The sequence below is a fragment of the Henckelia pumila genome, chromosome 1, assembly GCF_033568475.1.
Source record: "Henckelia pumila isolate YLH828 chromosome 1, ASM3356847v2, whole genome shotgun sequence".
NCBI lineage: Eukaryota > Viridiplantae > Streptophyta > Magnoliopsida > Lamiales > Gesneriaceae > Henckelia > Henckelia pumila.
In genome coordinates this window covers 40,741,942-40,814,030 of record NC_133120.1, presented here as the reverse complement: position 1 = coordinate 40,814,030, position 72,089 = coordinate 40,741,942, and the positions used below count along the sequence as shown (strand labels likewise).

Below are 72,089 nucleotides of genomic sequence, written 5' to 3'. Positions count from 1 at the left end.
ATTGGTGCATCGAGAGTCGTTCGAGATTCGATAACTATGCATTACATCTTGGAGATCAAATAGTGACATCGCATGTGTTACTAGGAAAACCGAGTAACCTAAAACACATCATGTACTCTGGCCAGAGATTCATCACACTAATATTTCCTCAGATCGCATAGGATATCCACACTCGCAAGTATGTGGTGAATCCTTGACAACAAAGCATCGACTCCTATATGTGTCGTAACTGTACCCAATCCCGACACCTGATAACACTAATAGAGTCGGTAAACGAGTCAAAGTACAGTACTAGCATATAGAGTCTCAATGATGTTTCAAGTAGTAAGGACTAATGGTGTACAACCAAAACCGCGGACTTTATCCACTCGATAAGTGATAACCACTTGGAAAGTTTGAATAGGGTAGTTCGATCTTTCATCATATGAATATCCATTTGCATGCTTTGAAGATCTCCATGTCCATTACCAATGAAACGTGGTACTTGGCATCACAAATGCTAGTCTCAATCTCGAGCGATCCTTATCCTTATTAGCGGATGACTCAATTGACTAGGAACTGTTTAGAATATACAGTGACTATAAGATGTGTTTCATAATAGTGATCTCTCTTTATTCACTATCTCATCTTACTTACACTATAGTATATTCAAGGTCTTTATCAAAACAACAATAGTATATCACAATATAACAATATGAAGAAAGACAGAAAATGTCATTAATGAATGTAAATTATATTAAACAAAGATTGTTTATACATAGAGTCATAAAAGCCCTTAGCCACAAGTTTGCTAACCGGGCACCCACTCTTTCAGGCTATACCTTTGATAGGATGGCGTAATTGTACGTGTGGGAGATCGTTCGATTTCATGGCATTCCGTTGAGCATTTTCAGTGATAGAGATCCAAGATTCACCTCGAGATTTTGGGGTAGTTTCCAGCGAACCCTTGGTACTACTTTGAGTTTGAGTACGGCTTATTATCCAGAGACGGACGGACAGTCCAAGCGTACTATTCGCACTTTAGAGGATATGCTTCGCGCAATAGTGATGGATTTTGTTCCAGCGTGGCATGATCATTTACCATTGGTGGAGTTCGCTTACAACAATAGTTTCCATCGCAGCATTGGCATGGCACCATTTGAGGCTCTTTATGGACGACGTTGTTGTACACCTTTGTTTTGGGACGAGGTTGGTGAGCGTTAGGTTGAGGGTCCTCAGATGATTCAGCAGATGACTGATGCAGTGGAGGACCGACAGGCTATCTACGCGAACACTCATCGGAGACCATTACACTTCGAGGTAGGAGAGCATGTATTCTTGCGTGTGTCACCTTTCCTAAAGGTGATGAGGTTTGGTCGCAAGGATAAGCTGACACCGAGATTTATTGGTCCTTTCAAGATTCTCGAGAAGGTTGGAGACGCGGCTTATCGTCTAGCCTTGCCACCAGATCTTTTGGGGATCCATGATGTGTTCCATGTGTCTTTGTTGAGACAGTACGTGGCGGATCAGTCGCATATTTTTCATCCGACCGAGGTGCAGTTAGATCAGGATCTGTCGTATGTGGAGAGACCCTTACGGATTCTAGACAAGAAAGACAAGGTACTTCTTAACAAGCGTATACCGTTGGTGATGGTATAGTGGCAGCGCAGAGGTACAGAGGAAGCTACTTGGGAGTTAGAGAGCCGGATGCGAGCCGAGCACCCCGAGTTATTTTGAGATTTTGTAATTCTTTGTATCAAGTTTGTACTTGTTCAGTTGTAATAAATATCATTTGGTTGGCTATTCATATTTTCCTCTAGACTTAAATTTCGAGGAAGAAATTTCTTAAGTGGGGGAGAATGTAGTGACCCGTAACCATAATTAACGATTAAAGAGTATATTAATCATGTGATCATGTTTTACATTGTTAATACATGATTAAGGAAGTTTCGTTTGGATTAACGGACATCAAAAATGGATTCGGAATGATCGAAAATGGCCCGAAGGGTGACCAGGAACGGAAGCAACATTCTGGCAGCTGATGTCATCCGTGACGGCAGCAAGAAGACGTCATTGCTTACGCACTTGATGGGACATCGGAAGCAACGATGGGGATTGGAAGCAACGTTCGTCAGGCAGAACGGACGCAACGTTGAGGAACGGACGTTCCGTTCCGTGTCTATAAATAGAGGGTCCGAGAGCTCATTTCTCGCACCTCTCTCCTCTCTTCTCTCTCGACTCCTAGGCCTTATAACTCAGATCTAGGGAGATCTAGGCGTCCTATCGGGATTCCGGAAGTGGAACAGCGATTTAGAAGTCGTAGAGGAGCTGTGGCCTAGTTTTGAGGCTATCGATAGCAAAGGGCTAACGACGCACGCATATATAGTTTTGGCTTCCTAAAAATATTTAGGAGTATGCAATAGCTTAGTTAAGGCTTTTAGAGCTTAATTATTGATGCATGGGTAATTTCATTATAGTAGCAGTAGAATGGATGACCGGCTAAATTGGTATGATTAAAAATCAACTAGCAAGCGTACCAGGTCAAATTATAGATAGTGAATAAAATTCGAATGTCAAACCCACAGGGACTGTATAATTATGACTACCAAAATATATTTATTTCTACTTAATCTAGACTAATCAAAATTAGTGATTTCAGATTTTAAACTAATAATTAAAAATTGCAATTAAAATTAAATTAAACAAAACGCAGCTGGAAAATTTGGATTAATTCAAATATGGGAAAAGCTCGATCAAGGACTCACGTAGGTACCAGACAATTCATATAACAAGCAGTCGATCTAAAACATCAGACTTAATCTTAATTCACGGGAATTTTCCTAATTTGTTCGAAGGACTATTTCTAGAACAATCAAACCTATTCAAATATTGATGAACTAATCTTTCGTAATTCTAATCAAATTTGAATGCATGAATAACTTTGAAAATTCAGTAAATACCTAAATCGCATAATGAAACCGAATTCTATTTCTAGTCGGTTTTGCACTATGTTGAATATCGAAGTGATCAAAATCAAAACCTCCTCTGTCGAATTGGAATCAATTAACATGCAAGCAAATAACTGGCCAGGAAATTCACAAGACAAATATAAATTCGATAAACAATAAAATCAAATCAAGTATGAAAATCTCAAATAAACAAATCAAGTTTTCTACATAAATTGTCTTGTTCAATCACGCGGCCTTGATCTAAAATCATAAAATAAAAAATACTAGAGTAGAAGAAAATCTGGAGAATTGTTCCCAGTCGCCGTCAGCCTTTGCGCGTACTCAAAAAGACAAAAAGTTCTCAAAAATATCATCCAACTTATATTTATAGTATTCGCGCCAATTGGAATCCTCGATGACCTATAATTTCCGAACGTCACGCAATCCCAAACACGCGCGCGTGCGCCTGGCACAGCTCGCGCGCGCGTAGCTCAAAAAGACAAGGGCATTGTAAACACCTCGCGCGATGAAGAAGCTCGCGCGCGCGCGGCTTATATTCAGGCTTCTCTGGAATATTCTTTTGCACGCGCATGGGGTAGGAGCTCACCCGCGCGCGCCTTGGCTATGAAGGTTCTGGAGATTAACTCTGCACACGCGCAAGGAAGAGCCTCGCGCGCGCGCCTTTTTCGCATACTTGGTTCCAAAAATCTTCATTATCCTACGAAATTCAACCAAGAGAGTATAATGCATGCAAATAAAATAAAATACTAACAAAACTCACGAAAATAAAATAAATGCATGCGAAATAAATATAAAATAACACAAAAATAATGCATACTAAACACAGTTATCAACACCCCATACTTAAATCTTGTTCGCCCTCGAGCAAGACATGCAACAACACAATGCAATGACACAAGTATGACTGATTCATGTTCAAGAAAGCCTCGGATGAGTTCTACTACAATTTCAAAAACTAAAACAACTTTCGATTGTCCATAATACACTGTCAGTTGAACGCAAACGTGTGTGTGTGCCATGTTATTCCAGTTTCGTGCAATTTCAAAAGAATCCATCCTAAGAATGTTTAACGACCTATGACAATTCAATGTAAGTATCACAATCTAGCACTCTGTTATCTCAACAATCCTAAACACAAAAAAACTGCACTTTCTTGAGATTTACAGATACCTCTTGATTTTGCAATTAAATTCCTAATGCCCCAATAATTACCCGCAGACTTAGCTATAACTAAGATAGGACTAGAATTTCAATCCCCTTGTCTATAGCCCAGATGGAGCTACAATCCCATTTAACCCGCAGACTTAGCTATGGTGCAATGATTAGGATTTCAATCATTGTCCAAGCCCGAATAGAATCGCTAATTTTTTTTTTTAAAAAAATTTGTTGTTAACCCCATGGAATCCGCATACTTAGTCAAAACAATAAATTAGGATTTCAATTCCTTTCTCGTAACCCGGATGGAGTTAACTTTGAAACCAAAAGATTTTTTCAAAAAACTTTATAGGTATGCCCAAGATTATACATGTAATGTCTAAAATCATCAAGAATCCAAAGACACTATCCTGATCAACAAACATCTATTGTCGTGAAATGGTCAAACAAACACGAACTTCATCACTTACATCGCTACACTACACCGGTATAACATGCGTGCTTAAAACTATTCACGAGTCAACTGACAGCTTTTCATGTGCAATCAAAAGCAAAAATTTAGCAAAAATTTTCCAACACAATTTTTTTTTTCCACTCAATTATCATTGGCTAACATATTTCATTCAACTCGCACCGACAATACAAACAACAACAAAATGATATGCATGATTACGAACAAAACATAAAAACTAAACCAAATGATATGCAACAGAATGAACACAAAACACGATAACTAAACACTAAACACCCCCCATACTTATCTAAAGCATTGCCCTCAATGCTTCAGAATACAAACAAAGACAACAGAAACAAAATGCAAAAGCAACAAAAAGTGAAACAAAAAGACTCCCCTGGTGACTAGTCGTCTTCTTCTTTTGGAATGGAGGGATCCTGTGGTGCAACCAGAGCAAACTGTGGTGGCATGTCAGACTGGAATTGGAATGGCGGTGGATAACGAGGTGCCGCTCGAAATCCCAATGTATCAAGTCCCAATTGCGTCGCCATGCTGCGCATCATGTCTTCCACAATCTGTAGATGAGTGGAACTGGCTTGAAAATAATCCATGGCATAGTGGTTGAAAGCGGAGCTCTCAACGGCCATGTCCTGAGTGGTGCGGAGAGGAGGAGAGGGCTGAGGCAATGGTCGAATGCTAGAGGAGCTCCCAACATGATACTGACCGCTATAAAATTCCAAATTGCGCTTCGCTTGCTTGGAATTGGCAAGCTTCTCATCCAACTTATATTTATAGTATTCGCACCAATTGGAATCCTCGATGACCTATAATTTGCGAAAGTCACGCAATCCCGAACACGCGCGCGTGCAGTTCAAAAAGACAAGGGCATTGTTAAAACCTCACGCACGCGAGGAAGAAGCTCGCGCGCGTGCGGCTTCCATTCAGGCTTCTATGGAATATTCTTCTGCGCGCGCGCGGGGTAGGAGCTCACCCGCGCGTGCCTTGGCTATGAAGGCTCTGGAGATTAAATCTGCGCATGAGCGAGGAAGAGCCTTGCGCGCGCGCGCCTTGTCCGCATATTTGGTTCCAAAAATCTTCATTATCCTACAAAATTCAACCAAGAGAGTATAATGCATCCAAATAAAATAAAATGCTAACAAAACTCACGAAAATAAAATAAATTCATGCGAAATAAATATAAAATAACACAAAAATAATGCATACTAAACACAGTTATCAACACCCCCACACTTAAATCTTGCTCGCCCTCGAGCAAGACATGCAACAACACAATGCAATGACACAAGTATGACCGATTCATGTTCAAGAAAGCCTCAGATGAGTTATACTACAATTTCCCAAAAACCAAAACAACTCTCGATTGCCCACAATACACTGTCAGTTGAACGCAAATGTGTGTGTGTGCCATGTTATTCCAGTTTCGTGCAACTTCAAAAGAATCTATCCTAGAAAGTTTAGTGGTCATGACAATTCGATGCAAGTATTAACATCTAGCACTCTTTCATCTTAACAATCCCAAATACAAAAAAAATGCTTGAGATTTACACATACCTCTTGATTTTGCAATTAATTTTCTAATGCCCCAATAATTACCCGCAGACTTAGCTATAACTAAGATAGGACTAGAATTTCAATCCCCTTGTCTATAGCCCGGATGGAGCTACAATCCCATTAAGCCAGCAAACTTAGCTATGGAGCAATGATTAGAATTTCAATCATTGTCCAAGTCCGGATGGAATCGCTATTTTAAAAAATTTCAAATTTTGATAACCCCATTAAATTCGCAAACTTAGTCAAGAACAAGGGATTAGGATTTCAATCCCTTACTCGTAACCCGGATGGAGTTAACTTATGCTTACAACTCATGACCCGGATGGAGTTAACTTATGCTTACAACTCATGTAAAGAATTTTTAAAGGTACGCCCAAAATTATGCATGCAATGTCCAAAAACTATCAGGAATCCAAAATACTATCATTATCAACAAGCATCTATTGTCGTGCAATGGTCAAACAAACACAGATTTCATCAATTACTTCGCTACACTGCACCGGTCTAACATGCATGCGTAATATTATTCACGAGACAACCTACAGCTTTTCATGTGCAATCAAAAGAAAAAAAAATTTCAACACAATTTTTCTTTTCAACTCAATCATCATTGGCTAACATGCTTCATTCAACTCGCATCTTCACAAACAACAACAAAATGCTATGCATGATTACGAACAAAACACAAAAACTAAACCGAATGATATGCAACAGAATGAACACAAAACACGATAACTAAACTCTAAACACCCCATACTTATCTAAAGCATTGCCCTCAATACTTCAGAATACAAACAATGACAATATAAACAAAATGCAAATGAAACAACGAAAAGTGAAACAAAAAGACTCCCCTGGTGACTAATCTTCGTCCTCTTCGTCTAGAATGGAAGGATCCTGCGGTGCCACCGGAGCAAACTGAGCCGACATGTCAGATTGAAATGGGAATGGAGGTGGATAGTGAGGTGACACTCGGAAGCCCAATGTATCAAGCCCCAACTGCATCTCCATGTTGTGCATCATGTCTTCCACTTTCTGGAGATGAGTGGAAGTGGCCTGAAAATACTCCATGGCATAGTGGTTGAAAGCGGAGATCTCAACGGACATGTCCTGAGCGGTGTGGCGAGGAGGAGAGGGCTGAGGCGGTGGTCGAATGCTAGAGGAGCTCCCAAAATGAGGCTGACCGCTATAAAATTCTAAATTGCGCTTGGCTTGCTTGGAAGTGGCAAGATTCTTATCCACGGTCTTGAAAGGCGGGAGCCACTCCTCATCGGGACTAATCTGCGCACCTGCCTGACGACAAAGGGCTGTGATGGTGTGGGAAAAGTAGAGGCCCACCGTCGGAGTCTGCATCGAATAAATAATGGAATCGTGGACCAGAGTGCCCACATCAATCGGCCACCGCTTCATGATGGCATACACAAGAATCGCCCTATCTGCCTGTACGTCAACTGTGTGGAGCATGGGTATAAGTCGTCGGGCTATGAAAGCATACCACAAAGGCGGCTCAAGTTTCAAAAGCCGCTCCAGAAAATGAGTGAACCGGAGAGGGTCGTGCCATCGTGCACCCACATAACACATCTCTCGCAAAAGTAAATTATAGTCTGGATTCACCTTAAAACTCCTAAATTGACTATCATCCACAGCAGGAGTATCAAACAACCTATTCAAGGTCTCAGCATCAAACGACACAAGTTTTTCTCGGACAAAAGATTTAGAGTCCTCTCGGGCAGGGGCATTAGCATAAAACTCCCGAACCACCGGAACAATGGCGGGTTTGGGCACTTTGAAAAATACATTCCATTTTTGCTTATTGATCCCCAAAGCCACAAAATCATTATAGTCTAAAGATGAACCACGCGCAGCAATAGGATTGCGATTGAGTCGAGCATGTTTGTACCTTTCTTGGGCTTCCCGAGAGACGAAACGATTAGATAGTGCAGCAAAGGAGGATGAGCTAGCAGCGGCGGGGCCGGACGAACGGAATCGCTTGGCTGGTATGGTGGTGGTCGGCCGGAATCAGCAGCTGTGGGCGGCGTGGTGGCGAGGAGCGCAAAATATGAGGATTCTAACAGAAATTGGCGGACCCAAACTTGAAGTGCGATGATAAACTCCAAAAATCAGCAATATATGGGCAAGTATGTCAAGAATTTATGGAGGAATTGGAGAGGAAAGAATTGGGGATTTAGGGTTTATAGGAGTGAAGGAGGAAGATGAAGAAGGGGATGGGAGAAAAGAAAAGAATCCCGCTTTTTTATTTTTCGGTCTGCGTCTCTCGCGTGCGTGCGATATTATAAGTTTGGGCCTCTGGATGTTTGTACTGCACGCGTGAGTAAAAAGCTCGCGCGCGCGCGGTCATTGCGGCGATCCTCTGGAAGAATAGCCTGCGCGCGCGCGAGGAAGGGAACTTGTGCGTGCGCAGTGCATTAAAACAACAGCTTTTTGACTAAAAAACAAATAAAACACTTAAACATTAAAAACGAAAAATACCAAAGAAAAAACTAAAATAAAAACTGCAACTATAAAAATAAATACTCGGTTGCCTCCCAACCAGTGCTAAATTTATAGTCTATAGCACGAATGTACCTACCTTTTTAATTTATCGGGTCTTGCAAGTCGATGGTAGTCTGTGTTTGATCCACGATACCACCTCGATAAACTTTTATCCTTTGCCCATTAACTATGAATGCTCCTGTGGTAGGACTATAAATTTCTACCGTACCATACGGCATCACTTGCTTGATAGTAAATGGTCCTGACCATCTCGACCGTAGCTTTTCTGGCATGAGTTTCAAACGTGAGTTATAAAATAAAACAGTTTGGCCTACCTCGAACTCACGTGAGACAATGCGCTGATCATGCCATTTCTTGGTTTTTTCTTTGTAAATTTTGGCATTCTCATAGGCATCCAACCTATACTCCTCAAGTTCATTCAACTGTAGCAAACGTTCTTCACCTGTAGCCTGCACATCAAAATTCAAAAATTTAGTAGCCCATAGTGCTTTATGCTCAAGTTCAACAGAAAGATGACACGCTTTGCCATATAATAACCTAAAGGGAGAAGTTCCTATAGGTGTTTTAAAAGCAGTACGATAGGCCCATAACGCATCATCTAATTTATTCAACCACTCTTTCCTGTTTGAATTCACAGTTTTTTCCAGAATTCTTTTCAACTCCCTATTAGAAATCTCAACTTGCCCACTAGTCTGGGGATTATAAGGTGTTGCCACCTTGTGAGTGACCCCATATTTTGTCAAAAGTGTGTCGAACTGATTATTACAAAAGTGGGTTCTCCCATCATTAATTATGGCTCTAGGGGTAACATATCTAGAAAATATGAATTTTTTCAAAAATTTCACAACCACTCTAGAGTCATTTGTCTTACATGCAAGTGCTTCAACCCATTTAGACACATAATCGACCGCAACCAAAATATATTTGTTCCCTTCAGATGCAGGAAACGGTCCCATGAAATCTATACCCAATACATCAAAAACTTCACAAACAAGGATATTATTTAGGGGCATCTCATGTCTCCTAGAAATATTACCAACTTTCTGACAAGCATCACAAGTAATCACATAGGCATATGCATCCTTAAACAATGATGACCAATAAAATCCCAACTGAAGTACTTTAGCAGCGGTACGACCCGCGCCGAAGTGACCTCCAGTTGGACCTATGTGAAAATGGGAGAGTATAGATCTTACCTCTTCCGCTGGAATACACCTACGAATGATACCATCTGCACAGATCTTAAACAGAAAAGGATCTTCCCACAAAAAATATTTCAACTTTGAGAAAAATTTCTTTTTATGTTGATAAGTTAAATGCGAGGGAATAAACTTACTTGACAAATAGTTAACGATGTCTTCATACCATGGTAGATTCTTTACCTCGAACAACTGCTCATCTGGAAAATCATCATGAATTATTTGCGTTTCAGCTCCTTGATTTTCCAAGCGTGAAGGTGGTCTACAACTTGATTTTCTGATCCCTTCCTGTCAACAATTTTCAGATCAAACTCTTGAAACAATAAAACCCAACGAATTAACCTGGGTTTAGCATCCTTCTTGCTCATCAAATACTTCAATGCCGAATGATCCATGTAAACGATGACTTTGCTTCCCACCAAATAAGATCTGAATTTATCCATGGAAAATACTACTGCTAGAAGTTCTTTTTCAGTAGTTGCATAATTCAGTTGGGCGGCTGACAGGGTGATACTAGCCTAGTAAATCACATGAAGTACTTTGTCCCTCTTTTGTCCAAGCACGGCTCCCAATGCAGTGTCACTGGCATCACACATCAACTCAAACGGCAGATTCCAGTCAGGCGCTACTATCACTAGTGCAGTTAACAATTTCTACTTCAAAATTTGAAATGCCTGTAAAAACTCAGCAGAAAAATTAAAAGGACCTCTTTGATTAACATATTAGTAAGTGGTTTAGCAATAGAAGAAAAATAATTAATAAATCTCCTATAGAAACCCGCATGCCCAAGAAAACTCCGAATTCCTTTCAAATTTGTGGGAGGTGGAAGTTTTTCAATTACTTCAAGTTTTGCTGTGTCCACCTCCACACCTACCTCAGACACTTTATGTCCTAAAACAATGCCCTCTCTCACCATGAAGTGGCATTTTTTCCAATTCAACACAAGATTACTCTCCTCACATCTTTGCCACACTTTTTGTCAAATTAAATAAGCATGCATCAAACGAAGATCCAACAACAGAAAATTCATCCATAAACACTTCAATAAACTTTTCAACCATGTCATGAAAAATAGCCATCATACACCGCTGAAAAGTGGAAGAGGCATTACACAAACCAAACAGCATCCGTTTATATGCAAAAGTACCATAAGGACATGTAAAAGTGGTTTTATGTTGGTCCTAAGGTGCTATAGGAATTTGCATATATCCGGAATAACCGTCCAAAAAACAATAAAATGCATGCCCTGCAAGTCTCTCAACCATCTGATCAATAAAGGGAAGGGGAAAGTGATCCTTACAGGTGGCATCATTCAATTTTCTATAATCAATACAAACCCGCCACCCCGTAACAGTTCTAGTAGGAATCAATTCATTATTTGCATTTTTTATAACAGTCATCCCTCCCTTTTTAGGCACTACTTGAATTGGACTCACCCCATTCACTATCTGAAATAGGATAGATAATACCTGCATCAAGGAGTTTTATCACCTCCTTTTTCACTACCTCTTGCATAGCCGGGTTGAGTCTCCTCTGTGGTTGAGTATATGTCTTGTGCTCCGCCTCCATCAATATTTTATGCATGCTCATGGTTGTACTAATCCCCTTGATATCGGCCAAGCTCCATCCGATGGTTCTTATGTGTTCTCGAATCACCCGCAATAGTTTTTCCTCCTCACAACCTGTCAAAGAAGATGAATAAATTACTAGCAGTTTATCATTCTTTAATAAATACAAATATTTCAAATGAGAAGGGAGTGGTTTTAGTTCAAGAGTATGGGGCTCCTCGGTAGACGTCAGTGGTTTTGGAGTATGGTTAAGCTCCCCCATCTTGGTATTGATAAGTCTGTCGAAGGGCATACTCCAACCCAAATACCGTGCTACTTCACAAACTTCCTCACTAACATGCTCTTCATCAGTTGTAACAAAAAACATATTTCTAATGGATCCACAGACAACTGTTCCTGCAGAGAACACTCAACCAAATCATCAGTAATATCAATTCTGAAACAATCAGAATTGTCTGCAGGATATCGAATGCCCTGAAAAACATTAAATATGAATTTCTCATCATTCATACGCAACATCAACTCTCCCTTATGCACATCAATCCACGCGTTTCCAGTGGCTAAAAATGGTCTACCCAAAATAAGAGGTATCTCACGATCCTCTTCCATATCAAGAACAACAAAGTCCACTGGAAATATGAACTTATCAACCTTAACTAACACATCCTCTACAATCCCCCATGGATATTTTATAGATCTGTCAGCTAATTGCAGGGAGATAGTAGTTGGCTTAACTTCACCAATTCTTAGCTTTTCAAAACATGAATAAGGCATAAGATTAATACTTACACCTAAATCACATAAGGCCTTGTTAAAAAATGACTTCCCAATAGTGCATGGAATTGAAAAGCTACCGGGATCTTTAAGTTTCGGAGGGAGTTTATTTTGTAAAATATCATAACATTTCTCCGACAACTTCACAGTTTCAAAATCCACAAGTTTTATTTTGTTAAACAAAATCTCTTTCAAAAATTTTGCATAACTGGGCATTTGAGCTAAAGCATCTGCGAAGGGAATATTAATATGAAGCTTTTTGAAAATCTTTAAGAATTTTGCAAATTGGTTATCCAATTGCAGTTGCTTTGCCCTTTGGGGGGAGGGAAGTTTACTCAAATCAATATTCTCATTAATAATTGGGTGAGAGGACTTACCTTTCTTGCCCGTAGGCATCGAGTCTAACTGCTTTGGTGCTTCCTCTAGCCCTTTTTCCTTGATTAGCTCACTTGCTTCCTCATCCTCAGTATTCTTCTCCGCAGTATCCGCTTGCGATCTAGTCACCGCAAGAATAACATTGACATCCTTGGGATTCCTCTCAGTATTGCTAGGCAACGATCCTGCTGGCCTAGTTGACAGTTGTGTTGCTATCTGGATCATCTGTGTTTCTAACTTCTGCAACATTGCCTCCTGATTTTGTAGACGGGTCTCAGTACCAGCTACATATTTCATCATGATTTCTTCAAAGGATGGCTTCTTCTCGACTGGCTTCGATGTATTAGCTTTAGGATCTTCAGCTTTCCATGAGAAGTTTGTATGGTTCTTCCAGCCAGGATTGTAAGTATTGCTTTATGGATTGTACTGCTGTCTCCCTTGACTCCCCATAAAATTCGCTGCATCAACTTCAAATACTTGCTATTCGTCAGGCTGTTGGACGGGCGCCAGATTGGCTGAAGTTGTCTGCATAACTGCCATATGATGAGTAAGAGCATCGATCTTGGCATTCAGTGTTGTTAGTGCATCGACTTCTAGAACTCCAGCTTTTTTCTCCTTTTTAGCATCTGGCCATCCAATGTTGCTTTCAGCCATATTTCCAATGATTTCCCATGCCTCCGCCGGTGTCTTCCTGAATAGGATTCCGTTAGTAGCAGCATCCAACATGGATCGAACAGACTGATCCGCCCCATTGTAGAAGGTCTGAGTCTGCTGGCTCTGAGTAAGATTATGTTGAGGAAACATCCTCAACATCTTTTTGAATCGGGTCCAAGCCACATGTAAAGATTCAGCTTCCTTCTGCCTGAATGAGATGATGTCAGAAAATAGTTTAGCCATCTTCGTGGGAGGGAAATACTTATTCAGAAAGGTCTGAACAAGTTGATCCCATGTAGTAATTGAACCAGCAGGCAAGTCATCTAGCCAGTCAACAACTTCGCCTTGTAGAGAGAATGGGAATAACCGCATTCGCACTGCATCAGATGTTACCCCATTCACCTTAAACGTGTCGCAGATCAACAAAAAATGCTCCAGATGAGCGTAGGGGTCTTCCACAGATGTACCCCCAAAATCTAGCTTGAAATTGGATCAGCTGAATAGTAGAGGGTTTCAGCTCAAAATTGTTCACCTCAACAGCGGGGCGAACTATGCTAGATCCATAACCTTCAACTGGCGGCCTAATAATATCCCAAAGAGTACGGTTGTCCACCATCTCTACTTCAGATTCAGATTCTGACTCTAATTCAAGATTGATAGATTTCTTGGTTTTTCGGATCCTACTAAGCGTGCGTTCGATCTCCAAATCAAGTGGTAGAAATTTCCTTGATCGAATGCTATGCATGCACAACAGAAGGTACCTGAAAATCACCAAGAAATTATAGTCAGAATTTAAGAAAATAAATAAAGTCTAATCTCAAGCGAAATAGAAATTCTGATATCAAACAGTCCCCGGCAACGACGCCAAAAATTTGACTGGCTAAATCGGTATGATTAAAAATCAACTGGCAAGCGTACCAGGTCAAATTATAGATAGTGAATAAAATTCGAATGTCGAACCCACAGGGACTGTATAATTATGACAACCAAAATATATTTATTTCTACTTAATCTAGACTAATCAAAAATAGTGATTTTAGATTTTAAACTAATAATTAATAATTGCAATTAAAATTAAATTAAACAAAACACAGCTGGAAAATTTGGATTAATTCAAATATGGGAAAAGCTCGATCAAGTACTCACGTAGGTACCAGAAAATTCATGTAACAAGCAGTCGATCTAAAACATCAGACGTAATCTTAATTCACGAGAATTTTCCTAATTTGTTCGAAGGACTATTTCTAGAACAATCAAATCTATTTAAATGTTGATGAACTAATCTTTCGTAATTCTAATCAAATTTGAATGCATGAATAACTGTGAAAATTCAGTAAACACCTAAACCGCATAATGAAACCGAATTCTATTTCTAGTAAGTTTTACACTATGTTGAATATCGAAGTGATCAAAATCAAAAACTCCTCTGTCGAATTGGAATCAATTAACATGCAAGAAAATAACTGGCCAGGAAATTCACAAGACAAATATAAATTCGATAAACAATAAAATCAAATCAAGTCTGAAAATCTCAAATAAACAAATCAAGTTTTCTACATAAATTGTCTGGCCGGCCCAATCACGCGGCCTTGATCGAATAAAAACTACTACTCACTAATAAACATGATTAAACAAACCAAGTCTAAAATCATAAAATAAAAAATACTAGAGTAGAAGAAAATCTGGAGAATTGTTCCCAGCCGCCGTCAGCCTTTGCACGTACTCAAAAAGACAAAAAGTTCTCAAAATATCATCCAACTTATATTTATAGTATTCGCGCCAATTGGAATCCTCGATGACCTATAATTTCCGAACGTCACGCAATCCCGAACACGCGCGCGCGCAGCTCAAAAAGACAGGGGCATTGTAAACACCTCGCGCACGCGCGAGGAAGAAGCTCGCGCGTGCGCGGCTTCAATTCAGGCTTCTCTGGAATATTCTTCTGCGCGCGCGCGGGGTAGGAGCTCGCCCGCGCGCGCCTTGACTATGAAGGCTCTGGAGATTAACTCTGCGCACGAGCGAGGAAGAGCCTCGCGCGCGTGCGCCTTGTTCGCATATTTGGTTCCAAAAATCTTCATTATCCTACAAAATTCAACCAAGAGAGTATAATGCATGCAAATAAAATAAAATACTAACAAAACTCACAAAAATAAAATAAATGCATGCGAAATAATAATAAAATAACACAAAAATAATGCATACTAAACACAGTTATCACTGGACTAGTAGGCTTGGAGTCTAGACCAGCGGAGCTAGGTTTTGACCAGCAGTTTTTAGAGGTACGTAAGTACTGACCAAGATAGCCGGCATGATATATTTGCATGTATGTTGCATGAGTATGTGCTATATGTTTTATTGTGTTTTTGCATGTTTTACCGCCTTAGCACATGCATGATTTTATGTGTGACTGCATCCTGAGAGATATGAGTCATTGACAGTCTCCATAGGGAACAGTGATCTCATGTTGGACTCGAGTCAAGTATGACAGTTTCCATATGGGACTTGTATCCTGTTTTGGATTCGGGTCAGGATGGGGTTGGCTCAGCCCTGATATAGAATATACGAGGACCCCGCGGAGTCACTCTTTAGCCGGTACTGTATATTCCTGGCGCCATGAGCAAGTGTTTTACCTGGGATTTTAAATCATCTGTGAGCGCATATTTGTACATATATCATTGCTTATGTATTGAGCATTGTTGCTCACGCCCCTATGTTTGGGTATTGTGTTGTACCTTGTGGCGGGGCAGGTTTGAGGCTGGACGGTCTAGGAGGTTCTCAACAGGATTGAGGATCAGAGAGTGTGAGGTTTTAGAGGGTAGGGATTTGTTTACCCTGAACCTTCGATTTGGTTGTATAATGGTATTTATACACTTTTGTTATCGTCGGTTGTATTCTGCCGATTTGATTTGTTGTATTTTAAATTATCCGCTCCTTACGCTTTAAGTTTTATTGCATGCGCTAAGAAACTCTGATTAGATTGTGGATCCGGGTTGGGTCACTACACCAACACTCGCTTATGCGCTCTCACCTCCGAACTATCATTAAACCATTGCAATTTATATGGTTGAGGATGCTTTATAGTAGGCAAACTCAACTTCTCCATAAGCTCATAACTCGCTACATTAGTGCAACCACCACCATCAATAATAACACTACACACTTTATTATTCACAAAGCATCTAGTATGGAATAAATTTTCCCTTTGATTTTCTTCCTTCTCCTTTTGCTGCACATTCAACACTCTTCTAGTCACCAACAACTCTCCAACCACCACATCATATCCCTCATCATCTGGATCCTCCAACACAGGCATACCATCTTAATTTTCCTCCTCACTCTTCAACTCAATCTCACCACCAGCATTCATAATCATAATTTTTTTATTAGGACACTGACTAGCAATATGACCAACACCTTGACATCTAAAGCATTTGATATCTCTAGAATGATTAATAAGAGTTTCATATTTACCTTGCACTCCTTGCTTTCGTGTTTCTTGCTTGGTGTTGAAATTTGGTTTGGACATTGGCTTGACATCCTCTCGTTTAGCAACTTTTGGACGCGAAGGAGTAGAAGAACCTCCAATCGTAGGATTTTGTCCCTTACCTCTCCTCTTGAGTTGTTGTTCCACTTTCATGGCCAATTGCACCATCTCCTCAAGATCTACACAATGTCGAAGTTCTACTTGGTCTTGAATCTCCCTATTCAAACCGCATAAGAATCGAGCCACTGTTACCTCACGATCCTCCTCAATATTATCTCGAACATAGTAACTTCCAAATCCTTGAAATAGTCCTCGACACTCCTCGAACCTTGCTTCAAATTCTGCAATCTCCTGAACATATCACGATAATAATACTTAGGCACAAATATTTTTCTCATGATTTGTTTCATCTCATCCTATGTCTCAATAGGTCTCTCTCGATTCCTCCTCCTAGAGATAACAAGTTGATCCCACCAAATAAGAGCGTAATCCACAAACTCAACTACCGCCAATTTTATTTTTTTAAAATCATTGTAATTGTGGCAATCAAACACAGACTCTACTCTCATATCCCACTCCAAATAAGCCTTCGGATCAGATTTCCCATGGAATGAAGGAATCTTCATCTTAATCCCACTAATATTTCCATCCTCCCGACCCCCTTCAATGTATCTTCCACGCCTCGCTTCCCTTCTATTTCTTCCACCCTCTTGATCTCTCCTATTTCTACCACAATTCTCACCAAAACTCTCATCATCCTCACTACCACCAACTTCAAGTTTACTTATTCTCTCATGCACTGTCTTCAATTAGGCCCTCATTGCTTCCCTCATCATCTTAGACAAATCATCTATTTGGGTCTTGAAAAACCCCTGGCTAGAACTATCCTCTCCTTCTTTATTTGAACTCACGTACCTGCAAGAAACAGTTAGTAATAAAATTACCTCACAAAAATTCTCACAAATCACTCCAAAGAAAATTCACTCAATCAGTCTTTTCTTTCCACTCAAAATTTATTTAGAAGGGCTTTTTGCTTTATGATTTTTAATATCAAATCCACAAGTTCAAAATTGTAAACACTTATCAATTGACTCACGTAGATTGCACAAAAACAAGAAATTGACTTTTTGAAGATTGAAATAACTTTTTACCCAAAGACTCACAAAAAACATGAACTTTGCCACAAGTTATTTTGCTTCTCCTTTTTTTTGGAAGCTTTTTCGGTCCTTCAATATTTTTTTTCTCTCTTTTGACCATTTTTTTAAATTTATAAGTAGCACAAGACACGAGACTTGGATAAAAAGTTTGAAAGAAAGACACAGAAGTTTGATATGAGATAGATGAAGAACGAAGAACAAGGAACGATGAACGAATAACGGTTAAGAAGTACGAAAAATAGATAAGAAGAACAAATAGAAAGATACGACTTACTTAATCAATGGAATCTCAAGCTTTGATACCAACTGATATGAATTCTTATGAATGAAAGGCAAGCATGATTATAGCGAATAGCACCCTCAATTCGAATACAAAAGAAATCAAATATTTTGTCCCAACTTTTGAAACAAGTAACAGATTTGGATCTCCACCTCTAGTTGAACCCGTAACTAGAAACAGAGAATCACGATAGAAAACAATCAATAATTCAATTTGACCTTCAAAGGAACCTGTATTTGACAACCCAAGTGAAAATCGATTTACAAACACCACAAAGTTTTGACACTTTGATAAGTTTGATTTGAATTAAAGCTAAAAGACTTAAGCAAAATTCTAGAGAGAATTTTATGTATTGAACAATCAATAATCTGAAATCTTAATTGTTATTCAATCCATTTCCTAAAACATGATTAAGAAGTTCTTAAATGAGTTAAAGGAGTGGAAAATTGGATTCAGGAAGTTCGAAAATGGTCCAGGGAAGTTTCAAGTGTTCAGGAGTTTGGAATTTCCAAACTAAGCTATGCTAGGGGATCGAACAATCCGAATCGTTCAGAAGCTAGATTGGGAGTTCGGAAGTCCAAGAAGATCGGATGATCTAATCACGTTCAGATAAGAGGTATGGAATTTGATTTGACAGGACCAGGAGATCGGATAATTGGATCAGGTGTCAGTAGTTGTTAGGACACGTGTTCGGAGCGGGTTGATTGGAAAGGATCGGACCATCCGATCACTTCCTATATATAGGGGCTGAGAGCTGACATTTCATTTGCACTATTTCCTTTCCTCTGTTTTGTTTCTAGCTAGATTTAGGGTATTTTGGGCATCCTATTTGAGGGTCAGGAGGCAACAGAGCATTGTCGGCTTTGTAGCGGAGTTGTGTCTAAGTTTTGGAGCTATCGCCATCAGTGGGCTAACGACGGACGCATGTATACTACTAGACTTGGTTTAGCTTAAGTGAGTATCTATTAATATAGTTAAGACTTTTAGAGGATATATAGTAATACAATGATTGTCTCCTTATAGGCTTGGACTAGATGACTTGTATCGCTAGGTTGTTTCTTTGAGGTATGGACATACTATCCGAGATACCCTGGTTGAGTATGCTTGTTCCATGTTTGCATGTTTTATGTGTCATTTTGTGTATGTGCATGAATTATGTCTGGGATATTACTAGTAGAGGGGTCGCTTAGCCCTGTTATATTTGTGTATGGATGCCATGGTTTTAGATCCGGATATCTCCAAGGTATATGGTATGTGATGCCTGTGGACAGCTCGCATGCGGATCGTGTTGCGGGGAAGGTTCGAGATCCGTTGGAGTTTCCAATAGGACCAGTGACGAGGAGTTGAGCTAAAAAGTTTAAGGATGCACTTCAAAAGTTGATGCTAAGTTACCAAGAAGGTGTTGTAACAACTGAAGATCATTATGGAGGAAGTCAATGCGTCATTGAAGTGTTAAAAGTAGATGGGAAGGAATAATTAAAAATTCAGACAGAACACTTCTCGCCCGAGTGGTCAAATATTCCCGTTCGAGCGAGCAAAGTATGAAAGTGTGGGCCAGAAAGTTTCTCGCCCGAGCAACCAATTTTTACCGCTCGAGCGAGACCAAATTAATTTTTTGGGCAGAGTGTTTTTCGCTCGAGTGGACAATTCCTACCACTCGAGCGAGCTTGATTTTCTGAGAAAAACAAACACTTCGGCGTGTTTGTGTGTGTGTGTGGTTTAAGTATTATTTTTGATATTTTTGCCTATTGTAAGTGTTTTAGACCTTCTAGAAAACTTTCTAGTTGATATCTTTGATATCTTTAGGCTATATTGTTTGCTATATCTTTTATTATTGATTGTAAAATATAAATACGATTTTTATTTAATTAATAATAGTTCAGTTTTTCAGTTTTATGCATATTTTTGCTTGAAATTATCTCAAGAATTTTATTGAAGTTTTGGCTTTGTTCAAAATCAAACTTATCAAAGTTCTAAACTTTGTGGCGTTTGTCAATTGATTCTCATTGAAGATTGTAAAATACAAGTTATCTGAAGGTCTCCTAGAATTCGATTGTTTCGTAATTTTTGTTGTTATCGATTAACGGTGAAAATTCAATTTTATCTTTTGTTATTTTTTTCGCGAGTTTATACTTGTCTTAAAAAGATCGTAAACATCAATTGAGTCTTGTTTTAATTGATCTGAGGGCACGGATTGGATTATTTTTGTGTTTGTATTTCATTAATCAACCAGATCCATATAATTTGGTATCAGATAATAGTTTTCTTATCTGTTCTTTGTTCTTCATCTTCGTTTTTCGTTCTTCGTCTAAAATCTATTCTTCATCTAGTCTTTGATATTTTCTATCTTGTTGTGCAAGTTTTGTGTCTTGTGCTACAAGTTATTATATTTGAAAATTTTAAAAAAAGAGAAAATTCTATCGATAAAAAAAAATTAAATAAAAGGCCGAAAATTTTGATTAAAAAAATTTATAAGGAAGCAATAACTTGTGGCAATATTTCCAGTCTTGTATATTAATTCATCCTTGCGTACTAGTTAATCGATTATCCATATAATTTTTTCACTTGTGTCTGTTTGATCTTTCGTGAATTCAATGTTTCGCCGTCTACAAGTTTTTAACTTAAGAGTTTGATCTATTTCACAAAGCAAAGCCTACCACATATTTTCAGTGAAAAAAAGGAGTGTTGAGTGATTCGTTTGGAGTGACTTGTGAGAATTTGTGTGAGGATATTTTATTACTAACCTATTCTTGCAGTTACAATGAACCCTAATAAATAAGTAGGGGAAAATTCGAGCCAAGGAATTTCCAAAGTTCAAATGGAGGCGTTGTTGGGTCATATGACTAGGATGATGAGGTCGAAATTGGAGCTACTACATGAACGGATGATTAAGTTGGAGGAGAGAAGTAGTAGTGTGGTAAAGAGTAAAAATAAACATGGGATGGATGATTTTGATGGTGATGGTGATGAGAGTCATGATGATGATTGGGAAAGCGAGAGACAAGAGCGTGGGGTTGGTAGAAATAGGCGGGAGGCAGTGCGAGGAAGACATACTGAAGGGGGTAGAGAAGATGGGAATATCAACAGTATCAAAATGAAAATTCCGTTGTATCATGGGAAGTTTGATCTTGAGGCGTATTTAGTGTGAGAAACACATGTATAGTTTGTGTTTGACTGTCATCGCTATTCTTATCTTAAGAAAGTGAAATTGGAAGTGGTGGAATTTGTGGATTACGCATTAATCTGGTGGGATCAACTTAGTACCACTAGGAGGCGGAGTGGTGAACGACCTATTGAGACATGGGATAAAATGAAGCGAGTCATGAGGAAGCGATTTATGCTTGCTCACTATTATCGTGAGATGTTTAGGCAACTGCAAACTTTGAAGCAATGGTCTAGGAGTGTGGAGGATTACTTCAAATAGTTGGAGACCATAATGATCCGGACTAATATTGAGGAGGAAAGTGAGGCTACGATGGCACGTCTCATGTGTGGGTTGAATAGGGAGATCCAAGATCAAGTGGAGCTTCGTCATTGCTTTGATCTGGATGAGATGGTACAAATGGCCATGAAAGTGGAGCAACATCTCAAGCAACAGGGAGCTGGTCGAGTTACATCCGGTGGAGGGTCGTCGACTTCTTGGCGTCCAAATGTTGCAAAATGGGAGGATAGCAAACCGGTGTCCAAACCAAAATGTGACACCAAACCAGAGGCTCAAAAGCAAGGTAAATATGAAAAATTATTTTAATCGTACTACAGATATCAAGAGTTTTAGATGTCAAGGTCTTGGCCACAATGGTAGCCAATGCCCAAATAAGAAGTTAATGATTATTAATTCTTGTGGTGATGTTGAGTCTGAGAGTGAGCAGGATATTGAAAATTATGATGATATGCATACCTTGGAGGATCCCGATGATGAAGGATATGGTACGGTGATTGGTGAACTGTTGGTGACTAGGAGAGTTTTAAATGCCGAACCTAAGGAGGAGGAAGAGAGTCAGCAAGAAAATATTTTTCAAACTCGTTGTTTTGTGAATGGCAAAGTGTGCAGTCTCATTATTGATGGTGAGAGTTGTACAAATGTAGATAGTTGTGAGTTGGTGGAAAAAACTAGGGTTCCCTACTTAAAAGCATCCTCAGCCATATCGTTTGCAGTGGTTTAATTACTGTGCAGAGCTGAAGGTGTAGTGACCTGTATCCAGAATTAATAATTAATGAGTAATTAATCGTGTAATCATGTTTAGAATAAGTAAAACATGATTAAAGAAATTTCAAATGGGTTAACGGAGTCCAAAAATGGATTCAGGACACTCAAAAATGGTCGGGAACGTTCCGAGGGTTCGGATGGTTTGGAGGCTTCGAACGGGTTTGGAGGATCCGAAGATAATGCGTCATTGGTGACGTCATTGATGGGACTTTTGGGGATCCGAAGTCAGGATCGGAGGCTTCGAACAAGAACGAAGGCTCCGAAGTCAAGAACGGAGGATCCGAAGTCGAGTTCGGAGGCTCCGAACTTTGCCTATAAATAGGGGTCCGAAATTTCATTTTCAACTCGCACCTCTCCTTTTTCTCTCTCAATTCCTTAGCCTTCTAACTTAGATCTAGGGAGATCTAAGCGTCCTATGGAGAATCCAAAAGTGGCATAGCGATCCAGGCGTCGTAGCGGAGCTGTGGCCTAGTTTTGAGGAAAAAGACAGCAAAGGGCTAAAAAAAGACGCAAGTATAGCTTTGGCTTCCTAAAAATATTTAGGAGTATACAATAGTTTACTTACGGCTTTTAGAGCTTAATTAATGATGCATGGGTAATTGCACTGTAGAGTTGATGATAGGCATGGAACCTAGAGTGGGACTGCTAAAAACTGCCTGTATAAAGATACGTAAGTACTGACTGAGATAGCCAGCGGGTTTGGCATGCTTATATGTTGCATTTGTGTGTCATATTATTATGCAGTATGTGCATATCATATTATGTCTGTCCATCTTTTGATATGAGCCATGTAGGGCCGCTCAGCCCTGTTCAGACGGTTGATGTCAGCGCCCCACAACCGACGGGTTAGCCGGCACTGGAATCTAGAAGACACGGTCTACGTCCATTAGGAATGAGCAGTGTACGCAGGGTTTGCTCCCCGCGTTGTACCACTCAAGTCCTAGGGGCCATTACTAAGCAGTTGTATACAATTATCCCAGATATGGATACCATGTCATGTGCATGCATCATATTTGTATGTTTTACCCATGCTTTCATATTGAGCTTAGAGCTCACGTCCAGTATTTTTTGTGTATCTAAACATCCCATTCGACGGGGCAGGTGTAGGTGCAGGATTGAGCACCAGGAGCTTGGAGTGGCCAGTGACCTTGGAGGCAGCAGGATTAGCTGTAGGTTTTTGCCTTTTAGGCTTATTTCATTCAATTGGGATGTATAATAGAATTTGTTTAACCGGTTTTATTCTATCGATAAGCTTTTATTTAAGTCTTCCGCAGCGATTTATTTAATGCATGCTTAATTATGCTCTTAACTTTGATTAGGTAGTGGATCCGGGTTGGGTCGCTACATTAATTGGTATCAGAGCGGCATGCAAGAGACTTGGGATATAGTATTAAGACTTTGGGTTATCCTTGTAGGATGGATGAGACCTTGGAAGAGGTGATGATGCGGCGATTAGATTGCCCGAAGACTATAATCATCGGAAGGATTTCTGAAGATTTGTCTTGTGGGATTCCAGCAAGTGCGGACAGGAACGATGGATCGTGTCCAAGATTTCGAGATTTCCACTCATGTGGATCCTAGCTTTGGATCGAGTACCGGATGCCAGAGGCAGTGGCAGAGGATTGGTGGGGACTTACATGATGTTTGCATCTATACAGTCCGTACCATGAGGACACTGCTCTAACGATTCTCCAGTCGTAGTTGGAGAGATTGTCAGATAGACCTTCATCAAGGAATGCCTTGAGTGCCTAAGGCATGACACATTTCGAACGTAAGGTCATTAAACTCATGCAGAACATGGTTTTGCCGGTATGCTTGTATCGATGCATTCGGTAGGCACATGGGAAACTTCATGTTCAAAAGCATGATTTGGTTACAAGAATAAAGCTGATGGTAGATCGTGAGCAGAAGAGGTTGACTGACAGGCACTGATGCAGAGCATAGCTGGTTAGCGAGCTCGAGTTATTTCTCCGAAAGTCATGGCAGGACGAGATGCCGAGAGATATTGGGCGGGAGTACGCTTGCATTGATGCGTATGTCAATGAGAAGCTTTATGCTCAAGAAACAAAGACGAGTACGATGATTTAAATACTGTATTGTTGTTGTAAACAGTATTTCAGTTGTAAAGAATCATCATACTCTGGTTGTATCATTTCAAGTTGTTGGTTGTACATTTCATTGTATTTTGAATACTGTAATTGTATTACATGGGATTGTAATAACTTGAAGCAATGAAACATGTTTTATTTATCCAGCAATTCGTGGATGATTGCATGATTTTGCTAAGTTTTGGCATGACGACGTTAGTTGATTAGTGTTCAACTATGGTTACTCATGGGGTTTGAGTGTGCCGATTGTAACCGTGTGACTTGTGGTTAGTCTAGGCGTTTTCCTAGGATTGACCTAGATAGTCAGCAGACTAAAATAGTGCCAGCGATGAGTGGACTCATATAGAGGCATAGGAATATTGTTCTGTTTGGAACATTGGGCTTTGTTCTAGGTTGTTTTCTTATAACAGTAGGCTGTCTGACCTTTGTTAGGTTGAGACTTGCGATGATGGGTTTTCATCAAGATGCCAGGTCCAGTATATGCCGAGCGTTGTGGACTATGACCATGACTAGACGTGATGGGGCGCGACCCTATGCTAGTATTACTCTGGGAGTCCTTGTATTTCAGAGGTTGCCTGGTAGCCTTCGTTCTTCAGGATTGGCGGTGGGAAGGCTACTCAGTCTAGGGATTTGGTAGCAGTCACAACAGGGTATGACCTTGAATTGGATATTAGGTTTGATATAATTGGCTAGATAACGTTTGATATTGTCATAGATATGGTTTGAGTGTTCTGCAATTAGAACCAGTCTTGGAGGGATTTCCTTGACGAGTGTGTACTCTAAGTAGATAGGTTTTAACCTTTGGGTTACTACTAGACATGTGGATCTAGTAGGTAGATGGATTTCTACCAGAGATGGCTAGAGGTTGTCATCAGAATCATGGTTAGAGTTTCCCTGTGATAGGAGTCATCCAAGAACTTGGATGGGATGTTGTTTTAAGACTTCAAATCGAATACGAGCACTACTACATGATGAATGACTTCATCTGTGATGGATTATATCAGATGTTAAGGATTATACAGGACTATTTGAGATAAGAGGGAAGTGTGGCCTATACCCATGAAGCCTTGGTGGTTGTCCAGGTGGGTTATCGTGGTAAGCTACCTCAGTCTTGAATTGTTGCACAATCTTAGCGAGGGATATAATCAGGAGTGTGTCCAGAGATTGTGAAAATCTATGGGATTCGTTAGTTATGATTTTTGGACTTGACGAGTCGTGATGTTCATCCTGAATGAACGAGGCAAGGATAGTGAGTCCAGTGTATGCGCTAAGTACTGTATGATATTTTCGGAGGTTGAGCGTAGGATTTTTCATGGGATGGAAATGGTCTAGGTTGATAGATTGCGAGCAAATCTTGGGCTTAGTTCGTCTTGATGTTTGCTTTGGGTGAACAAAACAACAATTAGTAGTGCTGATGTGGCACGAGATTTATGCTAATGACTACTAGTGGCAATTGGATAACTCTGTCAGAGTTAGGTTGATTAAGTTCAGTGTACGAGGCAGCTGTCAGTAGTAAGGCACAAGATTGTGTCGATAGACTACTAAAAGCTATTGTCTGGTTATCAAGTATGGGTGTGTTGAAACCAGAGCGATTGGGGTATTCCAAGTGTTGGAAATAGTCCGTTGTGGCAGCAGAGCCAAGTTTGATCTAACCATGTAGGATGGGTGATCAGTGGTGGTCGGATATGATGAGTGCGTGTCTAAGTAGATTGACGAGTTCGATTGGTTGAGCCAATCAACTATGATCGAGGTGTAACAATTAAGAATTATTTGGGATAGTATTTTGTTGCATATTGCTAAGGATATTCGTACTTGGTACAATCTCAGAGCAGTTGACTATTTGGGAAATTCGTAATCTCTAGGGTTGCCATTGATGAATAATTCAGGATTGTTGTAATCGGGGATGATTGCAATGAGACTTGTATGGTCAAGTTAAGAGATAAATTGACAGTGAAGACAAGCAAGGGAGTTGGTGGTTTCCTAGGATTAGGCATTCTTGTTAAGAAGGAAACTAATATTGATTCCAAAAAATTGCTTAGTGATAGCAATTGCGTACTCGGGTTGAGTAATGAAGAGGATCAGGATTTTTTGCTTCATGTGAGAGTTGTCCACTGACAAGATATTAAGGATGTCAACAGAACATTTCGACGAAGTATTCTTGTGTTGAACCGTAGTGTTGAATCCGATGAGTATTGGAAAAAGCTAATGGACATTAGAAAGGGAGCATCAGTTGTCTGATCCTGAGATATGACATTATGTAGGATCTTGTGAGACCTCGTTTCTAATCAACTAATATCAGACAACAAGCGATAAGTAATCAAGAACCAAAAATATTTTTTTTTTTAAAAAGGAGGCTCGCGCGCCCGCGCTGACATCAGCGCGCCCGCGCCTATGCCCCGCAAATCCCAGCGCGCCCGTGCTCATACCTCGCAAAGAGGCCGCGCGCCCACGCCAACGACCGCGCGCCCGCGCCGTCCCCTCGCTCAGAAAAGTTAAGGCACTATAATAAACTCAATCAAAACCTAAACACTTGCATTAAGAGTATTTGACATTCCAATAACAATACAAGAAAGGTTTAGGGAAGAGCAACATTCAATTCGATAGCACCTACATCGTTTCTTGCTTACAAAACATATACGAGAAGTTCGAATGGCTAAACATGATCGCAAAACATAACTAGGTTGACATGCTGATTCGACTTCTAAACGAGTCTCACTTCTATCTCTTGCTCTGGACGCTAACCAGGTCTATGCTGACTTGATCCTGCCCTTCCTGTTGCCAAGTACACATACAAAACAAAGCAACAGCCGGATAACTGGTGAGAATGATAATCCCAGTAAAAGCAACATATCAAGTAATACAACAATAAACATGCTTCCAAGACAACAACAAAATCAATAACAACGTAATGAAATGCATGTCTTTAAACCGGGATATCAAATCTGATAACAAAGGATTGCTGCTGTGCTTTTGGGATCCCGAGGATGAGATCACGTGACGACTCACCGAATCTCCCAATCGAGGTGGTGCCACGTATCCCACTCCTCTAGACTTTGAGCAACTATAATGAGTATGCTAGCACTAGGCGCAACGACTACGTCCTAGGCCACTCGAATATAGCTCCCAAACGTTAACAAAAGGCTGTTCTGCCCATCGAAACAATAGTGCTTGCTCAATATGAATGCATATGGAAACAAAAGGAACTTAGCCATATAATTCATTCAAATAATCAACAAAATACAGGTTCCATAAACTAGAACCAGTATCAATGCAATATGTGATTTCAAGGGAAACTCGAGAACCAACTGTCCCGAGTATGCTATCCCGCTACAAAGATTGCTTTTACCTTTCAATGCCGTAGATCCAACTCCGGACAAGCTACAACAAAAGATTGTATCAACAACTAGACAACCTAAACAACAAACAACGGTTCAAGGAAATTTCTTTACCGTTCTTCGTCCAACTCTCGACGAACAATGCTGCTAACACAGGGCTCGACACACTCCAACGAATCTGTACGAATACAAGAGTTGATCAACAACCACGATCATTCACAAGCCAAGGCTTCACTCAATACCAAAAACGATTCGAAAACCCAAAACTCAAACTGACGGCATAACGGCTATAAACTGAACAAACCGGAAATGCAGACAGCAGTTCAATACTGATATAACCTCATATCAATGCCCAAAACAACAATAACAAAGCAAACCCATCAATATCAAAATCCACATTTTCGAAAATGGCTTCCAAAAATCATAACAAATCCAAACGTCGCTCTAATTCAAAACCGACAGATAATAAACAATCAGAACTCTGTCTAGAACAACATACTCGAATCTAGAACGATTCTAACAACATCCAAAAACTAGAATGTATCCGATCGTAGAAAAACTTACGATATAACGGAGCTCTCACTGCAGTGATCACTAATCTGCCTTCAGAAATAATTTCTAACAGACGGATCGACCGAAAACAGAGATTGGAAAATCTTGAAAGGCGTTTCCCCAAGCTTCAATGGTGCTTCACGGTTTGGGGAGGAAGATGAGTCTTCCCAATTAAAAATCTAAGTGTAGATAATATATAAAATCCACAATTTGCATTTTAGTCCCTGAAAAATCCAATTTTTGCAAAAAGGACCCTGATCAAAATCAAGTCGGCTCTAGAACTCTGAAATCTCCGATTAACTCAAATAAACTCATTTAAGATAAAAGTGGGGCGTTACAATTCTCCCCCACTAAGAAGAGATTTCGTCCTCGAAATCCACAAGAACCATAACTCATACGATAGAATAAAGAACTAAAGACAGTAAGAAGAACTCACGTCATCCGAATAACTCCGGAAATCGCTACTCATGTCAGATTCTGTCTCCCAAGTCGCTTCCTTGACGCCGTGACGGCTCCACTGCACTTTCACCAACAGAATCAACTTGGTTCTGAGTTGCTTTTCTTTCCGATCAAGGATCTGAATCGGTCGTTCAAAATAGCTCAGGGTCTCGTTTAACTCGGCTTCGTCAGGCTGAAGGATATGAGAAACATCCGGTTGATACCTTCGCAGCATAGAGACGTGAAAAACATCGTGAATACCCGATAAAGACGGAAGAAGTGCAAGTCTGTAGGCAAGATTGCCTATCTTCTCGAGAATCTCGTACGGACCGATGAATCTCGGAGATAACTTTCCTCTCTTCCCAAATCTAACAGTGCCTCTGAAAAGGGAAATCTTCAGAAAGACTCGGTCTCCCTGATCAAAACTCAGAGGTCTACGCCTGACATTCGCATACTTTGCCTGTCTATCTTGAGCTGACTTCATTCTGGTCTGAATGATCTTAACCTGCTCTGCCATATCTCTAAGCATCTCCGGTCCCAAATCTGGTGACTCGAACAATTAATCCCAAAACAACGGAGATCGGCACTTCTGAAAGAGTGGGTGCCCGGTGAGCCAACTTGTGGCTAAGGGCTTTTATGACTCTATGTATAAACAATCTTTTGTTTAATATAATTTACACTTTTATAATGGCGTTTACTTTATCTTTTATCATATTATTATGTTGTGACATATTATAAGATGTTTAGATGAAGACCTTGAATATACTATAGTGTATGTAAGATGTGGTGGCACATGGGGATGGCTATCATGAAACACATCTTATAGTCACTGTATATTCTAAACAGTTCCTATTCGATTGAGCCATCCGTTAATAAGGATAAGGATCGCTCGAGATTGAGACTAGCATTTGCGATGCCGAGTACCACGTTTCATTGGTATGGAACATAGAGATGTTTAAAGCATGCAAATGGATATTCATACGATGAATGATCGAACTACCTATCCGAACTTTCCAAGTGGTTATCACTTATCGAGTGGATAAAGTCCGTGGTTTTGGTTGTACACCATTAGTCCTTATTACTTGAAACATCATTGAGACTCTATATGCTAGTACTGTGCTTTGACTCGTTTACAGACTCTATTGGGGTCATCAGGTGTCGGGATTGGGTACAGTTACGACACATATAGGAGTCGATGCTTTGTTGTCAAGGATTCACCACATACTTGCTAGTGTGGATATCCTATGCAATCTGAGGAGATATTAATGTGACGAATCTCTGGCCAGAGTACATGATGTGTTTTAAGAAATGGTTTCTTAGTAGCACATGCGATGTCACTATTTGATCTTCAAGATGAATTGCATAGTTATCGAACCTCGAACGACTCTCAATTTACCAATGGTTGTTGATTCGATCGGGATATATGGATGAAGGGACCGTACTGTACGCTAACCAAAATCTATTGGTTCTTGCAGGCACTATCAGTGATACCTAGGGAATCATGGGGCGATGTTGCTAGGCGCTCTTACCTTGATTCGATGGGCAAGTCGGAAATTGTTGTTCCGAGTCACAAGGAGTTGTGAGCCCACGGCTAGCTGTATCCCTGAACCATTGAGGGTCACACAAGTAATGGATTTTTAATCTCCGTTGAGATAATTAAATTTAAAGAGTTAAATTTAGTGAATAAAGAAGTGAGACTTCTTATTTAAGAGTATAGGGAGTAAGATTTCCTAAAATGACATAGTGATGGACATTTTTGGAAACCACTGAATTCGGATTCAGAAAATTTATCTTGACTTTAAAAGATGCAGAAATGGTTTCTGTGCACATTGGTGAAATTGGTTTATCAATCTGAGTCACGATGAATTTTATATTAATTTCTGAATATGCGGGCTTTGCTTGTCAGGCTTGAACTTATGACTAATGGGCCCTAAGCTGTTAGCAGCCCACATTATAAATATATTATTGCAGTACAGAAATTACACAACAGAGGTCACAAATTTTTTTGAAAACCTTAGTTTTTCTTATAGTGGCCGCCGCCCCCTCTCTCTCTGTTCTAAAATTCCAACCTGTGAATTTTGAATTTGCAGTCTGGTTTAACGGATCAAATTCGTTAATTCTCTTCGTAGAAACTTCTGATAGATTTTCTAGTGCAATCTATCAGAGGGATTAAACTTCTGTTCGTGGACTTGATTGAAGAATTGTTCGTCCATCAGTTCCTGGGATATACAACAAGAGAAGAGTTATCTGTTGGTGTCCATAATCTCGTTTCAAGATTCAAGGTAAAAATTTAATTGTTATTTAATTTTTACACGCACAATTTAATCGTAAAGTTTTGATACCCATGATATGGAATCGTTCCATATAAAATTTTAAAACTTTCGCTGCACCGGGTATCAATTCTGATTGATCTGAACATCGTTCTCCAACAGTGGTATCAGAGCCAGGTTGCTCAGATCAAGCGATTAAATAATCGATTGTACAAAAAATTTTTAAGCCACGGTTTTCGAAACAAAATAAATTTTTTTAAAATAAAATTTTTTTTGACGGGCAAAACACGGGCAGCGATCATCGCTGCCCAGCCCGAGCCCCTTTTGGGGCGCGGGCTGCCCGGGATCGTCCCGGGCGGCCCGGGAAAAATTAATTTTTATTTTAAATTAAAATTTTAATATGTTAAAATTCTATTTTTTGTCCGATCGAAAATTATTTTTGATTGGTCCACGAGGCGTCGGATCGAATTGTTCGAGTCCGAATATTTTAAAATTGATTTTTGGATAAATTTGAATTTTTGGAAAATTTATAGATTTTATCCGTTAAATCAGATTTTATGAAATTAATTATTTTTGGTACAATTGATGATAAGATATGATCTTATGGAAATATTGAGTAAAATATGATTTTATGTATAAAATTGGATTTTAAATGTAAAATATGATTTTATTTGATAAAAAGATAAAATATGATTTTGTATGTAAAATAAGATTTTATATATGGAATATGATTTTATCCTTTTAATTTAATTGCCATTGCATGTTATTTAATAAATTAATTTTGAATTAAATATTATTGGATAAGGATGATCGATTGCCATGACCAATTTTGTAGGTGTATGTTAGGGATTACATTTGTTTTTATTGTTGTTGGATTTATTAATGGGCCTGGTTTATGGCCCAATATGAATTGTCATATGTAATAAAAGTGGGCCTGGTTTATGGCCCGTTCCCACCCCTTAAAATGTATCCCCTACTTGTCATAGTTATTTATTGTAAATACATTATACTTAGTGGGAGATGAAGATTGGAATCGTGGTGGGCCCAGAAGACAATAAAGACTGAAGAAATGTAAATTGGAAGCACAATGTAATAGGATTGCATTGCATACTTGCATATTACCTAGGATTGGACTTAGACTCGTGATTGGCAACCACGGGTCGATTAGAAATGGAATCGATCATCCTATTTAATATATGATATTATCGTTGTATGCATGTTTAGACTAAATTGTATGAATCCCGCAAGCATACAAATTTTAAATGATGAGACAAATTTTCAAAATTAAAATCCCTCATTTTAAATATGATTTAAAATTGATATCAAGATTAAAAGGAAATTTAAATATTGTTTAAATGTTCCTACCTTCCATCAACGATCAATGTATGAGATGCTACCCGCGGATACGGTCCGGCTCATATTATTGGGGGGGCCCGTTCGTCGGAAAGCTGTACATTGGATCGACACATGTTGTAAGTTGGGTAGAACTCCCATGGGATCGGCTCATATTATTGGGGGATCCACATGGCGACCGTCCATCACAACTTAATATTTATGGGTCATCTTGACGTGTCACAATAAACGGCGTCATATTATTGGGCCCTTATTGGACATGAGGTAAAAACATGGAGGTTGCTTTGGAAGCAATTGGGCTCTACCTTTTGAAAATTATGGTTGGCTGATATTATTCGGGACCATAGTTTGTCAATTGGACTCCATGTTCCCACTAAGGAAAACAGTTTCCCGTTTTCACTAGAGGGTAGTGAAATCGTTAAAAAAGTGGGAGTGAGATACATAAAATAAATTTCGCCTATTTTATGTCTTAGTAAATTAATTAAACAATCACTGATTATTGTCTGTTTCTTTTCAGTATTTCATTAAGATGAATTCGCGCAATCCACTATTCTCTATTCTCGAACAAAATAAACTGACTGGCGCAAACTATACGGAATGGTTCCGTAAGTTGAAGATTGTCTTGACCTCGGAGAAGATGCTCTACGTGTTAGAAAAATCTCCGCCGAAGGAAGCACCAGCTGATATAAGTCCGGAAGAGTTGGCCAAACTTGATATATGGTGGGACCATGATATCAAGGCCAAATGCTATATGCAAGCTTCGATGTCTGATGAACTCCAGAGGCGATTTGAGGATACTGTGAATGCTGCTGACATTCACGTACAACTCAAGGAACTTTTGGGGCTCAATCGAGAGCTGAAAGGTTCGCTACTGTAAAAGAGTTAATGACGTGTCGCATGCGTGAAGGGACTTCGGTCCGTGATCATGGGGTACGAGTGATTTGGCTCATTCAGAAGTTGGTAACGCTTGATTTGGTATTGGAGCATGAACTCAATGTGGACTTATTACTTCTCTCTCTTCCTTCATCGTTTGACGGTTTTGTGGTGAATTTCAATATGAACAAGATAGAGGCCTCCCTTGAAAAGATGGTCAATATGCTTGTAACATATGAAGCCACTTTAAAGAAGGATAAACCAGTTCTCTTGGTGGGCTCCTCTTCTTCTGCTAAGAAGGGGCCAAGTACAAAGGGTAAGAAACGTTCTGCCCCATCCAAGAAAACCGGACCCGAGAAGAAGAACAAGACAAAGGCTTCAAACATGGAAAAGTCCAAGGATGTTTGCCATCACTGCAAGAAACCCGGTCATTGGAAACGTAACTGCAAGGAATATCTAGAACAGTTGCGAACTGCGAAGGGTATGTTTTATATTGAAATAAATGTTTCACTTAATACTACTTCTTGGGTATTGGATACCGGATGTGGATCTCACATTTGCAATGATTTGCAGGTGATGACAAGAAGTCGCATGCTTAGAATGGGTGAGACCCAGCTGAGGCTCGGAAATGGTTCTAGAGTTGAAGCCAAAGCTGTGGGAGACGTTTATTTAATTTTGCAGAACGATTTTAAGTTACTTTTGAGAGATGTTTTATTTGTTCCAGATTTGATTAAAAACATTATTTCTGTTTCTATGCTTGATAGAGATGGTTTTTCTTGCAATTTTGTGAATGGGATTTGCAATATTTACAAGAATGAATGTTTGATTGGAAATGGACAACTTGAAAACGATCTATATAACTTAAAATTAAAAGACGTTCCAATAAATTATGTTGATAAACCGGTAACAACAAACAAAAGGAAAATCGATAGTCAAAACCCGGCAAACCTTTGGCATGCTAGGCTAGGTCATATTTCCTCAAGGAGGATGAACAAGCTAGTAGGAGAGGGCATGTTTGATATGTCTGATATTAACTCTCTACCTACTTGTGAGTCCTGCCTGAAAGGAAAAATGAATAAATCTCCTTTTAAGGGGAAACCTGAGCGTAGTCAAAATCTGTTGGATTTGATCCATACAGATGTTTGTGGTCCATTTAGAATTGGTACTCAATTTGGTCACACCTACTTCATTACCTTTACTGATGATTATTCTAGGTATGGGTATTTATATTTAATGAAATATAAGTCTGAAGCATTTGAAAAGTTCAAAGAATTCAAGGCTGAAGTAGAAAACAAGCTAGGTAAAAGTATTAAAGCACTTCGATCGGATCGAGGTGGAGAATACTTAAGTACCGAGTTTTTGGACTATCTGAAAGAGAATGGGATTCTCTCTCAGTGGACTCCTCCTATGACACCTCAGCTGAATGGTGTATCGGAGCGTCGTAATCGAACTTTGTTGGACATGGTTCGATCCATGATGAGATTCACTGAGCTTCCACCTTCGTTTTGGGGCTACGCGCTTGAAACGGCAGTATTGTTGTTAAACAACGTCCACACCAAAGTAGTGGATAAAACACCATACGAGTTATGGAATGGCAAAGCTCCTAAGTATTCGTACTTGAGGATTTGGGGATGTCCTGCTTACGTGAAGCAGATAGTGGGAGATAAGTTGGATAGTCGATCCATCTTATGTTATTTTGTAGGGTATCCGAAGAATTCAATCGGATATTATTTCTATCATCCTACTGAAACAAAAGTGTTTGTTTCAAGGAATGCCACCTTCTTGGAGAAGGAGTTCTTATTGGATAAGAAAGGCGAGATGATGGAACTCGAAGAAATTCGAGAAGAACCCGAAATACAAAATAATGATCCCATACCTCAAGAATCTTCAGAGGACACGCCTATACTTAGAAGATCCGAGAGGACTTCTAGACCTCCTATTCGATATGGTCTTCTTCTTGAAGGGGATCAAGATGAACCCGACGTTGGATGTGATCCAAGAAACTTCAAGGAAGCAATTTCTGATGCGGATTCAAATTTATGGCTTGAAGCTATGCAGTCGGAAATAAATTCGATGCATACAAACCAAGTTTGGTCTTTAGTAGATCCTCCCGATGGAATTGTTCCAATAGGGTGTAAATGGATCTACAAGAGAAAGCTTGGGCCTGATGGTAAGGTATTGACCTACAAGGCACGATTGGTGGCGAAAGGTTATACTCAAAGACAAGGAGTTGACTATGATGAAACCTTTTCACCAGTTGCAATGTTCAAGTCCATAAGAATCCTTATTGCCATAGCTGCTTGGTATGACTATGAGATATGGCAAATGGATGTGAAGACTGCATTTCTTAATGGAAATATTAAGGAAGAGATCTATATGAAGCAGCCTGAGGGATACACATCCATGGGAAGCGAGCATAAGGTATGCAAGCTTCAGAGATCAATCTATGGTCTCAAACAAGCATCAAGAAGTTGGAACCAGAAATTTGATGAAACAATAAAGGATTTTGGTTTCATCAAGAACCCGGAGGAACCGTGCGTGTACAAGAAAGTAGTTAAGGATGCTGTGATATTCTTAGTACTTTATGTTGATGACATCCTACTCATTGGGAATGATGTAGGGATGTTGCAGTCAACAAAGATATGGTTATCAGGTAGATTCTCGATGAAGGATTTGGGTGAGGCATCCTATATTCTAGGGATACAGATCTATAGAGATAGATCTAAGAGAATGATAGGACTCACTCAATCAACTTACATCAAAACCATATTGAAAAGGTTTTCAATGGATGGGTCCAAGAGAGGACATCTACCTATGTGTCATGGAGTTTCTCTATTCAAGTCCATGTGTCCCAAGACTGATGAAGAGATAGAGAAAATGACACATGTACCATATGCGTCAGCCATAGGTAGTATCATGTATTGGATGATATCTACCAGACCGGATGTAGCATTTGCTCTGAGTGTCACGAGCAGATATCAAGCCAATCCCGGTCAAATGCATTGGAAAGCCGTGAAGGACATTCTTAAGTACTTACGAAGGACTAAGAATATGTTCATGGTATATGGAGGAAGAGAACTGAAATTGGAAGGCTATACCGACTCTAGCTTCCAAAGTGACGTGGATGACTCGAAGTCAACCTCTAGATTTGTATTCATGCTCAATGGCGGTGCTGTCTCTTGGAAGAGTTCCAAGAAGAACACCACAGCGGATTCCACCACTGAGGCAGAATACATTGCGGCATCAGCTGCTGCTAAAGAGGCCGTTTGGATGAGGAATTTCGTCCAAGAGTTGGGCGTCATTCCTGAAGTTGTTGGTCCAGTCCCGGTGTACTGTGACAACACGGGTGCCGTTGCTCAGGCAAAGGAACCAAGGTCTCATCAAAGATCCAAACACGTACTGAGGAAATACCACATCATCCGGGAGATCGTGGAAAGAGGAGACATCACTGTCGAGAGAGTGGCCTCTGCAGACAATATCGCTGATCCACTTACTAAGCCCTTGCCAGGACCATTATTTGACAAACATCGCGAAGCAATGGGACTGCGTAGTATGACTAGTTGGCTTTAGGGCAAGTGGGAGATTGAAAGAGTGGGTGCCCGGTGAGCCAACTTGTGGCTAAGGGCTTTTATGACTCTATGTATAAACAATCTTTTGTTTAATATAATTTACACTTTTATAATGGCGTTTACTTTATCTTTTATCATATTATTATGTTGTGTCATATTATAAGATGTTTAGATGAAGACCTTGAATATACTATAGTGTATGTAAGATGTGGTGGCACATGGGGATGGCTATCATGAAACACATCTTATAGTCACTGTATATTCTAAACAGTTCCTAGTCGATTGAGCCATCCGTTAATAAGGATAAGGATCGCTCGAGATTGAGACTAGCATTTGCGATGCCGAGTACCACGTTTCATTGGTATGGAACATAGAGATGTTCAAAGCATGCAAATGGATATTCATACGATGAATGATCGAACTACCCTATCCGGACTTTCCAAGTGGTTATCACTTATCGAGTGGATAAAGTCCGTGGTTTTGGTTGTACACCATTAGTCCTTACTACTTGAAACATCATTGAGACTCTATATGCTAGTACTGTACTTTGACTCGTTTACCGACTCTATTGGGGTCATCAGGTGTCGGGATTGGGTACAGTTACGACACATATAGGAGTCGATGCTTTGTTGTCAAGGATTCACCACATACTTGCTAGTGTGGATATCCTATGCAATCTGAGGAGATATTAGTGTGACGAATCTCTGGCCAGAGTACATGATTTGTTTTAAGAAATGGTTTCTTAGTAGCACATGCGATGTCACTATTTGATCTTCAAGATGCATTGCATAGTTATCGAATCTCGAACGACTCTCGATTTACCAATGGTTGTTGATTCGATCGGGATATATGGATGAAGGGACCGTACTGTACGCTAACCAAAATCTATTGGTTCTTGCAGGCACTATCAGTGATACCTAGGGAATCATGGGGCGATGTTGCTAGGCGCTCTTACCTTGATTCGATGGGCAAGTCGAAAATTGTTGTTCCGAGTCACAAGGAGTTCTGAGCCCACGGCTAGCTGTATCCCTGAACCATTGAGGGTCACACAAGTAATGGATTTTTAATCCCCGTTGAGATAGTTAAATTTAAAGAGTTAAATTTAGTGAATAAAGAAGTGGGACTTCTTATTTAAGAGTAGAGGGAGTAAAATTTCCTAAAATGACATAGTGATGGACATTTTTGGAAACCACTGAATTCGGATTCAGAAAATTTATCTTGACTTTAAAAGATGCAGAAATGGTTTCTGTGCACATTGGTGAAATTGGTATATCAATCTGAGTCACGATGAATTTTATATTAATTTCTGAATATGCGGGCTTTGCTTGTCAGGCTTGAACTTATGACTAATGGGCCCTAAGCTGTTAATAAGTTATTGCAGTACAGAAATTACACAACAGAGGTCACAAAATTTTTCGAAAACCCTAGTTTTTCTTATAGTGGCCGCCGCCCCCTCTCTCTCTGTTCTAAAATTCCAGCCTGTGAATTTTGAATTTGCAGTCTGGTTTAACGGATCAAATTCGTTAATTCTCTTCGTAGAAACTTCTGATAGATTTTCTAGTGCAATCTATCAGAGGGATTAAACTTCTGTTCGTGGACCTGATTGAAGAATTGTTCGTTCATCAGTTCCTGGGATATACAACAAGAGCAGAGTTATCTGTTGGTGTCCATAATCTCGTTTTGAGATTCAAGGTAAAAATTTAATTGTTATTTAATTTTTACACGCACAATTTAATCGTAAAGTTTTGATACCCATGATATGGAATCGTTCCATATAAAATTTTAAAACTTCCGCTGCACCGGGTATCAATTCTGATTGATCTGAACACCGTTCTCCAACAACTTCTTACCATACAAAGCCTCAAAAGGCGCCATACCGATACTCGCTTGGAAGCTATTGTTGTAAGAAAACTCGACAAGAGGCAAAGAATCCTGCCAACTAGTGCCAAAGTCTAGCACTACCGCTCGCAGCATATCCTCTAACGTCTGGATAGTCCGCTCTGACTGTCCATCGGTCTGAGGATGATAAGCTATACTCAGATGCAATCGAGTACCAAGTGCCCCCTGAAGACTGTGCTAGAAGTGAGAAGTTAATCTAGGATCTCTGTCTGAAACGATCGACTTCGGCATACCATGCAGTCTCACAACATTGCTAACATACAACTCAGCCATCTGATCATGATGATACCTCATCCTGTACGGAATAAAACACGCAGACTTCGTCAATCAGTCGATCACTACCCAAATGGCATCGCATCCTCGAACGGATCGTGGTAGCTTCGTGACGAAATCCATGTAAATGTGATCCCACTTCCATTCAGGAACAGATAGACTGTGAAACAGACCTCCTGGTCGCTTCCGTTCTGCTTTCACATGCTGACAATTCAAACACCGAGATACAAACCTCGCTACGTCGCTCTTCATTCTCTTCCACCAAAACTGAATCTTCAGATCGTTGTACATCTTACGACCTCCAGGATGAATACTAAACCGACTGCAATGAGCCTCTCAAAGAATACGTTGCCTCAACTCCGAAATATCAGGCACAACAATACGATTATTCACATACAGTACATCATCTCTAACCTGGAATTCAGACTGATGCCCAGATCTGACTTTCTCTATTGAAACCTGAATACTCGGCTCAGACTTCTGTGCTTCTCTGATTGCAACAAACAACTCCGGTTCGGCTTGAATAGCAAACACTCTAATAGTCTCCCTATCTGTTTCAAACTCTAAACCAGAAGTGCAACAATCATCAATCAACTGAGAAACACCAATAGTAGTAAGAGATAAAGAACATAGCTTTCGGCTCAAGGCATCTGCAACTGCATTCGACTTTCCCGGATAATACTTGATTTCACAATCGAAATCCTTCAACAGATCTAACCATCTTCTCTGTCTCATATTCAGCTCTGCCTGTGAAAACAAGTACTTAAGGCTCTTATGGTCAGAAAAGATCTCAAAAGACTCACTATAAAGATAGTGACGCCAGATCTTCAGAGCAAAGACGATCGCAGCTAGTTCAAGATCATGAACCGGATAACGAGTATCATGCGGTTTCAGCTACCTCGATGCATACGCTATCACATGCTTATGCTGCATAAGAACACAACCCAAGCCTCGGTTAGAAGCATCACAATAGACTGTGAAACCTCCAGTACCCATCGGAATAGAAAGAATTGGAGCACTGGTCAGTCTCCTCTTCAGATCAACAAAGCTAGCCTCACAATCTGGAGTCCAAACAAAAGGCACATTCTTCTGAGTCAGCTGGGTAATAGGCTTGGCAATAGATGAGAAACCCTCGATGAAACGACGGTAATAACCAGCTAAACCCATGAAGCTTCGGATCTCCGGCACTGAAGTAGGTCTAGGCCAATTCATAACCGCTTCAATCTTGCTGGGATCGACAGAAATCCCATCTCCAGAAATGATATGACCGAGAAAGACAACTCGATCTAACCAGAATTCACACTTAGACAGCTTGGCAAACAACTGCTCAACTCGCAAAATCTGCAGTACGGTTCTCAAGTGCTCTGCATGGTTAGTACGGTTCTTTGAGTAGATAAGAATATTATCGATAAAGATAATGACGAACTCATCTAAATAACGCTGAAAGATACGGTTCATCAAACCCATAAAAACCGCTGGAGCGTTAGTCAAACTGAATGGCATGACTATAAACTCAAAATGACCATACCTCGTCCTGAATGCTGTCTTAGGAACGTCTTCCTCTCGCACTCTCAACTGGTGATAACCTGACCTCAGATCAATCTTAGAGTAGACAGAAGAACCCTGCAGTTGATCAAAAAGGTCATCTATTCGGGGTAAATGATACCTGTTCTTAACTGTAGCCTGATTCAATTGGCGGTAGTCTATACAGAGCCACATAGAACCATCCTTCTTCTGAACAAAAAGCACAGGAGCACCCCAAGGTGACACACTAGGTCTGATGTATCCCTTGGCAATTAAATCCTCAATCTGCTCCTTCAACTCTCTCAATTCAACAAGTGCCATACGATAAGGAGCTTTTGAAATAGGTTGAGTACCGGGCACTAAGTCAATGCTGAATTCAACCTCTCGAATGGGTGGCAATCCAGGAACATCTTCCGGAAACACATCAGCAAAATCTCTAACCACTGGTAAGTCAACCAAAGCTGGGCTAGATTTCAGTACATCAACCGCATAAACCAAAAATCCTTCTGCACCTCTCTGTAACAAACGAGTCATAGATAATACTGAAATCAAAGGAATTCTAGATCGAGAACCCTTACCAAAGAATTTCCACTCATCTGGCATTTCAGGTCTGAACCTGACAACTTTCAGAAAACAATCAATTGTTGCCCTGTACTTGGTCAAAGCATCTATACCGACAATACAATCAAAATCTGACAACCCAAGCACAATACAGTCGAATTCTAACAAATTCCCCTTGAACAAAGTTCACAGTTCCTGACTAGTCTGACAGAAACAATTCCTCCACCCAAAGGTGAAGTAACAGCTACTACTGTAGGCAACAATTCAGTCGGCAAAGCATGCAATAACACAAATTTCTCAGAGATAAAGGAATGGGAAGCACCTGTATCTATCAAAACAAGAGAAGAATAACCGAAAATCGAACAGTTACCTGCTATAACATTGTCAGGTGCTGCCTGAGCCTGATCCTCTGTCAAAGCAAAGACTCGTGCCTGTTGTCTCTGAGGCTGGTTTGCACTAGAGTTACCTCCCTGTCTGTTCTGCTGCTGAGGCTGGAAAGAGTGCACTGCAGAAGACTACCTCTCGGGTTGAGCTGCAGGTCTAGACGAACTCCCACTCTGAGCTCTATCTCTGTTACATTGTGGGCACACCTTAGAGAAGTGTCCCGGTTGCTGACAGGTGTTACAATTACCGAAGATTCCCACACACTGATCCGTTGAGTGTCTTCCCCCACACTTGCTGTAGTACATGGCTGAAGATCCAGAACTCTGTCCTAAACCGAATTGCTTCGAACCACTGGAACTAGACGAACTGTTCCCCTGCCTTTTGAACTGTTTACCTCTTGCTTTGTACTGATATTTTCTGCTTCCCCCACTGTTTCCACCTTCATACCTTTGTTGCTGGTTCTGATGCTGCGGTGGCTGATTCTGATACTGAGATGGTGGGTTCTGATACTGCCTCTGTTGCTCAGGTGCTACCTGGTTACCTCTTTGCCTCCACAAGCCTGCTTCCGCTCCCTTTGCGTAATTCATAGCATCCGCAAAGTTGTTAGGCCTGTTGGTGTTTAACAACGTGAAGACGTCGGGGTTCAAACCATTTATGAACTGATCTGCCTTAGCTTCTTCATCTCCGGCAATTAGCGGTGCAAAATGCAACAGACTATCGAACTTAGCTACGTACTCTTCAATGTTCAGATTCCCTTGCCTCATGTTGGCAAACTCAGCTCCCTTATCTTTACGCTACGAGATAGGGAAAAACCGCTTATAAAATTCAGATTTAAAAAGAGTCCAAGTAACTTCCGTACCTCTACTCTCCATTGCTTTCTTTGTCATGATCCACCAGCTCTTAGCAACCCCACGTAGCTGATGAACGACTAACCTGATTCTGCGGTCATCTGTGTAATCAATGGAATCGAATAGTTGATCAATATCATCCAACCAACTCTCGCAGTCAACTGGATTTTCTGAACCCATCAATAACGGCGGATTGAACGACTGAAACCTCTTCAGCAAGGTTTCCATAGGCGTTGCTGAAGCATCCAACTGATCAACTTCAGTGCTAGCCTGCTCAGTCGCAGGGATAACTGGCGGTGTGTTTCTGTTTATCACTCGACGAGGACCCATCTGATAATCAAAGGTTAGGACACGAGATATCTCAATCGCTACAATCAGTGCCCTTACAACCGCTTGGAATACCAGATACCAGTCGATAACAGAAACAGTTATATCTCAAGTAGATCATGCTTTATAAATTAAATCACATAACCATGTAATTCAATAATTCTCAATAATAAAGCATGCTCGCATGGAATTAAGTACATAGTTAAAATAATTCAAACACATGCGAGGAGCCGATACACGCAGACTCGATCTACCCGCTCACTCTAGTTCGACCAAGAATCTTAACGCTCTGATACCACTTAATGTGAGACCTCGTTTCTAATCAAATAATATCAGACAACAAGCGATTTTTTTGTAAAAAGGAGGCTCGCGCGCCCGCGCTGACATCAGTGCGCCCGCGCCTACGCCCCACAAATCCCAGCGCGCCTGCGCCAAAGGAATCGCGCCCGCGCTCATACCTCGCAAAGAGGCCGCGCGCCCGCGCCGTCCCCTCGCCCAGAAAAGTTAAGGCACTGTAATAAACTCAATCAAAACCTAAACACTTGCATTAAGAGTATTTGACATTCCAATAACAATACAAGAAAGGTTTAGGGAAGAGCAACATTCAATTCGATAGCACCTACATCGTTTCTTGCTTACAAAACATATACGAGAAGTTCGAATGACTAGGTTGACATGCCGATTCGACTTCTAAACGAGTCTCACTTCTATCTCTTGCTCTGGACGCTAACCAGGTCTATGCTGACTTGATCCTGCCCTTCCTGTTTCCAAGTACACATACAAAACAAAGCAACAGCCGGATAACCGGTGAGAATGATAATCCTAGTAAAAGCAACATATCAAGTAATACAACAATAAACATGCTTCCAAGACAACAACAAAATCAATAACAACGTAATGAAATGCATGTCTTTAAACCGGGATATCAAATCTGATAACAAAGGATTGCTGTTGTGCTTTTGGGTGTAAGAGTGGGTGCCCAGTGAGCCAACTGTGTGGCTATGGGCTTTGTTGACTCTTTGTATAAACAATATTTTGTTTAATATTATTTACACTTTTATGGCAATGACTTTATATTACTTCATATTGTTATATTATGATATACTATTGTTGTTTTGATAAAGACCTTGAATATACTATAGTGTATGTAAGATGTGGTAGAACATGGAGATGTCTATCATGAAATACATCTTATAGTCACTGTATATTCTAAAACCGTTCCTAGTCGATTGAGCCGTCCGATAATAAGGATAAGGATCGCTCGAGTTTGAGACTAGCATTTGCGATGCGGAGTACCACGTTTCATTGGTAGGGAACATGGAGATGTTCGAAGCATGCAAATGGATATTCATAGGATGAATAGTCGAACTACCCTATCCGGACTTTCCAAGTGGTTATCACTTATCGAGTGGATAAAGTCCGCGGTTTTGGTTGTACACCATTAGTCCTTACGACTTGAAACATCATGGAGACTCTATATGCTAGTACTGTGCTTTGACTCGTTTACCGACTCTGAGGGGGTCATCAGGTGTCGAGATTGGGTACAGTTACGACACATATAGGAGTCAATGCATTGTTGTCAAGGATTCACCACATACTTGCGAGTGTGGATATCCTATGCGATCTGAGGAGATATTAGTGTGACAAATCTCTGGCCAGAGTACTTGATGTGATTTAAGAAATGGTTTCTTAGTAGCACATGCGATGTCACTAATTTGATCTTCAAGATGCATTGCATAGTTATCGAATCTTGAGCGACTCTCGATATACCAATGGTTGTTGATTCGATCGGGATATATGGATGAAGGGACCGTACTGTACGTTAACCAAAATCTACTGGTTCTTGTAGGCACTATCAGTGATACCTAGGGAATCATGGGGCGATGTTGCTAGGCGCTTTACCATGATTCGTTGGGCAAGTCGGAAAGTGTTGTTCCGAGTCACAAGGAGTTGTGAGCCCACGGCTAGCTGTATCCCTGAACCATTGAGGGTCACACAGTGTAATGGAGTTTTAATCCCCGTTGAGATAGTTAAATTTAAAGAGTTAAATTTAATGAACTAAGGAGTTGGACTTCTTAAAATAAGAGTAAGGGAGTAGGATTTCCTAAAATGACATAGGGATGGACATTTTTGGAAACCACTGAATTCGGATTCAGGAAAATTTATTTTGACTTTAAAACGTGCAGAAATGGTTTCTGTGCACATTGGTGAAATCGTTTCATCAATCGGAGTCACGATGAATTTTATATTAATTTCTGAACGAGCGGGCTTTGCTTGTCGGGCCCCAGCTTATGACTAATGGGCCCTAAGGTGTTAGTGGCCTGCATTATAAATAAGTTATTTCAGTACAGAAATTACACACAACAGGTCATTATTTTGAGAGCAATTTTTCGAAAACCCTAGCCTCTCAAAACGTTTTTTGGCCGCCCCCTCCCTACTCTGTCAGAGAAAATTCCGGTCTGTGATTTTGAATCGCAGTAAGGAATAACGAATCAAATTCGTGTATTCTCTTCGCAGAAAACTTCTGATAGATTTTCTAGTGCAATCTATCAGAGGGATTAAACCTCTGTTCGTGGACCTGATTGAAGGCGTTCATCGGTTCCAGGGAGAGACAACAAGAGCAGAATTGTTCTGTTGGTGTCCATTAATCTCGTTGCGAGATTTGAGGTAAAATTTATTTAATTGTTATTTAAATTTTACACACACGTAATTCAATCGATGAACGGTTGATACCCATACCATGGAAACGTTCCATGAAAAATTTTTAAACTTCCGCTGCACCGGGTATCAATCGTAATTGGTCTGGGAACTCGCCAGTTTTCCAACAGTGGTATCAGAGCCAGGTTGCTCAGATCAATCGATTGAATTAATCAATTGTACAAAATTTTTGAGTCTCGGTTTATGAAACAAAATAAATATTTTTAATAAAAAAAAATTTTTTCGGGGCAAAACCCGGGCAGCGATTGGATCGCTGCCCGGTGGGGCAGCAATTGTTGCTGCCCCGGGCGGCGCACGGCGCCGCCCAAAGGGGGCGCACAGCGCCGCCCAAGGCGGCGACCGTCGCCGCCCAGGGCGGCGCACGGCGCCGCCCAGGGCAGCGCTGTGCGCTGCCCAGCGCAGCGCTGGGCGCTGCGCAGGGCAGCGCTCGGCGCTGCCCAGGGGCGGCGCTCGGCGCCGCCCAGCGCAGCGCACGGCGCCGCCCAGGGGCGGCGCCAGGCGCTGCCCTAAGGGGGCAGCCGGGCTGCCCCCGGCCCGCGCCCCGGGTGCGGGCCGACCCGGGAGTGTCCCGGGTGGCCCGCGGGAAAAATTAATTTTTAATTTTTTATTAATTTTAATATTTAAAAAATTTTATTTTTGGTCCGGTCAAAAATTGTTTTTGATTGGTTCACGAGATTTCGGATCGAATTGTTCGAGTCCGTAAATTTTAAAATTGATTTTGGATAAATTTGAATTTTTGGAAAATTTTAATATTTTATCCGTAAATTGAATTTTGAAATCAATTATTTTGGTACAATTGATGATAAGATATGATCTTATGATATATTAGATAAAATATGATTTTATTTGTAAAATTGGATTTTATAGATAAAATATGATTTTATTTGATATGGAGATAAAATATGATTTTATATGTGAAATGTGATTTTATATATAAAATATGATTTTATCTTGTTTAAATTTGAATTGCCACAGCATGTTATCCAATAAATTAATTTTGAATTAAATGTTATTGGATAAGGATGATCGATTGCCATGACCAATTTTGTAGGTGTATGTTAGGAATTTACATTTTGTCTTTATTGTTGTTGGTTTTATTAATGGGCCTGGTTTATGGCCCGATATGAATGTCATATGTAATAAAAGTGGGCTTGGTTTATAGCCCGTTCCCACCCCCTAAAAATGTATCCCCTACTTGTCATTGTTATTTAATTGTAAATACATTAGATTTAGTGGGAGATCAAGATTTGAAGATGGTGGGCCCAGCAGACAATGAAGACTGAAGAAATGTAAATTGGAAGCATATGTAATAGGATTGCATTTGCATACTGCATATTACCTAGGATTGGACTAAGACCCGTGATTGGCAACCACGGGTCAATTAGAAATGGAATCGATCATCCTATATAATATGTGATATTATGATTGTATGCATGTTTAGACATAAATTGCGTGAATCCGGCAATGCATGCAATAAATTAAAAATGATGAGACAAATATTTTTATAAATAAAATCCCTCATTTAAATATGATTTAAAATTTATATCAAGATAAATAAAGGAAATTTAAATATTGTTTAAATGTTCCTACCTTCCATCAACGGTCAATGTATGTGATGCTACCCGCGGATACGGTCCGGCTCATATTATTGGGGGGGCCCGTCCGTCGGAAAGCTGTACATTGGATCGACAAATGTTGTAAGTTGGGTGGAACTCCCATGGGATCGGCTCATATTATTGGGGGATCCACATGGCGACCGTCCATCACAACTTAATATTGATGGGTCATCTTGACATGTCACTTTAAACGGCGTCATATTATTGGGCCCTTATTGGACATGAGGTAAATACATGGGGGTTGCTTTGGAAGCAATTGGGCTCTACCTTTTGAGAATTATGGTTGGCTGATATTATTCGGGACCATAAGTTTGTCAATTGGACTCCATGTTCTCACTAAGGAAAAAGTTTCCCGTTTTCACTAGAGGGTAGTGAAATCGTTAAAATAGTGGGAGTGAGATTCATAAAATAAAATTCGCCAATTTTATGTCTTAGTAAATTATTTAAACAATCATCGATAATTGTCTGTTTTATCTCAGTAATCCACATGTTTCTGTTCTCCAACAAAACAAACTTATTGACGCAAACAATACAGAATGATTCCATAAGTTAAGATTGTCCTAAGTTCGGAAAAAGATTTTCTAAGTGTTAGAAAAGGCTTCTCCGAAAACAGCCCCGGCTGATGTAACTAGAGAAATGGTTGGACCATGATCTCAAGGCAAAATGTTACATACAAAATTGGACAAGTCTAAACAAGTTTGCCATCACTGCAAGAAACCCGGTTATTGGAAACGTAACTGCAAGGAATACCTCGAGCAGTTGCGAACTGCAAAGGGTATGTTATACATTGAAATAAATATTTTTAATACTACTTCTTGGGTATTGGATACCAGATGTAGATCTCATATTTGCAATGAGTTGCAAATGATGATAAGAAGTAATAGGCTAAGGATGGGTGAGACCCAGTCAAGGCTCGGGAATGGTTCCAGAGTTAAATCCATAGCTATGGGAAATATTTATTTTTTGCAGAACGGTTTTAAGTTACTTTTGATAGATGTTTTATTTGTTCCAGATTTAATTAAAACATTATTTCTGTTTCTATGCTAGATAGAGATGGTTATTCTTGCAATTTTGTGAATGAGATTTGCAATATTTACAAGAATGAATGTTTAATTGGAAATGGACAACTTGAAAACGATCTATACAATTTAAAACTAAAAAACGTTCCAGTGAATTGTATTGACAAACCGGCGACAACAAACAAAAGGAAAATCGATAGTCAAAACCCGGCAAACCTTTGGCACGCTAGACTAGGTCATATTTCCTCAAGGAGGATGAACAAGCTAGTGGGAGAGGGCATGTTTGATATGTCTGATATTAACTCTCTACCTACTTGTGAATCCTGCCAAAAAGGAAAAATGACTAAATCTCCTTTTAAGGGGAAACCTGAGCGTAGTCAAAATCTGTTGGATTTGATCCATACAGATGTTTGTGGACCATTTAGAGTTGGGACTCAATATGGCCACACCTACTTCATTACCTTTACTGACGATTATTCAAGGTATGGGTATTTATATTTAATGAAATATAAGTCTGAAGCATTTGAAAAGTTCAAAGAATTCAAGGCTGAAGTAGAAAACAAGCTAGGTAAAAGTATTAAAGCACTTCGATCGGATCGAGGTGGAGAATACTTAAGTACCGAGTTTTTGGACTATCTGAAAGAGAATGGGATTCTCTCTCAGTGGACTCCTCCTATGACACCACAGCTTAATGGTGTATCGGAGCGTCGTAATCGAACTTTGTTGGACATGGTTCGATCCATGATGAGCTTCACTGAGCTTCCACCTTCGTTTTGGGGCTATGCGCTTGAAACGGCGGTATTGTTGTTGAATAACGTCCACACTAAAGCAGTGGACAAAACACCATACGAGTTATGGAATGGCAAAGCTCCTAAGTATTCATACTTGAGGATTTGGGGATGTCCTGCTTACGTGAAGCGGACAGTGGGAGATAAGTTGGATAGTCGATCCAGCTTGTGTTATTTTGTGGGGTATCCGAAGAATTCAATCGGATATTATTTCTATTATCCTGCTGAAACAAAGGTGTTTGTTTCACGGAATGCCACCTTCTTGGAGAAGGAGTTCTTATTGGATAAGAAAGGCGAGATGATGGAACTCGAAGAAGTTCGAGAAGAACCCGAAATACAAAATAACGATCCCACACCTCAGGAACCATTGCTGGACACGCCTGCACCTAGAAGATCCGAGAGGACTTCTAGACCTCCAGTTCGATATGGTCTTCTTCTTGAAGAGGGTCAAGATGAGCCCGACATTGGATGTGATCCAAGAAGCTTCAAGGAAGCAATTTCTGATGCGGATTCGAATTTATGGCTTGAAGCTATGCAATCAGAATTGGATTCGATGCATACTAACCAAGTCTGGACTTTAGTGGATCCTCCCGATGGAATTGTTCCAATAGGGTGTAAATGGATCTACAAAAGAAAGCTTGGGCCTGATGGTAAGGTATTGACCTACAAGGCGCGATTGGTGGCTAAAGGTTATACTCAAAGGCAAGGAGTTGACTATGACGAAACCTTTTCACCAGTTGCAATGTTCAAGTCCATAAGAATCCTTATTGCCATAGCTGCATGGTATGACTATGAGATATGGCAAATGGATGTGAAGACTGCTTTTCTTAATGGAGACATTAAGGAAGAAATCTATATGAAGCAGCCTGAGGGGTACACATCCATAGGAAGCGAGCATAAGGTATGCAAGCTTCAGAGATCAATTTATGGTCTAAAACAAGCATCAAGAAGTTGGAACCAGAAATTTGATGAAACAATTAAAGACTTTGGTTTCATCAAGAACCCGGAGGAACCTTGCGTGTACAAGAAAGTAGTTAAGGATGCGGTGACATTCTTAGTACTTTATGTTGATGACATCCTACTCATTGGGAATGATGTAGGGATGTTGCAGTCAACAAAGATATGGTTATCAGGTAGATTTTCGATGAAGGATTTGGGTGAGGCATCCTACATTCTTGGGATACAGATCTATAGGGATAGATCTAAGAGAATGATAGGACTCACTCAATCAACCTACATCGATACCATATTGAAACGGTTTTCAATGGATGGGTCCAAGAGAGGACATCTACCCATGTGTCATGGAGTTTCTCTATCCAAGTCTATGTGTCCCAAGACTGATGCAGAGATAGAGAATATGACACATGTACCATATGCGTCAGCTATAGGTAGTATCATGTATGGGATGATATCTACCAGACCGGATGTAGCATTTGCTCTGAGTGTCACGAGCAGATATCAGTCTAATCCTGGTCAGATGCATTGGAAAGCCGTGAAGGACATTCTTAAGTACTTGCGAAGGACTAAGAATATGTTCATGGTTTATGGAGGACGAGAACTCAAACTGGAAGGCTATACCGACTCTAGCTTCCAAAGTGATGTGGATGACTCGAAGTCAACCTCTGGATTTGTGTTCATGCTCAATGGCGGTGCTGTCTCTTGGAAGAGTTCCAAGCAGGACACCACAGCGGATTCCACCACTGAGGCTGAATACATTGCAGCATCAGCTGCTGCTAAAGAGGCCGTTTGGATGAGGAATTTCGTCCAAGAGTTGGGCGTCATTCCTGAATTTGTTGGTCCAGTCCCGGTGTACTGCGACAACACGGGTGCCGTTGCTCAAGCAAAGGAACCAAGGTCTCATCAAAGATCCAAACACGTACTGAGGAAATACCACATAATCCGGGAGATTGTGGAAAGAGGAGACATCAGTGTCGAACGAGTGGCCTCTGCAGACAATATCGCTGATCCACTTACTAAGCCTTTGCCAGGACCATTGTTTGACAAACATCGCGAAGCAATGGGTCTACGTAGTATGACTAGTTGGCTATAGGGCAAGTGGGAGATTGTAAGAGTGGGTGCCCAGTGAGCCAACTGTGTGGCTATGGGCTTTGTTGACTCTTTGTATAAACAATCTTTTGTTTAATATTATTTACACTTTTATGGCAATGACTTTATATTACTTCATATTGTTATATTATGATATACTATTGTTGTTTTGATAAAGACCTTGAATATACTATAGTGTATGTAAGATGTGGTAGAACATGGAGATGTCTATCATGAAATACATCTTATAGTCACTGTATATTCTAAAACCGTTCCTAGTCGATTGAGCCGTCCGATAATAAGGATAAGGATCGCTCGAGTTTGAGACTAGCATTTGCGATGCGGAGTACCACGTTTCATTGGTAGGGAACATGGAGATGTTCGAAGCATGCAAATGGATATTCATAGGATGAATAGTCGAACTACCCTATCCGGACTTTCCAAGTGGTTATCACTTATCGAGTGGATAAAGTCCGCGGTTTTGGTTGTACACCATTAGTCCTTACGACTTGAAACATCATGGAGACTCTATATGCTAGTACTGTGCTTTGACTCGTTTACCGACTCTGAGGGGGTCATCAGGTGTCGAGATTGGGTACAGTTACGACACATATAGGAGTCAATGCATTGTTGTCAAGGATTCACCACATACTTGCGAGTGTGGATATCCTATGCGATCTGAGGAGATATTAGTGTGACAAATCTCTGGCCAGAGTACTTGATGTGATTTAAGAAATGGTTTCTTAGTAGCACATGCGATGTCACTAATTTGATCTTCAAGATGCATTGCATAGTTATCGAATCTTGAGCGACTCTCGATATACCAATGGTTGTTGATTCGATCGGGATATATGGATGAAGGGACCGTACTGTACGTTAACCAAAATCTACTGGTTCTTGTAGGCACTATCAGTGATACCTAGGGAATCATGGGGCGATGTTGCTAGGCGCTTTACCATGATTCGTTGGGCAAGTCGGAAAGTGTTGTTCCGAGTCACAAGGAGTTGTGAGCCCACGGCTAGCTGTATCCCTGAACCATTGAGGGTCACACAGTGTAATGGAGTTTTAATCCCCGTTGAGATAGTTAAATTTAAAGAGTTAAATTTAATGAACTAAGGAGTTGGACTTCTTAAAATAAGAGTAAGGGAGTAGGATTTCCTAAAATGACATAGGGATGGACATTTTTGGAAACCACTGAATTCGGATTCAGGAAAATTTATTTTGACTTTAAAACGTGCAGAAATGGTTTCTGTGCACATTGGTGAAATCGTTTCATCAATCGGAGTCACGATGAATTTTATATTAATTTCTGAACGAGCGGGCTTTGCTTGTCGGGCCCCAGCTTATGACTAATGGGCCCTAAGGTGTTAGTGGCCTGCATTATAAATAAGTTATTTCAGTACAGAAATTACACACAACAGGTCATTATTTTGAGAGCAATTTTTCGAAAACCCTAGCCTCTCAAAACGTTTTTTGGCCGCCCCCTCCCTACTCTGTCAGAGAAAATTCCGGTCTGTGATTTTGAATCGCAGTAAGGAATAACGAATCAAATTCGTGTATTCTCTTCGCAGAAAACTTCTGATAGATTTTCTAGTGCAATCTATCAGAGGGATTAAACCTCTGTTCGTGGACCTGATTGAAGGCGTTCATCGGTTCCAGGGAGAGACAACAAGAGCAGAATTGTTCTGTTGGTGTCCATTAATCTCGTTGCGAGATTTGAGGTAAAATTTATTTAATTGTTATTTAAATTTTACACACACGTAATTCAATCGATGAACGGTTGATACCCATACCATGGAAACGTTCCATGAAAAATTTTTAAACTTCCGCTGCACCGGGTATCAATCGTAATTGGTCTGGGAACTCGCCAGTTTTCCAACATTGGGATCCCGAGGATGAGATCACGTGACGACTCACCGACTCTCCCAATCGAGGTGGTGCCACGTATCCCACTCCTCTAAACTTTGAGCAACTATAATGAGTATGCTAGCACTAGGCGCAACGACTACGTCCTAGGCCACTCGAATATAGCTCCCAAACGTCTAACAAAAGGCTGTTCTGCCCATCGAAACAATAGTGCTGGCTCAATTTGAATGCATATGGAAACAAAAGGAACTTAGCCATATAATTCATTCAAATAATCAACAAAATACAGGTTCCATAAACTAGAACCAGTATCAATGCAATATGTGATTTCAAGGGAAACTCGAGAACCAACTGTCCCGAGTATGCTATCCCGCTACAAAGATTGCTTTTACCTTTCAATGCCGTAGATCCAACTCCAGACAAGCTACAACAAAATATTGTATCAACAACTAGACAACCTAAACAACAAACAACGGTTCAAGGAAATCTCTTTACCGTTCTTCATCCAACTCTCGACGAACAATGCTGCTAACACAGGGCTCGACACACTCCAACGAATCTGTATGAATACAAGAGTTGATCAACAACCACGATCATTCACAATCCAAGGCTTCACTCAATACCAAAAATGATTCGAAAACCCAAAACTCAAAATGACGGCATAACGGCTATAAACTGAACAAACCGGAAATGCAGACAGCAGTTCAATACTGATATAACCTCATATCAATGCCCAAAACAACAATAACAAAGCAAACCCATCAATCTCAAAATCCACATTTTCGAAAATGGCTTCCAAAAATCATAACAAATCCAAACGTCGCTCTAATTCAAAACCGACAGATAATAAACGATCAGAACTCTGTCTAGAACAATATACTCGAATCTAGAACGATTCTAACAACATCAAAAAACTATAATGTATCCGATCGTAGAAAAAACTTACGATATAACGGAGCTCTCACTGCAGTGATCACTAATCTGCCTTCAGAAATAATTTCTAACGGAGGGATCGACCGGAAACCGAGATTGGAAAAGCTTTAAAGGCGTTTCCCCAAGCTTCAATGGTGCTTCACGGTTTGGGGAGGAAGGTGAGTCTTCCCAATTAAAAATCTAAGTGTAGATAATATATAAAATCCACAATTTGCGTTTTAGTCCCTGAAAAATCCAATTTTTGCAAAAAGGACCCTGATCAAAATCATGTCGGCTCTAGAACTCTGAAATCTCCGATTAACTCAAATAAACTCATTTAAGATAAAAAAAAAGGGGCGTTACAGATCTAGTTCTCGGGATTTAGCAGGTTGTGTCACTAATCTTCCAGCATGTGGTGCGTGATGTCATTGAAATGACTGAGATAGTCAATGATCGACTTAGTAGCCAACGAGGTTTGCCTTTGGAATCAAAGATTTCACAAGATCGTGACGGATCAAATTTCTTCTTTCCAATCAGTGAGTCACATCCGTACAGACTGTTTGTCGATGATATTTCTTTTTAGCAATGGACAATGGTCGGGTGTGTGATAAGTAGCTAGTGATGATGGTGGCATTACAGACTCCGAGGTGAGTTATACCAGGTGCAGTGACTGTCGAATTTTGAGACGGAATAGGAAGTGTTTCCATATGTCTGTGCACTGTAGAATGTCCCAGTCAAGCATATTGGTGGGATCTTGCCTTAGTCTTGGTGTGTGTACAGTGATTGCGAGTATGTATAACTATCAGGAGGATGTCCATCGATTGAATTCATGAGTGAATAACCTGTGGTCGAGATGATGTAGATCATCAAAGGCGCGATGACTTCCATTGCAGTGTATGCGTGGCTTCGCAGGCCAATGGTTAAGAGATGAATTAGCATCATTATTGGCGAGCGATGATAGTTTTCTTCATGGCACAATGTTGAGTTATACTAAGAAAACATGAACTGTGATTGGTACTAGACTGGATGGTCTGAATTCCCAGTAATTTCTTGGGAAGCTCGTTCGCTTTGGTGGAGCATGGAAAGGATGACCAGTCTGGAATCATGTTAAGAAGTTACGTTGGAGTATATCTTTGTGTCAACTAGATTCTCTTGAGAAGAAATTCGGGATTTATTGTGTCAGCACAGTGTGGGGAATGGTGTTTTCTCACTAGAGGTGTTAGACATCGAGAGCTTTTTGGAACCATTGGGTGGTTAGATTCGGTTAGTGATTCGACGAATGTCTTAAGCCGGTCAGGTTATGACTTGGTCTTCTTCAGTCTAAGACTTTTTCCTTGGGACGATGATCTCGATTCAGCGGGTGTTTGTATCCTTCGTGATCAGGGAGATCGTGGTCCGAATGGAAGATGTATCAGTGTTGTGATATGCTAGTGCCAAAGGAGTTCGACTATCGACCAGTAGCGCAGTAATCTTCAGTTGGAAGAATGTTATTGCGGTTCAGCATTAATGGAGCTTACAAGGAGACAAGATTCTGAGTTTGTCAAAAGCTATTCGACCAGACACTCAAGTAAGGGTCTCTAGTACGTTCTCGAGGTTTACCCTAGATTTTGAGGATGAAATCTTTTAAGTGGGGGAGATGTAGTGAACCGTATCCAAAATTAACGATTAATGAGTAATTAATTATGTAATCATGTTTAGATTAAGTAAAACATGATTAAGGAAATTTCAAATGGGTTAACGGAGTCCAAAAATGGATTCAGGATACTCAAAAATGGTCGGGAAGGTTCCGAGGGTTCGGATGGTTTGGAGGCTTCGAACTGGGTTAGGAGGCTCCGAACTGGATCGGAGGATCCGAACCTAAGATCAGAGGATCCAAACTCGGATCGGAGGCTCCGAAGATAATGTGTCATTGGGGACATCATTGATGGGACTTCGGAGGCTCCGAACAAGAACGCAGGCTCCGAAGTCAGGAACGGAGGATCCGAAGTCGAGTTCGGAGGCTCCGAACTTTGCCTATAAATAGGGGTCAAAAATTTCATTTTCAACTCGCACCTCTCCTTTTTCTCTCTCAATTCCTTAGCCTTCTAACTCAGATCTAGGGAGATCTAGGCATCCTACGGAGAATCCGGAAGTGGCATAGAGATCCAGGCGTCGTAGCGAAGCTGTGGCCTAGTTTTGAGACAAGAGACAGCAAAGGGCTAACGACGAACGCAGGTATAGCTTTGGCTTCCTAAAAATATTTAGGAGTATGCAATAGTTTAGTTAAGCTTTTAGAGCTTAATTAATGATGCATGGGTAATTGCACTGTAGAGTTGATGATAGGTTTGGAACCTAGAGTGGGACTTCTAGGAACTGCCTGTATAAAGGTACGTAAGTAATGACTGTGATAGCCAGCGGGTTTTGCATGCTTATATGTTGCATTTGTGTCTCATATTATTATGCAGCATGTGCATATCATATTGTGCATGTCCATCTTTTGAGATGAACCATGTAGGGCCTCTCAGCCCTGTTCGGACGGTTGATGTCAAGCGCCCCGCAACCGATGGGTTAGCGGGCACTGGCATCTGGAAGGCACGGTCTACGTCCATTAGGAATGAGCAGTGTACGCAGGGTTAGCTCCTCGGGTTGTACCACTCATGTCCTATGCGCCATTACTGAGCAGTTGTATACAATTATCCCAGATATGGATACCCTGTCATGTGCATGCATCATATTTGTATGTTTTACCCATGCTTTTGTATTGAGCTTAGAGCTCACATCCAGTATTTTCTGTGTATCTGGACACCCCATTCGACGGGGCAGGTGTAGGTGCAAGATTGAGCACCAGGAGCTTAGAGTGGCCAGTGACCTTAGAGGCAGCAGGATTAGCTGTAGGTTTTTTCCCTTTAGGCTTATTTCATTCGATTGGGTTGTATAATCGAATTTGTTTAACCGGTTGTATTCTGCCGGTAAGCTTTTATTTAAGTTTTTCGCAGCGATTTATTTAATGCATGCTTAATTATGCTCTTAACTCTGATTAGGTTGTGGATTCAGGTTGGGTCGCTACAGAAGGTTACCAAACAAGTGGCGGTTCCATTTTCTATTGGTAAGTATGTTGATGAGGTGCTGTGATGTGGTACCTATGCATTCTTGTCATATCTTGTTGGGTAGACCGTGGCATTTTGATAGGAGCGTAGTACATGATGAGTTTAAAAATAAGCATTCTTTTACTATGAAAAAAGAGTTCATTGTATTATTCCCCATGTCTCCAAATCAAGTGTTGGAGGATCAAATGAAAAAGAAAAAGAGAGATGAGGTCGAAAAAAGAGTGATAAAAAAAGTGAGATGGTCTTAGAAAAGAAAAGTGAGACAAAAAAAGAAGAAAAGAAAAATGAAATAAAAGAGGTTGAAAAAAAGATGTACATAGCCCAAAAGAGTGAGTTGAGAGATGTTTTGCATTCTCATGTTCCACTTTTGTTGATATTATATAAGGAGTTTCACCTAAACACAAGTGATATAGCCAGAGATCTTCCGAGCATTGTTACATCACTTTTGCAGGAGTTCAAGGAGTTGTTTCCACATGAGCTACCTCAAGGGTTACAACCTTTGAGAGGCATTGAGCATCAAATCGACTTCGTACCCGGGAGTGCGTTGCCGAACCGTCCAGCTTGTAGGAGCAATCCAGAGGAGACAAAGGAACTACAAAAACAGGTAAGTGAACTTCTAGATAAAGGTTTTGTGCGTAAGTCGATGTCACCATGTGCAGTGCTTGTATGGATCTTGGCGCATGTGTGTGGATTGTAGGGCTATAAATAACATTAGTATCAAGTATAGGCATCCCATTCATAGACTAGATTATATTTTAGATGAATTGCATTGCTCTAGAAATTTTAGCAAGATTGATCTTAAGAGTGGTTATCATCAAATTAGGATGAGAGAGGGAGATGAGTGGAAAACTTCGTTCAAAACGAAGTATGGGTTGTATGAATGGATGGTTATGACTTTTGGTTTGACTAATGCAACTAATACTTCTATGAGTCTAATGAATCATGTTTTGCGTGCATATATTAGGAAATTCGTGGTTGTCTACTTTGATGACATTTTGTTGTATAGCAAGAACTTACTTGATCATGCGGAACATTTGTGGTTTGTACTAATCACTTTGAAAGTTGAACACTTATATGCTAATTTGAAAAAGTGTATTTTGTACAAAAGAACTTGTGTTTTTTGGGTTTGTTGTAAGTGCACAAGGTGTAAGATTTGATGAAGAAAATGTGAGTGCCATTTGAGATTGGCCGACTCCTACGTCTATTGGTCAATTTTGAAGTTTTCATGGGCTTGCAGGATTCTGCATGAGGTTTGTGAAAGACTTTAGCACGTTGGCAGCATCTATGATTGCAGTGATAAAGAAAAATGTCCCGTTTCATTGGGGAGATAAACATGAGAAGTCTTTTAATTTAATCAAGAAAAATTAACTAATGCTCCTTTATTGGTTTTGCCTGATTTTTCGAACACCTTTGAAATTGAATGTGATGCTTCAGGTGTAAGAATTGGAGGAGTGTTGATGAAAGGAAGGAAGCCAGTGGCATATTTCAGCGAAAAATTGAATGGGGCAGCGTTGAATTATCCAACGTATGATAAAGAGTTTTATGCTTTAGTGCGAGTGCTCGAGACATGGCAGCATTATTTGAGGCCAAATGAGATCATGATTCATAGGCATCATGAATCATTGAAGCATCTCAAAGGACAACAAAAGTTGAATAAGATACATGCAAACTGGGTAGCATTTTTGGAAACTCTTCCTTACGTCATCAAGTACAAGCAAGGCAAGGAAAACGTGGTGGCGGATGCGTTGTCACGAATGTACGCTCTCTTAACTACTTTAGATGCTAATTTTTTGTATTTTGAGCTTGTCAAAGAATTGTATGCTAGTGATAGTGAATTTGGTGAAGTGTATAAGTCATGTATGCTTAGTTCTCAAGGGAAATTTTATTTGCATGATGGCTATGTGTATAAGGAAAATAGATTGTGTATTCCTAAAACTTCAATTAGGGAGTTTCTTGTTAGGGAATCCCATGGTGGTGGTTTAATGGGTCATTTATGTGTGGATAAAACATATCAAGTTTTGCTTGAGCATTTTTATTGGCCACAAATAAAGCATGATGTAGAGAAAGTTTGTGAGCGGTGTGAGACATGTAAGAGGGCAAAGTCTAGATCACAACCACATGATTTGTATACGGTATACCCTATTTCCAGTACCTAGTGAACCTTGGGTGGACATTTCTATGGATTTTTTTCTTGGGTTATCGAGGTCTAAGAAGGGGAGGGATTCTATTTATGTTGTGATAGATAGATTTTCTAAAATGTCACATTTTATTGCTTGTCAAAAATCAGACGATGCTTTGCATGTTGCAGATTTGTTCTTTAATGAGATTGTTAGATTGCATGACATGCCTAGAAGTATTGTTTTATCTTATTTTGATTCTTTTCCTTTCGTCTAGTACTTCTCTGGTCGTTCATGTCCGCATGAGAATCTTCTGAAGAAGAATTTCCCTACGATTCTGAGATTGATAGAACTTTTCACCGACGACAAAGAGAAGTTCGAAGGAGATTAGAAGAGGACGAACATCAAACTGAAAATCCTGAGGAAGAGATGGCTGCCAACGCAAGTCTTAGCCTCAGACAACTTGGCACTCCTGATCTCAACCAGCAGCCTTAATGCATTACTTTTACTAATCTAGAAGATAATGTTACGTTAGAGTTAAAATCCGGACTAATTCACTTATTGCCTTCTTTTCATGGTTTCCCATGTGAGGATCCTCACAAGAACTTGCTAGAATTGTATGTGGTATGAACGAGTATGAAACCCCATGGAGTGACAAAGGAGAAAATCCAATTGAGAGCCTTTTCTTTTTCTTTGAAGAAAGCTGCCAAGGATTGGTTGTACTATTTACCTCCTGGATCCTTCACAACCTGGAATGAAATGAAGAGAATCTTTCTGGAGAAATATTTCCCAGCTTCTAGAGCAGCGAGTATCAGGAAGGAAATTTACGACATCAAGCAATATATGGGGGAGTCACTTCATGAATACTGGGAGCGGTTCAAAAATCTTTGTGCTAGCTGTCCTCAACATCAGATAAGTGAGAACCTTTTAATTCAATATTGCTATGAAGGTTTTTTACCTCATGACATGAGCATGGTAGATGCAGCCAGTGTAGGAGTTTTTTTGGACAAAACTCCACGAGTGGCAAGGAACTTAATTGAGAATATGACTGCCAATTCTCAGCAATTTGGCACCAACAGAAGTGATCATGCACCCAAAAAGAATAATGAGGTAAATGTGTCTTCTCTTGAGCAAAAAATTATTGAACTGACGTCTCTTGTGCGTCAAATGGTTGTAGGAAATGTATAGACTACAAAGGCATGTGGAATTTGCGCTGCAATAGGACATGTGACTGATATGTGTCCCACACTTCAAGAGGAATTGGTCGAACAAGTAAATGCCACTGGAGGATTTCCTGGGCCACCACAGCAGAAGTATGATCCATACTCCAACACCTATAATCCAAGTTGGAAGGATCATCCAAGTCTAAGATATGGAAACCCGTCGGTGAATCAACATGGACCTCAGGCACAATCGCATAATCAAACTTACAGGACACCGTATCATCCACAACAGCAGCGTCCTCAAATTCCAGTGCCAGGTGAGTTTGTTGAAAATATTGTTAAGGATCTTGCAACTAATACTCTGAATTTCTAACAGGAAACTCGAGCAATTATCCAAAACCTGAATACCCAGATGGGACAGCTCGCCACTTCAATCAACAAGCTAGAAACACAACATTCCAACACTCTACCATCTCAAATGGTCCCTAACCCAAGGGAGAATGCTAGTGCAATCACTCTCGGGAATGGGAAGGAGTTAAATGTCAAGGAGAAGGTAGTAGATGTTTCATCCAATAAGGAACAAAGTGAAGAGATGAAGATGGATGATAAAGAAGCAACTCAGGGAGAAGCGCAAAAAGGTAAGTTCCCTTCTCTCTCTGAGTATAAAACCGTAGCCCCTTTTCCCTCAGCACTTAAGGAATCTAGTGTTGGAACACAGTCTCGGATCTGTCAGATCTGATACCCATGGCAACAGAAGTTTTAAAAATTTTTTTTAGATCTAGAACAATTCCAGATCATTGGGTATCAAATCCGTACGATTAAAATTATTGCATAAAATAAAACAAAGTTAAATTTTACCTCTCAAGCCTCGGTTTGAGGTTATGGACACCAACAGATAAATCTGCTCTTCTTGTATATCCCAGGAACCGATGCCTCGATCAACTCCTGAATCAAGTCCACAAAGAGAATACCAATCACTCTGACAGACTGCACTAGAAAGTCTATCAGAAATTTATACGAAGAGATTAATAGATTTGATCCGTTAAACCAGACTGCAATTTCGAAAATTGCAGCCTGGAATTTTCAAGAATGGGAGAGGGGATTTTTGGCCAACCCTAATGATGAGCTCTCTAGTTTTTCGAAAATTATGAAGTGTTGTGTGTAATTTTTGTACAGGAAGAACTTATTTATAACATGGGCTGCTAATAGCTTAGGGCCCATTAGTCATAAGTTCAAGCCTGATAAGAAAAGCCCGTATGTTCAGAAATTAATATAAAATTTATCGTGACTCCAACTGATAAACCATTTTCACCAATGTGTACAGAAACCTTTTTTGCATACATTAAAGTCAAGATAAATTTTCTGAATCCGAATTCAGTGGTTTCAAAAAATAGCATCTCCATGTCATTTTAGGAAACCTCACTCCCTCTATTTAACAATATGAAGTCCTACTTCTCGTTCGCTAAATTTAACTTATTTAATTTAACTTTCTCACCGGGGATTAGAAATTCATTACTTGTGTGACCCTCAATGGTTCAGGGATACTACTTGCCGTGGGCTCACAACTCCTTGTGACTCGGAGTAACATTTTTTGACTATCCCATCGAATCATGGTAAGAGCGCCTAGCAACATCGCCCCATGATTCCCTTGGTATCACTGATAGTGCCTGCAAGAACCAGTGGGTTTCGGTTAGCATACAATACAGTCCCTTCATCCATATATATCGATCGAATCAACAACCATTGGTATATTGAGAGTCGTTCGAGATTCGATAACTATGCAATACATCTTGAAGATCAAATAGTGACATCGCATGTGCAACAAGGAAACCATGTAACCTAAAACACATCATGTACTCTGGCCAGAGATTTGTCACACTAATATCTCCTCATATCGCATAGGATATCCATGCTTGCAAGCGTGTGGTGAATTCTTGACTACAAAACATTGACTCCTATATGTTTTGTAACTATACCCAATCTCAACACATGATGACCCTCATAGAGCCGATAAACGTTTCAAAGTACAGTACTAGCACATAGAGTCTCCATGATGTTTCTAGCAGTAAGGACTAATGGTGTACAACCAAAACCACGGACTCATCCACTCGACAAGTTAGAACCACTTGAAAAGTTCGAATAGGGTAATTCAATCATCCATCCAATGAATATCCATTTGCATGTTTTTAACATCTCCATGTTCCATACCAATGAAACGTGGTACTCGACATCGCAAATTCTAGTCTCAATCTCGAGCGATCTTTATCCTCATTACAGACGGCTCAATTGACTTGGAACAGTTTGGAATATACAATGATTATAAGATGTGTTTCATGATAGTCATCCATATCCACTATCAAATATTACATGCACTCTAGTATATTCAAGGTCTTTATCTAAATTTCGTATAGTATGTCACAACATAGCAATATGACAAAAGATAAAGTAAATGAAAATAAAGAGTGTAAATTATATTAAACAAATATTGTTTACAATAAGAGTCATCAAAGCCCTTAGCCATAAGTTGGCTTAGCAGGGCACCCACTCTTTCAATCTCCCACTTGCCCTACGTAGTCATACTACGTAGTCCCATTGCTTCGTGATGTTTGTCAAACAAGGGTCCTGGAAAGGACTTAGTAAGTGGATCAGCGATATTGTCTACAGAGGCCACTCTCTCGATAGTGATGTCTCCTCTTTCCACGATCTCCCGGATGATGTGGTATTTCCTCAGTATGTGTTTGGATCTTTGATGAGATCTTGGTTCCTTTGCCTTAGCAAAGGCACCAGTGTTGTCGCTGAAAGAGTGGGTGCCCGGTGAGCCAACTTGTGGCTAAGGGCTTTTATGACTCTATGTATAAACAATCTTTTTGTTTAATATAATTTACACTTTTGTAATGGCGTTTGCTTTATCTTTTATCATATTATTATGTTGTGACATACTATAAGATGTTTAGATGAAGACCTTGAATATACTATAGTGTATGTAAGATGTGGTGGCACATGGGGATGTCTATCATGAAACACATCTTATAGTCACTGTATATTCTAAACAGTTCCTAGTCGATTGAGCCGTCCGTTAATAAGGATAAGGATCGCTCGAGATTGAGACTAGCATTTGCGATGCCGAGTACCACGTTTCATTGGTATGGAACATAGAGATGTTCAAAGCATGCAAATAGATATTCATATGATGAATGATCGAACTACCCTATCCGGACTTTCCAAGTGGTTATCACTTATCGAGTGGATAAAGTTCGCGGTTTTGGTTGTACACCATTAGTCCTTACTACTTGAAACATCATTGAGACTCTATATGCTAGTACTGTACTTTGACTCGTTTATCGACTTTATTGGGGTCATCAGGTGTCGGGATTGGGTACAGTTACGACACATATAGGAGTCGATGCTTTGTTGTCAAGGATTCACCACATACTTGATAGTGTGGATATCCTATGCAATCTGAGGAGATATTAGTGTGACGAATCTCTGGCCAGAGTACATGATGTGTTTTAAGAAATGGTTTCTTAGTAGCACATGCGATGTCACTATTTGATCTTCAAGATGTATTGCATAGTTATCGAATCTCGAACTACTCTCGATTTACTAATGGTTGTTGATTCGGTCGGGATATATGGATGAAGGGACCGTACTGTACGCTAACCAAAATCTATTGGTTCTTGCAGGCACTATCAGTGATACCTAGGGAATCATGGGGCGATGTTGCTAGGTGCTCTTACCATGATTCGATGGGCAAGTCGAAAATTGTTGTTCCGAGTCGCAAGGAGTTGTGAGCCCACGGCTAGCTGTATCCCTGAACCATTGAGGGTCACACAAGTAATGGATTTTTAATCCCCGTTGAGATAGTTAAATTTAAAGAGTTAAATTTAATGAACAAAGAAGTAGGACTTCTTATATCAGAGTAGAAGAGTAAGATTTCCTAAAATGACATAGGGATGGACATTTTTAAAAATCACTGAATTCGGATTCAGAAAATTTATCTTGACTTTAAAAGTTTCAGAAATGGTTTCTGTGCACATTGGTGAAATTGTTTTATCAATCTGAGTCACGATGAATTTTATATTAATTTCTGAACATGCGGGCTTTGCTTGTCAGGCTTGAACTTATGACTAATGGGCCCTAAGCTGTTAGCAGCCCACATTATAAATAAGTTATTGCAGTACAGAAATTATACAACAGAGGCATAATTTTCGAATTTAACTAGGGTTTTCTCTCTGTCAAAAATTCCAGCCTGTGAATTTCGAATTTGCAGTCTGGTTTAACGGATCAAATTCGTTAATTCTCTTCATAGAAACTTCTGATAGATTTTCTAGTGCAATCTATCAGAGGGATTAAACTTCTGTTCGTGGACCTGATTGAAAAATTGTTCGTCCATCAGTTCCTGGGATATACAACAAGAGCAGAGTTATCTGTTGGTGTCCATAATCTCGTTTCGAGATTCAAGGTAAAAATTTAATTGTTATTTAATTTTTACACGCACAATTTAATCGTCAAGTTTTGATACCCATGATATGGAATCGTTCCATATAAAATTTTAAAACTTTCGCTGCACCGGGTATCAATTCTGATTGATCTGAACACAGTTTTTCCAACAGTCGCAGTACACCGGGATTGGACCAACAACTTCAGGAATGACGCCCAACTCTTGGAAAAAATTCTTTATCCAAACGGCCTCTTTAGCAGCAGCTGATGCTGCAATGTATTCTGCCTCAGTGGTGAAATATGTTGTGGTGTCCTGCTTGGAACTCTTCCAAGATACAGCACCGCCATTGAGCATGAATACAAATCCAGATGTTGATTTCGAGTCATCCACATCGTTTTGGAAGCTAGAGTCAGTATATCCTTTCAATTTCATTTCTCCTCCCCCATAAACTATGAATATATTCTTAGTCCTTCTCAAGTACTTAAGAATATCCTTCACAGCTTTCCAATGCATTTGTCCGGGGTTGGCCTGATATCTGCTTGTGACACTCAGAGCATAGGCTACATCAGACCTGGTAGATATCATCCCACACATCATACTACCTATAGCTAACGCATATGGTACGTGTGTCATTTTCTCTATCTCTTCATCAGTTTTGGGAGACATAGACTTGGATAGAGAAACCCCATGACACATAGGTAGATATCCTCTCTTGGACTCATCCATAAAGAATCTCTTCAATATGGTATCTGCGACGTCCCGTATTTAAAAACATTTAATAAAAGAGTTGCGGAAAAAGAGTGAGAAAATTTTTCAAAACTTTTTAAACTATGCAGGGAGTGCATCGCCCTAGTACATCAACAAATCATAATATGGAACACGGATGCAACCCCACATTTAAGTCCATCAAGATACGGCACGTCAAAACCTATTAATAACATTTAAAGAGGATAGGGGAAAGTGAGTTCAATTAATTAACTATGTATATAAAATACATTTAAAAATAATCAGAGAACTCACATAACAACATTAACTGAAATAAACATTTGAAAGACGAAACATTTGAAATCCTCAAAACTCGTCTTTAAAAGACTGAAAATGAAAATAATTAAATCATTACTTTTAAACATCGTACATAAAATATTGTAACAACATAACATAAATAAATATAAGTAAATATTTCTGCTTTAAATACATCAGAGCTTTTGAACTATTGTGTCATACAATGTCTTCGCCTCTTGGACTCTTCAGCCATGCTACCAAAGCTTTTTAAATCAAAACTGCTAAACCATCTGCACCATTCAAATATAGTGAGTTTAAAGGACTCAGCAAGATTAAAATATTCATATCAATATCATTATTGTTTCAAAATACTTTAAAATTAAAATAACTTGAACATACATAACATGATACCTTAAACTTGAGGAACTTTAACGTAAACATCATGGAACTTTAAACCTAAAATCTTCAACCTGTAATTCAAAACTCTTAAAATATGCAAGGAATTTAAACATGGACATCAACTTACTTAACTTTAAATCTTGAAAATAGACTTCATTCATATTCTCAAAACTTTACCATTTTATTCTTAAATAAACATTTGCGCTTAACATCTAATAAATAAAATCATGCAACTTGGACAAACATTAAACCATGAACATAACATAAAAACTTATCATTTTGGGATGATGAATTATGTGAAATTGTGGCAACCATCATAATGAGCACATTAGTAGTTCCTGTTGATCAACAAGCATATGGCACTAAGCCTCATAACATTCGTTCTTTGGAAAGGCCCTCTCCGGAGCTCATCCCGGAGCACCAGTCCCGTGTACTTATCTGTCTCTTGAGCCATGTTTGGAAAGGCCCTCTCCGGAGCCCAAACCGGAGCACCAATCCCGTGTTTGCCACCACAAAGACACATAAGACATCAAAAGAGTTTTCATACATTAACATGTCATATCATGCTTCATCTTAACATCATTCATTCATGTCTCATCATTTTATCATTTCATCATAACTTTCATCATAACATTCATTTCATTATGAAGCATCATCATATCATCGTAACTTCCGTCATAACTTTTTTTTCATGAACATAAAACTTTACTCAATAAATTCATTCTTTTCATAGATGATAAAAATCATACTTTCATATTGAACATAAGTTTCATGAATGAAACTTAGACATGTACATGCATCACATAATGTAATCTATCTACATAAGTCGTTCTTTTCGTTCTTGACTTAAAACTTGAAACTTTTTGCATAGAAACTCTTAAATATACTTTAGAAGCCTTTAAAGATCATAACCATGAATTTAGGACCCTAAAATAACATAAATAAAAGTGTAAACCCGAAGGCCATGCGCGGGGGCGCGCATGCCCTGCGTATGGGTCAGTTGTATCGCTCTAAAACTCTATTTTTCATGCATAATTTGGAAAAGTGGAAAACATGAAAGTTGTAGCTCTTGATATTTTATTTCCAATGCCGAAAACCTCACCTTAATTTGAGTTTGCAGTAAAATGTTATACGCGTTCTCCCAAGAAGGGTCAGTTAAGAAAATTCAAAATAACCGACACCCTTTGGGGCGATTTTGGCCAAACATCCAAAACGATTTTGACAAAACTCAAAACACGAAAATTGTAGATAAATAAGTTATCTTTCCAATAAAATTGGCCTCATATCATTTGAATTAGTACACTAATTTTGATCTTAAAAATTATAACCGGTATCGTTAATTCGGTGCTACCAAACACATGTCTCATTTCAAAGTTTTAACTTAAAAGTTAACTCCAATACTTCTAAATCATAACAATCATACTTTTCACACTACAATACTTGAAATAACTTTCTTCAAAACTACTTAAACTCTTCAAAACTTAAAAGAAACATTAAACTCTCAACCATACTCAATAAAATGTCAAAAACAACTTACTCTTCACAATTTCAAACAACATAAATCATGCTCTGCAAACTCATAAAATCCTTGAAATGATCACATAAACATACACCTTTTCGTATCAAAATATTTATATTCTTGAATGATGGTTTAAAAATACTTTAAAATACTTGCCTTGTTATTTGATGAACGAAACTATCTTGGATCTTGGTAGAGATATAACCTTACTCAAACGGAATGGAGACATGCTATAAAGGTAACCAAAGGAAGATGAAATCCAAGAGGTTGTTAAGCTGTTCCTAAGATCAAATAACACTTTTATATGGTGAGAATACACCAAGAATCAAAGACAAAATACAAGAAGAAAGGGAATAGAAAATCTGTGCAGAAATGTCTTACAAAATGGCTTCGATCTAGGCTGAAAAAACCACCAAAAATAGTGATTCATAGCTCAAATCGAAGATACGGATGTAAGAAAGATGACCCTTCAAACGGAATGAATTTTGGACACCGGATGAAGGAGTTATGGGCACAACTCAGCAGCTGCTCATAGGGTGGCGAGTTGGAGGATGAAGGTTGAGAAAATGGAAAAGGGAAAAGAAGATGATACGTATGGAAGAGAATAGAATGAGATAATAGGTGGGGGATGAGACAAGGGAACAAGGTAGTAATGGTGTGGGAAACCGATAGATAAGTAGGGTGTGGAGAAATAATTTCAAAGCATGTGCTGACTACCCAAAACAAAGTCATACCAACACACCTCAACTCGGACTAATAAAATTTTCTCATCCCGATGATTAAAATAAAATCATAGCAATATTATACTAAAAACACTCGTAGAATTATTTTCTACGATATCGTTCGTAGGCTAGTCTTGTATTCTCAGTCCACAATAAATTCTAATAAAATAATTTAATACAACAAATAAACATATATTTTAATACCTGAAACATAAACTTTTTAATCATTTACACAACACATAATATTTAATTAAGAATAACGTTTAAATAATAAATAATCAAATGAAATAACTTAAAATCATTAAAATTTATTGTAATAAATCATGAATAGATTTATGGATTTTTCAGATATTACAATCTACCCTCCTTAAAAAGAATTTCGTCCTCGAAATTCGACTGATCAATTTCTAAAAAACATAAGTTTTCCTCAAGTTAATCCATACAATCCCACATTTAAATTTCAATTTTCCAAATTCATTGTCTCATGAATCTTACATCCGCTGCGTACTCTGATAAACAAAATATTACATCATTCTTATTTGAATTTTTTTTTTTAGTCTTATCGGATCAAAACATATCTGTTCGAATCGGCTACAAATCTGCTTTACGACTTAGTTCTGATCACCAAAATCCACAATATCTTCAAACACGTGATTTTTACTCAAACGCTAGCTAAAGGTCAAAGAAAACGGTAACAAAACGAAGTGTTTTCTTCTTCTTTCGCCCTATAAATATGATCACAAAATAAATTTCAATCACATTTAACTTACTCTTTCACACACAAGGTATTTCTCCAAGATCTCAAAGAAGAAGAAGATGGCATTTTTAATGTTATTCATTGAAACCATCATGATTATCCTTCTCATGTACCTTGTATTTACCGGTGAATATCCACCCCAACTTTTTTATTTGTTCTTACAAATGCTTGTACTCCTTGTCCTTCCATTATATTGTATTGTCGTAATAATAGAGCTTAATTAAACCCAATAAAATTCTCAAATTCATCTGGTAAAACTTAGCATTCACAGTATTAATTTTGAAAATAAGATTGTTCCCTTGTAATACTCCAAAAGTAATTTCACATGTCAACAAATTTTTGTGTCACAGCTTAATCCTAAATCATTCTTCTTATAATCCAAAGAAACAATCACCAAGGAACAATATTTGTCAACGAATCTATTCCATACAACAAGAGTATACCAACAAAAATCAATTATCATCTTACATTCCTCATAGTAAAAGTATAACATCCAACAGAAAATAATCTTAATTTTAATGTCGAAAGAAGAAATTTTCATCAACAAATCATGTGCCCTTACGAAATCTTTTAATCCAAACAATAGTATCCCAAGTATACCGACTTAAATCTAAAAATGATCACTTAGTTTAGTAAAATAAAATCTTCCTATTAACCCAAATGAAAAAGTAATACCAATCTCAATTGATGTTTTTGAACAACAAATCAATACTTCCCCAAGATATCTTAACCAATTCAGGTTCAATACAGTCACAAATCCAAAAATCCATCCAAAACACGAAAAATTTTCTTTTAAAAATTCAAGCATGATCATAACCGTAAGAGAGATCACAAATCAAAATTTTTAAACATAGAACTTACAGTTATGGAGGCAGGAGCATTCGAGTCCTTGACGAGATTGCATGCACGAACTATCTCCCAGAGCTAGTTGCTCTGATACCAACTGTGATGTCCCGTATTTAAAAATATTTAATAAAAGAGTTGCGGAAAAAGAGTGAGAAAATTTTTCAAAACTTTTTAAACTATGCAGGGAGTGCATCGCCCTAGTACATCAACAAATCATAATATGGAACACGGATGCAACCATACATTTAAGTCCATCAAGATACGGCACGTCAAAACCTACTAATAACATTTAAAGAGGATAGGGGAAAGTGAGTTCAATTAATTAACTATGTATATAAAATACATTTGAAAATAATCAGAGAACTCACATAACAACATTAACTGAAATAAACATTTGAAAGACGAAACATTTGAAATCCTCAAAACTCGTCTTTAAAAGACTGACAATGAAAAAAATTAAATTATTACTTTTAAACATCGTACATAAAATATTGTAACAATATAACATAAATAAATATAAGTAAATCTTTCTGCTTTAAATACATCAGAGCTTTTGAACTATTGTGTCATGCAATGTCTTCGCCTCTTGGACTCTTTAGCCATGCTACCAAAGCTTTTTAAATCAAAACTGTTAAACCATCTGCACCATTCAAGTATAGTGAGTCTAAAGGACTCAGCAAGATTAAAATATTCATATCAATATCATTATTGTTTCAAAATACTTTAAAATTAAAATAACTTGAACATACATAACATGATACCTTGAACTTGAGGAACTTTAACGTAAATATCATGGAACTTTAAACTTCAAATCATGAACATGAACTTCAAAACTCTTAAAAGATGCAAGGAATTTAAACATGGACATCAACTTACTTAACTTTAAATCTTGAAAATAGACTTCATTCATATTCTCAAAACTTTACCATTTTATTCTTAAATAAACATTTGCGCTTAACATCTAATAAATAAAATCATGCAACTTGGACAAACATTAAACCATGAACATAACATAAAAACTTATCATTTCGGGGTGTTGAATTATGTGAAATTGTGGCAACCATCATAATGGGCACATTCGTAGTTCCTGCTGATCAACAAGCATATGGCACTAAGCCTCATAACATTCGTTCTTTGTAAAGGCCCTCTCCGAAGCTCATCCCGGAGCACCAGTCCCGTGTACTTATCTGTCTCTTGAGCCATGTTTGGAAAGGCCCTCTCCGGAGCCCAAACTGGAGCACCAATCCCGTGTTTGCCACTACAAATACACATAAGACATCAAAAGCGTTTTCATACATTAACATGTCATATCATGCTTCATCTTAATATCATTCATTCATGTCTCATCATTTTATCATTTCATCATAACATTCATTTCATTATGAAGCATCATCATATCATCGTAACTTCCGTCATAACTTTCGTTTCATGAACATAAAACTTTACTCAATAACTTCATGCTTGTCATAGATGATAAAAATCATACTTTCATATTGAACATAGGTTTCATGAATGAAACTTAGACATGTACATGCATCACATAATGTAATCGATCTACATAAGTCGTTCTTTTCGTTCTTGACTTAAAACTTGAAACTTTTTGCATAGAAACTCTTAAATATACTTTAGAAGCCTTTAAAGATCATAACCATGAATTTAGGACCCTAAAATAACATAAATAAAAGTGTAAACCCAAAGGCCATGCGCGGGGGAACCACATTTCGGGCGCGGGCGCGCATGCCCTGCACATGGGTCAGCTGTATCGCTCTAAAACTCTATTTTTCATGCATAATTTGGAAAAGTAGTAAACATGAAAGTTGTAGCTCTTGAACTTGGATTTCCAATGCCGAAAACCTCACCTTAATTTGAGTTTTCAGTAAAATGTAATATGCATTCTCCCGAGAAGGGTCAGTTAAGGAAATTCAAAATAACCGACACACTTTGGGGCGATTTTGGCCAAACATCCAAAACGATTTTGACAAAACTCAAAACATGAAAATTGTAGATAAATAAGTTATCTTTCCAATAAAATTAGCCTCATATCAGTTGAATTAGTACACTAATTTTGATCTTAAAAATTATAACCGGTGTCGTTAATCCGGTGCTACCAAACACATGTCTCATTTCAAAGTTTTAACTTAAAAGTTAACTCCAATACTTCTAAATCATAACAATCATACTTTTCACACTACAATACTTGAAGTAACTTTCTTCAAAACTACTAAAACTCTTCAAAACTTAAAAGAAACATTAAACGCTCAATCATACTCAATAAAACGTCAAAAATGACTTACTCTTCACAATTTCAAACAACATAAATCATGCTCTTCAAACTCATAAAATCCTTGAAATGATCACATAAACATACACCTTTTCGTATCAAAATATTTATATTCTTGAATGATGGTTTAAAAATA

At 39.3% G+C, this 72,089-nt stretch overlaps 1 protein-coding gene across 1 annotated transcript; it reads left to right on the top strand.

The window, feature by feature from the left end:
• The first annotated feature begins 21,609 nt into the window (after positions 1–21,609).
• On the top strand, positions 21,610–59,318 carry LOC140861474 (uncharacterized). Its single transcript, XM_073264501.1, has 8 exons — positions 21,610–21,859; positions 21,918–22,177; positions 56,654–56,705; positions 56,842–56,939; positions 57,092–57,341; positions 58,141–58,794; positions 58,994–59,059; positions 59,143–59,318. Exons 1-8 carry the CDS (start codon positions 21,610–21,612, stop codon positions 59,316–59,318), a joined length of 1,806 nt encoding a protein of 601 aa, XP_073120602.1.
• The last annotated feature ends 12,771 nt before the right edge of the window (positions 59,319–72,089 follow it).

What these genes read in the sequence shown, in the direction of transcription:
- LOC140861474 (XM_073264501.1), top strand. Translation starts at nt 21,610, where the DNA reads ATGGCACGTCTCATGTGTGGGTTGAATAGGGAGATCCAAGATCAAGTG. An exon ending in GGCGGTTCCATTTTCTATTG is followed by an intron (nt 56,706 to 56,841) that starts GTAAGTATGTTG and finishes CTATGAAAAAAG; the next exon opens with AGTTCATTGTATTATTCCCC. An exon ending in ATTGCATGACATGCCTAGAA is followed by an intron (nt 59,060 to 59,142) that starts GTATTGTTTTAT and finishes AATCTTCTGAAG; the next exon opens with AAGAATTTCCCTACGATTCT.